Raw genomic sequence first — 72,089 nt, 5'->3', positions numbered from 1 at the left:
GACGTGGCTACAGCAAATATCCCCTGAGAGAACGACTCGCTGCCTCGGTGTTCTGACACACGGGGAGAAAAAGCAAACATGGTGAACACTTCCGTGGGCTCGAATTGAGCAACTGCTAGTGTTTTTTCCTTTTATACCTTTGTGTTTCAGGCTTTTGTTAAGTGTTAAAGATTCAGTAAAAGTGTGTTTTTCTGCACTTCACATCACAGAAATCTCATCTTCCTCTATCAAACAGAAACTAAACCAAACTGTGATATGGAAGATATCACAGAATGAACAACATCAACAAAAGGGTTTTGTGTGTGTGCGTGTGTGGTGGAATAAAGCAGGTAGTAGATTTTGAAACTTGTAAAATACCCACTGACCATAAAACCCTAAAAAGTCTGTGTCATGTCTGGTCTCACATTCAGAAAAAAATAAATGTCCTCTCCAGAGGACATTTATTTTTTGCTTCCAGGAAGTTTTATTCTTTATAGCTAAGAATTTTCAAACACCACTTCCTGTCTTCCATCAACTTTCCGGTCCCTTCTGTCTTCAGTTTAGCGCTGCCTTTTTTCTTTCTTTTCCTCTCTTTTTTTTTCAAGCTTTATATAAACCGCATCTGAGCCGCTTTTCGCTGTTCTCAGTCACATCGATCTCTGCTACAGGTGAGCTGTCAATCAAAGGCTTGACTCCGGGCTTCAAGAGGGGCTGTCTAAAAGTGAGCTGACAGCTAATATCAGTCTGCAGCCTCGCTCTGGCTGACACAACTCTCTGGAAATACAGCATCTACTGTATGTTCCACAAACCCACATTTCAAGATGATGTCAATTTCGTGCCCACGTTGTCTTATTTTATCGTGTCAAATTCATTAAACAATACAGCACACAAGTGACCGCCGTCTGCTTCAGTGTCGTGGTGCTGGAAATATTTTCTCCTTCATTTACACTGTTGAAGTTAAAGATTTTTCAGTGTAAAAAGTTTGAGTTTTAACTATTGGCAAGTCATTACAAACTTTGATTCAGAGGATAACAGTGAAAAATGTCGCAACATTACAATCTTTTTAATAAATAAATTAAATACGTTTTAGTGATTTTGTAATTCGTATTGCCTAATAGTCGTCGCTGCTCAGCTCCTTAACTACAGTTTCTGTTTCCATGGCAACAGCAGCATCTCTGGTGTCTGTCTCGCTTTGGAATTATGGGTAATGTTGTTCTCACATAGTTTTTCATCAGAATTTCTATTTTAAATGATCATATAACAAAACGATTCTGATAGAAAAGGAATGACAATTTTACATGTTTTTTTTTAAATAAAAGAAAAATGCTTTTGGATAAAATGTACAGTATGAGAACTGAAAAGACCCTCCTCCGTCATCTAATCCAAGCGCTGGATTGAATTCATGTGTATTTTAAATGACATATGAAGTCATTTGTTCGTAAAGCTCAAAGCAGGCCTGCAGAGTACGGCTTTAGAGCACATTAAATATGAAGGGTTTCAGCCGGCCGTCCTGTTTGCTTGGCCTGAAGATGTACTGTTATTGCCCTGCGTTTGTACGCCCGCTCGATGGGGTCTTTCATTAGCCCTCTATAAAAATCTGACCCACGAGACACCGGCCAATCACATCGCAGAACACTGTGCTCATGTGGCTCAGGGTGTCTTGAAGCTGCAAAGGTGTGATGCGCTTCACGTGGGGGCTCAGGCATTAAATTATGTCCGCAGAGATGTTTGGCACGTATTGCACATTACGTATTCATCAATGATAATTTTGCCTGTGACCAAGATGTTGTGAGTTATATGTTTATTTTAATAATTGGTCTGAGCGATGGGCAGTATGCTTTTTGTCTTGCAGAGTATTTTTTTTGTTCATTTTAAATTGGAGCTTTAGTGTGGCGATTATTAAAACCTTTAGATAGATTTTTTTGTAATAAGTTTATTCATGTTGTAAATCAGTTTTTTAGGAATGAATTACATGGTATGCTTGTTGATTAAAATAATAACAATTTATTGCATGCATCAATTTGTGTTAAGAAAATAATCCCAAGATTTCAGTTTTTCATTATTGTGGCCAATGAGCAAATGATTAAATAGACATAAAAGTGGCTTTAAAGGGACAGTTCATCCCAAAATGAAAATTCTGTCTTCATTTACTCTCTTACATCAATACCTCTTGTCATTTCAATTATAATATTTATTTATTGAATATTGACTTTAAAAGTCAATATATTGATTTATATAGATTTTTTTATTCATGCAGGTCAGGACACATTATTTATTAACTTAATTTTTTTAATTAATTTAATGTCTTTTTTTTACATTTATAACCCTATTATTTATTTTGTGTAGTCACCTGTAATTATCATTTTTTTGTGTAATAATGTGTCCGTATGTAAAGTAACTCAAACAGACAGACGGTCACAGAATGTTCTCGACTCTACTCGACTGATGTGGTCCTACACATTTTGCTTACAAATTTCATAAAACCTTGGACTGAAAAGTCAAATGTATTTGCGTATTACACAAAACCAATGCTTCCAATTAGGAGCGTTATTTTGATACCCGAAGACACAACAGCACAAGCACACTGGGTGGTGGATGCCACCCGGTACTTTTCATTAAAGGACACGCAGCTTGACGGCTTTGCAACTTTAGCGCACTGCTAAATTTTTACACAACAAATAAAGCGAGTACGACGCGGGCCGTGCTGGGGGTTTGAAGTCGAAAGCTTTGTTTTAATGAGCTTCAGAGAAAGCCATCCTCCCTTTGAGTCGTGCCCAGGGAGATGTAGAAATCGCAAGACCCCGAGTCTCTCTCTCCCCACGGTTAACGTCAGCGCGCCGAAGAGCCGCGTGCTCTTTTTAGCGCTCTGTGGTGTCAAGAAGAATCAGGAACAAGATGAGAAGATAAAACATTGTGGCTTGTGAGGAGACTCGGTGCTGTCCCGGGTTTAAATTAATGAGGGCTGAACACTCTTGAGATAAATTTAGGTTTTCATATTTAATTATAGCCTGCCGCAGCGGTCGAGTGTGGATAAATCGCACAATTATTGTGCTTCGGGCTTGTTTATGAAATTCTTTATGACTTTTATTTTTGACTCATGAGCTGATCACTTTCCTTAATAGCGATAGACTTAATAGTTGGATGCTATGGAAGCAGTGGGCTGGAAATGCCCGACTGTGTGAATGATGCCTGCTGGAATATTATGCAGATCTCGCTTTGAACCCGCTTCCTTCTTTCATGTAGATGGTTGCCTTGTACCTGTCCGTCTGTGAGTTTTTCACCTTCAAACCTGTGTCCTGACTCCCGCTCGCTGTACCTGTGGAAATCAGAGAAGCCGAAGATTAAAATGTTTTGATCAGCAATCGCACCATCATGGAGTTAGACACTAAATGAATGTTTTATTTTATGTATGTGATGAAGCAATGTGAAATATTTAAATGCGCCTGCAAGCTAACATTTCCCTTTGAACTGCTATAGATTCACACACTTTAAAATGTCATTTTTAAAATGTACATTACTTTAACTCATCAAAATAAGTTAACGGTCCAGCGTATGAAATTTACTGACATCTAGTGGTGAGGTTGCGAATTGCAACCAACGGCTCACCCCTCCCTTTTGAAGTCACGTTTTCGCTTCTGTGCCGGAGGAGATAACGTATTTTACGAAACGCGTTCTGTAGAGCAGTTTGTCCATTTAAGGCTTCTGTAGAAACAACATGACGAATTCTACGCAAGGATGTAGATAGAAATAGCTCATTCTAAGGTAATAAAAACATAACGTTTCATTATGTAAGGTCTTTATACACCTCTGAAGATCATGTATAGATCAAGTATATTATATTGCATTTTTGTCAATAGATCCTCCAAAAAAATCACTTAAGGTAAGGTTTTTTCAGTTTTATTTTTTATCAGAGCGTGTGCGGAGTTTTTTCTATAGGAGTAACTTGGCAGTCTTATGGTGGAGTGATTGTGAAGCTCCTCAAAAGCCAAACTGTTTACATCTGAATATATAGGGATGCATCATAAACTTCCTCAAACATAGAACCGCGTATAAATTTGCTTCTGTGATGAATATTGATCACCCACTACATCCCGACACGGTTCCAGTCTGCTGTGGCTGCCACGTTTGCTTCCCCTGTAATGTTTCCCTATGTGTGTGTGTGTGCTGGTGTGTGTTCACACAGCTGTGATGTCATGTCCTATTGTCACAGCTGCCCGTCCCGCTCACCCGCTATTCACAAACAGCCGCGCAGAGCTCCCATCTCCAGCAGGCCGAAGACAAACTGCCTGCCAGCATGCTAGTAATGCCCCTCCTGCATCCCGGAGCAGCAGCGTGTGGAATTCTTTAGCTCTGAACCGTCTCCAATATGATAATCCTGGGAAATCACAGCAAACAGGTATTTCTCCACTTAAGCACGCGGCAGGGATGTTCCCCCCCTCACTGTGCTGTCGGGGCCGTTGGCTCTTCTCTGCACCAGCTGCATGTGACTGTAATGCAGCGATTCTGTGAAGCGTGCATCGAATTACCTTTTTGCAAGGCATTGTGGGAAACGGACCTGGGGGGCCCTCTGTTGATTGTCAAGCATTAAGGGCGTTAATGTCACATTTGCATAGATTATTGTGTACAGTCATTGGATTTTTGCAGCTGTTGTATTGAGGTCCATGGTGCTGTGACCATGCGTACAGTGTGATTGTGAATCGTTTTAAAAAGAAAAATGACTCAAATGTCTACAGCCAATGAAGTCTATAGGCATGCAAAGCTGTAAAATATGTTTGTATCTGCATTTTCCCTGTAAATTGTCTTTTTACCTTAAAAACTCATCCCACGATTGAGTAAAATATGGACAAACACAACTTTTGAACTTTAAATTAACTTAGAAAATGTTCATATTTTACCTAACCTTGTTGGCTAAATGTGTGGTTATATTTGGTAGATCTCTTTGGACCAGCAAAAACAGCTTCAAAATTCCTGAAAAGTTGCTAGAGATTTTCCTTGACAGATTCTTTGAGATTCAAGCTGCCCATGCAGGAACAAAACAAACAAAAACTCCTCTGAAAGCATGCAGTGTCCAAAATCATGTTTTCTTTCAACACACTACTCCTAAATATACAAAGGGGAGCATCCACCACCCACAATTCCGAGCAATCACTGTTCATCGCCACGGTAACGTCTTAAGCCTGAATGCCAAATGAATATTTTTGCAAATATATTGCATGATTTTACAGTACAGGGCCCTCCAAAGGTACCAAAGGGGTTATCCAAGGACAGAAATCTTTCAGAAATCATTCGGCGTGACGTACATCAGTTTCCATTTGACTTTTTTTGCTCAAGTGATTCCGACGATGCACGCAGACGCTTGGGGGACGGTGGATGTCATATCGATTGTGCGTGCTCGCCAATAAGTTTTCTTTCTTTTAAACATTAAAACGTTGCCTCGCACAAAACGCGACAAACCTGAAGTCTCACCTCAGCGCGGAATGAAAGCGGTTAAGCCCGTAGCAGATTAGACTTTAAACCGCCGCATGTTGACAGAAGGGATCTCATTTATTTTCTGAGTTGAGAAAGGGTAGCCACCCCTCAGAAGAGAACAGTGTGTGTCTTTAATGCCTTTTTTTATGCTCTAGTGTCTGTGTGTACTTGTGTGCTGTCTGATGAGGGATGCAGAGCTGATGCTTTGCCACACATGGTACCTAAAACCAATGGAATCAGTACTCACTATAAGCATAGTAAGAGTGTTCTATCTGAAATGACGAGTGTTTGTCAAAATGTAACACAATTGAGCTTCGCGTGACATAAATATTATGAAGTGACATGATTGTGACCAAATCATTATTTAGGAAATTTCAATACAGAAATTTTCTAATTCATTAATCACAGAAAAATGCGGGTTGTTTCAACCCACAGTTGATTAAAATATGGACAAAGCCCACCGTTGCGTTAAAGGGACCAAGAAGAGATTTAGAGAAATGTCTCAGTGGTTTTGTGTTTATACAGTGGAAGTCAGTGGGGGCCATTGTTGTTTGGTTACCAAAGTTCTTCGAAGTATCTTCTTTTGTGTTCTGCAGAAGAAAGAAAGTCATACAGGTTTGTTATGACATGAAGGTGAATAAACCGTGAAAGAATTTTCATTTTTGGGTGAATTATCCCTTTAAATTTACATTCACAATCAAGTTTAACAAGGCGGTAAACAATCTAAAATACAGATACACTGAATTTGAATCATTTTTATGCATTTTCAAATGTAAATTATTCTTAGTAATTCCTCCTTTTTACTATCTTTTCCCCCCTTGTCTAGCCTCTGCCCAGTTTTGGCCCCTACCTGCATGAAAAGGCGCAGGTTATAGCGAACCACAAACAAACACCGAGAGACCACAGCAACGTGTTATCCGTTGAGGAAACAAGCTTTTACACTCCCAAGGGACCTGTGCCAAGAGTTAAGGTACGAGTTTGCTTAACATCCACGCTGAGAAAATATATTCTGCACCTGAACACCTTTAACCTTTAGCATAAACTTCTCATCTGTTTGCTCAGGATGTAATAGCAAAAGCTCTGGAACACATCAGTGCCTATCAGGAGCTCAATATCCAGGAGCAAGTGCAGGCTCTGATCGATCCAGAGATGTGCATCAACTGTGGAAAATGTTACATGACCTGTAATGACGCGGGATAGCAGGTACTTACCACCATCTTCCCACACGTGCACACACTTTCTGTTTGTTTCCACACAAACCCATAGCTCCCAGCCTCTGGCCATCACCTTACGGCTTTTGACCTCTCCGGGGCTCGACAGTGTAAACTAGTGCAAAATGACACTAAAATTGTCGAAAAAATTACAGAAAGCCGCTACAGCACCTCTTACTGGCAGGGTAAATTTTCCCTTCAGACTGAATAAATATTATAAATATAAACTCTAAAATCCATGATGTCCCTTCTCCCTCCAGTTGGCTGAAGAACAGCAAGTGGGATCGCTCTGACAGTTATATTAAAGTATTCATCTCACCCTCTCCTGTTAAATAAATGTCCCTTGCAATTTATCACAAGTGTATTGATGAAGTAGAGTGCGGTTTTTATCAAAGCAGTAATTGTTCACCGTGACGCTCATTGTCTGTGAGTGGATTTCTAAGAGGGATTACACATTATTAACGCTTTCTAATATAGAGGTTCATTCATCAACATAATGTGTCATGATCAAATAACCATCTGGCAATACAAAACAGCACCGTCGCATACGAGCCGCAATTCAGTTACGTTTCAAAAGGTGCCTGCCGAAACAATCCTTTCATACCAATGCTATATTATTCTGAGTTTGTAATGGTTTATTGTAATGTTTTGAAAGTAGTTGTTTTTTAATTTGACTGTACAGATACAAAAAACTGCAACAGTTCTTTAAAGTCAGGTCGAATCTGAAAATGTCATGTTTGATTGACATAAATGTTTTGAAAATTGGCCATTGTGTTAGCCCAATGTGATCTTTTGATGTGTTGAGATATTATTTTCATGACACCCTTTATTACTATGGCTGTCAAACGATTAATTGCGATTAATCACATTCAGAATAAAAAATTGTGTTTACATAATATGTCTGTGTACTGTGCATAATAAAGGGATAGTTCATCAAAAATGAATTGTTCCGGAACAAGATTTCAGTTTCAGATTGTTCCAAACCTGTGTACATTTCTTTGTTCCGCCAAACAGCTCTCATCCCCATTGACTAACATAGTATTAATTTTCCCTACTATGGCAGTAAATGAGGGATGAGAACTGTTTGGTTACTGACATTCTTCCAAATATCTTTCTTTGTGTTCAGCAGAACAAAGAAATTTATACAGGTTTGGAAAAACCTGAGGGCGAGTAAATGATGACAGATTTTTTTCATTTTGTGGTAAACTATCCCTTTAATTTTGTATTTATAAAAACATACACATACATGCATATATTTAAGACGGATATAAATGTTTATATATAACTTAAATTTAATTAAATAAATACATGTAAATTGTTCCTAAATATGTAAACACAAACTTTTATTCTGGTTGCGATTAATCGCGATTAATCATTTGACAGTCCTACGTATTACAGTATTTTTTTTTTCTTCAAACTGTTAATTTACATAACCATTATACAGTATTTTACTTTTTACGATTATGTAATTTTATGTTTTTTGTTTTCGATTTTGCTTGTTAGATTAGCATTGCATTACATTTAAGAAAGTTTTACAGCAATGAGATTTTTGGGGGAAATTTCTCAGACATACTCTTTGACAATGCCCAAATTTGTGTGTTTGAAATCCATTTCATTCGGTAGAAAAAGATCCAAGTATTTGCTTTGCATGTTCTGAATTTGTACTGTTTAATGTCCAGCCATAGCAGGTTGTCGCCCCCTGTGAGAATATAATGATTCTGATGTTTGTGTATCTAGCAGGCCGCTGTATTTGACCCCGAGACTCATCTGCCCTTGATTCAGGACAGCTGTACCGGCTGCACACTCTGCCTCAGCGTCTGCCCCATCATCGACTGCATCTGGATGGTTGCTAGGACAACGCCTTACGTGCCGAAGCGAGGCCTCCCTCAAGTCGTGCAGCCTGTGTGCTGAACTAAACAAAGAGAGAAAAAAAGCTATTTTTTACTTAATAGTTGCAGTGTAGAGAATGAAGGGGGTGGCAAATAATTATTAAAAAATAGCTGTATTTTCTGAAGCCAATTATCCAGGAATAATCTAAGGGGTTAGCGTGGCGCCATGATGAGAAACGAGCATTGCGATTGGATTAGATGGAGTTTGTTCCTCTTCTCTGAGGGCTGATGGGGATGAATCAAAACAGCAGAAATAAGGGCTATTAATGAAGATGTTGACGTTTATGCTATGGCTCAACGCTGTCATCTGACTATGCGACAATGATGGATTGTCCACTACATCCAGAACAAAATGCAATCAGATATACAAAGAGATGGTGATGGGGAATGAGAAGATGAATGTATTTTAATTGAATAGTGGCTGGTTTGGGTTGGAAACACACTCCAGGTTTTCCACAAAAAACAATGATTGCAAAAGCTTGGTTATGTTGTGTGCATCCCAAGAACCAAAACACCTCAATAACTCTTCTCTAACTTTATTTAGCATAACAAATTTAACATTGTGGAATGCCCAGTTACCTGATTTTATTTGTGTCTGACATCATATGTATTTCACTGTACTCTTAATAACAAATGAGGTTGATTTAGATTACATTAGCCATCTGGACAGGGTAATATTTAGAGAGCTCCAGTAATATGCTGGACATTTCGCGTAAAGGTCATGTGTGACTGTTTCCAGACATTAGTGATGAAGACTAGCTGTTATTCGTCCTGGACCCGAAAGGTCAAATCTGACCACCTCTGTCTCAAATACACGACCATCCGTACCACACACTGAGGAGGAAGATCTCTTAGGTCTAAACTTGGTCTTTGTGATTCGGGCGACAGAACGTAACGATGGGCCATCAGGTCAATGAGTGCAACGTTGACTGTGAATGAATCTCAAAGAAATGACAATGTCATATTTCAACACAAAATCAATTGTAATGGATTTAGACATTTTTGTGAACTAAATCAGTGTGCATTTAATTCCATACAATTTGTTTTGTTTTATTCTTCACACGAATGAGATTTTTGTGCATAAAATTCATGACATTCAGGAAAGAAACGTGTTTAATTTTTAGGAAAACGCAATATGTTTTACATAAAATATGAAATGGCCATATAAAAAAATACTGTAGTATACGGTTTCATCGAACTCATGTGCTGCCCAAAGTTAACTTCCAGTCTGTGTTTGGTTATATCAATTTATTTTTTATGCAATTTGTCTTAATAATAATTCATATTAGTTTCAAATAGTCAATTAATTTAAAACTACTCAACAGTTATTGCTTCAAGTCAAGTTTGGGCCACATAACATTTGTTTATGTTTTTGCCGCTGAAACTGTCTACAGTATTGGCTTGTTTTACTAGCATAGTAAAACAATATATTTATTGTTTTTTAGCATATATTTAATATTTATTAGCATACTTTAGTTATATTTATTTGAATAAACTGTAGTGAAATGTAGTATATTGTAGTAATTATACTATTCTATAATATGTATATAGTATATAAATTACTATAGTGTACTTTGTAGTATTGACTATACTGTAGTAAATTGATCAACTGTACTGTAGAAGTATACTTAAATATTTACTATAGTAAGGTTCAAAACCCACTAGTATTGATGCATTTTTACTATAGTTTACTATAGTAAATACTACGGTATACCACAGTATTTTTTCATGTGGGTGGACTTTCTTGACAGGTTTGTGATCACATAAACTAAATAATCAATTTGCACAATTTGTAATACTTGTAATTTGTATTTATCTCTAACTGCACATGTGAACTTAAATATCAATAAAACATCTTGTAATGCAAAATCACATTGACAGCAGTTACTATAGTACTGTATGTGACTTTATGCCAAGTGATGTGCGATCTTATTTTTCAGCACTATTTTAAGCTGTTTTCCATCTTACTGTATTAATACTGTTTTTAATACTTAATGTTTGGGGTTAATGAGGTCAGTGTTTATATCTCCAACACGCTAAAACCGTTTGAAGGAGACTGGAATAATTGACGTCTTGTATGTTCACCTACTAGAGTCATAGTTCATATTTATTATGTAGATGTCACATAGTCATGTGTTGTTTACAGATGGGTGGAAGCCAAAAGCTGCCGGCTGGTTTGATTAGTGGTCGGTCAGAACAGAGCCTGCCAATAAACCGGGTTGAGCTCTGAAAGCGGGCCGCGTGTCTGGGCTTCAGGGGTTACAGGTTAGTGTAAATGTTTACTTCCTCATTGGCTGGCTGGTGAGATAATTAGAATGACATTTTGCATGGTCACCATGTAGGATGCACGCCGCGCCCCCCCTCGCCGCTTGCGCCGTGCTGCACATCATTAAAAATCAACATGGCATCAATCTCGCACCAGTGGTGTGAACCCAGGGCCAGTGCAAACGCTCATCAGTGGTGTATTAAGCCGGTGCGGTTGCGTGGGAGTGTGGCAATGTGTCCTCGCCAAGACGACTAGGGCGATGGCCCTAACGCTCACTTCCCCAGCCAGACATTTCCAAAAAGGTCCCGTCCGCTTGTTAAAAACACACTGAACAACAACGTAATTGAGCCCAGGCCGACATGTATTAATTATTATATTCGGCCTACTGAATCAGAATTCATAGATGCAGAGTTTTCAGGTGAACTGAATATTCACTGAAGAAGCAAATCACGCGTGATTGATTATGCTTTACGGTATTAGTGGTGGTCATCACAACATCACACTTTTGGTCATGTCACAGCTGGATCCACTTTGTGGTGAATGAGGGTCAGCGTGGGGTATTCTCATGCATGTTTTCCCATTAGCTTTGGCTTTAATTTCAATCCATTGTATTCTGTTTGGATTCAAGCCAAGAGCGAGGGCTGAATTTAATGATGATGCGCCGGTACTTTCAACATGCCCGTGTGTGTCAGGATACTGTGGATATAAATGAAGTCCAAACTTACCAAAGTCTCTAATGTTCCACTTGTAGAATAACATTTTTATATGAAACATGTTCTGAAGTTTGTATTTTATCCTCCGATGATCATGTACTGTATGTAACGCCAAAACCAATACTGAAGGTCTGGGAACTTTGGCCGCTTGCGTGTTAATGTCCCCACAGTAACAAACCGATGTACATTCATGAACGTGTCAAAAGTTAACGCACGTCTTCAATTCCTGTATAATTCATCCAATCAGATGATGACTTCGAATTTACCAAAGTGTTTCTGAGAAAGTGTCCCTTATGCATCAGACGTTCAGCCAATGGTAGAGGCTTTCACAACTTATATTTTACGACTTATATTGGGATTCAAATGTCTGAGACATCATTAAAGGTTTAAATTAGTTAATGAACCTCAAATTTAAACATATCACTGCTGTCCTTTTAAAACCTCGTATCGCCATATTTCATGTTTTTTCTTTGCCATAAATCATTATTATTAAAGAAAGCTATCCTTTATGTTTGTCCCTGGGTTTTGCAAATATCTAACCAATAAAAAGTATTAAAAAGTGCTTGTCAACTTTGTCAACACAGTATTTAATCATTTAAACTGTTTTTTTTTCCATTTCCTGCCATACAGCAAATTTGGACATACGAGGTTTCGGATTTGATCAACTAGTCAGATTTCGCTGCTTCCATTAAAGCGCACAAAATGCACACAGTCTCAGATCATGCTGCATGGGATAACGTGGACCATCAGGTTTTATGTTAATAATACCCTAAAACGAACCCCCCGCGTGTAAATTTTTAAAAGACACATGCGTAAATGTTACTTTTGTCGAATTGCACTGTGCTTATGGTTATAATTTTAGATTTACGATTGACCAATTTTTGCTTAGCTGGTCAGGGTGGACTGGGTAAGCAGCTTTGTGTTAGGAATGTCACACTATGTCATAGTACAGTGAACTCCTCTGTTTTATAAAAGCAAAGCTTTTATTCTTCATCGCTGTACCTTAAACCCATCTTGGCAGGAGCGAGGTCTGCTCGCACCGCGCTATCAGCGGACTATAGCTTTTGTAGGAACCGTCATTTATCAGGACAGCTGTAATAAACAGAAACATTAGCTCAGAGCTTCGTATTTGTCCGCATCTACCGCTCGATACAATATCTCGCCACTGTCTTCGCAGGGAAGGAGGGTTGGTGTGCTGAGAAATCGTTGTGTCTGACATTTGGAACTTCCAGGCTAAAGTGACAAATGAATTAGAGTTCCCAGCACCTAGGCTTTAATGGATCTGAGGTGCCGCGCACCTCCCCTAGCTCCAAAAACAGCATCTTACGGTGCCAAAGAGCTGTCAGAGTCTGGAGCGTCGCAGCCTTGCCGGCGGGGCTGGGGTGCTGAGGTTATGAAGAATAAAACGCTGGATGGCCGTATTGTCATCTAGGCTGTTTACTTCTTGTGAAGCTTAGCGTAACAGCTGGTTTGGTGTGCGATTGTAGAAGGCAGTCAGCTTTTCTGTGGCGTTTGTAAGGTGCAGTCTGAAGAAGAGCTGACACGCATTGTGAAGCGTCTTTGTGGTGCCGTGCTCATGCGTGGCTTTCAGATGAGGAGGCAGGTTGTGAGAAAGAATGCATTTGCTTCAGAAAGGACACGGTCCCCAGAACATTGGTAGTAATAGAGGATCCACTGTAGTGTGTAATAATCAATTTGATTTCTGGTGCGTGTGTGTCTGTGCGAACTGAAGAGATCTCATCTTCCTATCAAAGGCAAAAGAATGTGAGGGTGAATAGTAAACTGCCTATTGAAAGTGTGGCAGCTTCTTCTGCGATATGATCTTCTCAGACGACTACTCATCTACCTGACTGTCTCTCCAGCTGTCTGTTTATGTGGTGTCACATACATTATTGAACGGGTTTTGGATTTGGCACGAGCAGTAATGGTATAATGGCATGCTTTTGCCAATTACAAATCTAATTTTATGTCTGGACTTAATCCAATCATTTTTAAAAGTTAATTTTTGCATTGTGATTTGTGGAAAAAAAATACAATTTCATTTTAAACATAAAATTGAATAGAACATTAGTAGAAAAACAAAACATTTGGGCTGTCAAATCGAATAATTGCCATGAAACGATTCAAATGTAAATGTTTGTGTTTATATAATACAGTATATGTGTTACGTGTGTGGTGTGTATATTTTTAAATACACAAACATACTTATATATATATATATATACAGTATATATATATATGTGTGTGTGTGTGTGTGTGTGTGTGTGTGTGTGTGTGTGTGTGTGTGTGTGTGTGTGTGTGTGTGTAATGTAATTTGTATTATGTATAAATATAAATGCACACATAACTTATATATATATACAGTATATAAGTTGTATTTAAATATATATTTACGTCTAAATAAACAAAACACAATCATATATGAACACAAACTATTTTATTATACTATTTATTTTGGAATTAATTGATCATTTTTAATCGATCTGTCAGCATCCAAGAAATATCATTAAATATGAAACATCTCTGGAAGTATTTTACTGCATTTTATCAACCACGCTTAAGAACACAAGTGGAATCTGCACATTTGTTGTACAATTTGTTTGCAGAATTCTGCAGGTTAAAAGGACAGTTCACCCAAACAAATAAAAATTCTGTCATCATTTCTTCACCTTAATGTCATTTAAAACAATACAAACACAAGACAAATACAAAAGAAGATATGTTGAGAAATGTTTCAGTGGTTTTGTGTCCATAAAATGGAAGTCAGGGGTCTAGTTTTGAAGAACAAAAAGTTCTTTGAAATATCTTCTTTTGTCTTCTGCAGATATGTATGTCTGAAAATGTATTTAAAACATATTTTTAAAAAGTGAAAATCTACCCTAAGAGCAGTTAAAGCATCCTGTGGTTTTCATATTTTATACATGAAAGAGTTAAACATCAGCCAAATGTGAAATTTGACAAGTCATGAAAAGCAAGTATTACCTAAGCTTATTGGATTACTGTATTTGTAACCAATGCCTATATTTTTCCATTTTTTTTTGGTTATATAAGTTCATAGCATGTATATGGGTGCGCGTGTGTTTGAGGACACTCTGATACCAGAGCTTAACAGATAAAGGTCACTGAGATGAGATGGAAATACCAGTGAACAGAGTCTATAAGGAGAAAGGACAGAATGGTATTTGGACCTGCTGATTCAGGACTTGATCTCATCATGTGTCTTACAGTGAACAGTGTCATACCCTTCAGTTTCAACAGAGGGCGCTTCACCAAACACACAGACAGATGGACACAGCCAGACAACTTCATCATTCTGCTACAGACCTGCAAAGTGTGGCAAGTTTTTAGCACTTTTTCTAACCTGCTACTTTAATATCCGAGTCCAGTGAAATGTTTTCGTGGTTAATTTAATCATAGATACGGAAGCGTTTTCACACTCGCTGGTAATGAGGGAGTTAGAGGTAGTCTGGGGAAGGTGCTAAGTATCCTGGCGGATGTGTGAATGTGGGGATTTTATCCTCCCTATGTTACAGGTAAAGCCAGTCTAATATACAGTATGCTTTTAAGGTTAGGACTCTGACATGATGAACCAATGTTGATATTTATTTCAGTCCACTCCCTAATAAGAAGACTTGTGCTTTTTTTGTAACTTGAGGAGTCTGACAGACTCAGGAACTTCACAGCATCTATAAACTACTTTTGTATGTCTGCGTATTTCGTAATACAAGATCTTGAAAATAAATACCTCATTTATTTTTCCTATAGTCACCAATTGGTTAAATGGAGAGCAAACGGAAACGTTTGCTTAAGTCTCTTGCTTCTCAGATATTTCTCCTTAGATAAAGTCTCACAAATGTCTGCATTTGTTTAAAAAGAGATCTCAACAATGTCACAAACTGAGCTCCGTCCAGTCTGAATCAAAGTTTCAAAACATCTCAATACGTATAAACTCAAACATTTCTCATCAAATTTACCCAAATCCAGATTATTTTACCTCTACAATACATTCATTTTACACCTCAATACTCTTCGTGTATTTAAACATCATTGTCTTATCGGTTTCTCTTTTTTTCTAAGCATTAACTAAACATCTTTACTGAAACACAACTGAGAGCTCCATCAAATCTCCCGAGCTTTGAAAGAGCAACCTCTGAGCAAAACAGTATTCCTCCAAGATGGTTCTTCCAGCACTTTTATTGTTTACGAGTAGGCCTATGTAGTGCAAGCCACGTCACTATTTCATCTTTCAAATGCGTCAAACCAAAGTAAAGCGTCGCAATTCCCCCGCTTCTGTTTCCCCTTCTTCCTCATATCAAATTCTAAGACGGAAGTTGTTCCGTCCCTTGGAGAGTCCTTGCATTGAGCTCCACTTTACAGAAATTCCCAGCCGTCAAAGCCCAGCCGAGGACTGCAGGCGGCGGGTGACATTTTGATTGAGATATTTTGCCTCTGATAACATGCAAATTCCAGCACAGCAACATGAACTGAGCCGACAGACTTTATTTTTACTCTCTCTCTCTCCTTTTTTTCGGTCTTCCTCACTGCTCTGTTACTCACGCGTGATGCTATCTATTACATTACCGCATCTGTATGCATTGTGCGACTGCGGCAGCGTTTTAATAAAGACGCGCCACTTTCTGTCCTGAGGGCTGGGTCTCGCGCCGAACAACGCTGTCATTCATTTCATCAAATAAACACACACTGTATATATTCATATGTTTCCTCTCTGCAAATGAATGCACGGGTGTCTGTGACTCTGCTCAGGATTTTGTAATTATTTAAATGGAATTAGGTTTATTGCATGCGATGGATTCGGATGCATTGAGAAACTGACATTTCAAGCACAATGTGTACTTTTCTGTTGTTTTTGTGTTGCTTGATATCAAACCTAAGAAACGTATGCTTAGTATTTTTTTATTTTATTGTCATTTTAGTTTACAAAATAATATGTTTGTAGGTTATTCTACACTTGAAAAAAAAAAAAAAATTATAGGATGTAATTAATTTTGGGGGTATTTGTACGGAAGAGTATTAGGGCCAAGCAATAAAATATATATAAAACCGTTTTGAGATTAAAGTCATTATAATGCGAAATTAAACCCGCATTTTTTGGGGGAAAAAAGTCTAAATTAAATGTTGAGAATAAACTCAATAAATTTAGAGAATAAAGTCATTGTGTTTCGAGAAAAAACTCGTTAAATTTCGAGAAAAAACTCTTTGAGAATAAAGTAGTGTTAAAAACGTGTTAAATTCTTCTAAAGAGACCCAGCCGATGATAGTATTTCTTTGTTACTGAAGGAAAGCGTAAAGTATAGCTTGACTAAGTGATACAACTCTGCCATGCCCTCATTCAGTACTACGCACTGAACATGACCCTGATATAGGATAAACGTTTATTCTCGATATTTTATTTCAACTTTTTTCTCGAAATTTAACGAGTTTTTTCTCGAAACACAACGACTTTGTTCTCGAAATTGATTGAGTTTATTCTCAACATTTTATTTCGACTTTTTTCCCCGAAAAACTGCGGGTTTAATTTCGCATTATAATGACTTTATTCTCAAAACGGTTTTATATTTTTTTATTGCTTGGCCCTAATACTCTTCCGTATATTTGCTATAAGTTTTTGCTCACAGTTTTTTAAAGTTTTTTTGTAATTACATTTTTTTGTCGAGATTTGTTTTTGTACGTTTTAGTACGATTTGCTTTCATGCCTGTGACATTAGGTTTAGGGGTGGGGTTAGGGGCGGGGCTTCAGTATTGCTTTATTCTAGAAATCGTTTTGGGAAGATTCACATTGTATGAATTCGTACAAATTAGCCACCTTGTAAAATAGTTACGAATTCCTGTGAGATCAGGTTGGTTTTTCTTTTCTGATATGTTAGTGATTTCTGGAGGATTTGCAGAATTCAAATTTTATATAGACCATTTTGCTGTGGATGTTTTAACACTATATAATAAAAGTTACGACAAAATACAACCAACAGAACTTAGAAGAGTCGTAATGAAAGAAAATGATCAAGACTTTAAAAATTATAGCCTGTAACGTGGAAAATAATGAAAAGAAATATGGTCTATATGCTGTAAGAGACAATTTTAACAATAAACCCTTAAAATCTTTAAATACACTGTAAGCTCTGTTCCAAAACCTAATGAGGCAGCAACATTTTACTGTCTTTTTAAGATAGTTTTATCACTCGGAGGAGGTGTGAGCTTTTGTCAGTGTGACATCTCTATTGTTTTGAAGTTCGTCCTCTGCTCTTCTGAAAGCCACGTCAGAAGAAACCGGAGGGGGGTGTGGAGTACGGGGGGTTGTGCCACCTTGGTCCATCAGCGTAATTGTTTTGCGGGCTGAGGATATTTTTAGCCCACCAAAGGTTGGTCCCTTTTGTTATGGCACAAAGCCTTCGACAATCCTGCTCACAGTCATGTCTCTTTGAAGGAAAAGTGCTGTTGAGAATTACCTTCTCCACCATGTCCCGGGTTCTCCTGTGTGGCGCGGCTTTGATCAGAGTGAATCTTTTGGTCCTAACATCTCTTTAAAGTCATGTAAGGTCTATTGCAGATTTGCTCCAGACATCACCTGAATACTGCTACACTTGTCTAGTATTTGTAATTGCTTTCCGGCATCTCTCGTCTTGGTTGGCTGGTTCTTAAATATCTGACCATGGTAATGTCCTGAAAGGCTCGATACACAATATGGTGTGTCTCTGACTTCTTTAGTGTTTTACAGCATATAGGTATACTCGCCTGTTCATTAGATCTTGTAGAGTCTGAAAATTGGCACATTTATTTACGATTTTTATTAAAACTATAATGTGTATCTATACTGCATTATACAAATCGTGCATATTTTGTATGTGTATATTTATATAACACAATATCACAACATTTAATACAAATGATTTACGATTATTTTCAAAGTAAAATAAAATGTTTTTCTTTTAAGACCTTTTTGAAGCTGCCATAACACACGCAGTTTCTGCCAAAATCTTTATGTAACATCCGTCACTGAAATGCCGTGAACAAACAGACACATCTCAACTTCACTATCTCAAGATAAACAAGCTGCAGCTGCAGGCCCACAGCGCAGCCAATCTTGAAGTAGCGCAGCCAATCTTGATGGTAAGCGGGTTTCGCTCGCTGGTTGTCTCGTGGGCGGGCTCTTTCTTTCGCCTTGCCGTGCTTTTCCGGGAGAATTGCCCAATAAAAGGAATAGGATCCCTGTTTCGTAACAGACTTATAAAAAAATTTCCGAAACAAGTTGGTACTACGTCATACATCCAACTCGTTTTTTGACAAGCTGACCATGTTAAGCATGAGAAGCCTGCATGTTTAACATTGTAAGTAAGTCAGAATGCATGAAACACCGTTGCTTTAAAGCATTTGGTTATCATTCAAAGCACATGCAAATATTGGGTAAAGTGGACATTTAGATTTGGACAATTTATTTAAAAAAAACTTTAGGACTAAATGAAATGTCATTATGAATTTAAAGCTGGTTTGCCCTCCACACATACTGTACATATGACGTAGCTTTAGGACTTGGACAAGTGTCTTACCAAAAACTCCCTTTATGTCCATATCACACCGATGATGCCTTAAAATGCTTTCGAGGTAGCCCGCTCACAAGTTCTTGGAACAGCCCTTATATTTGTGCATAATTCACAAGCTAAACTGATTTTAATCATTCTTCATTTGTACAGACAGACATTTAACTCTTCTACCGGAGACAGCTGGCACTGGAAGGTTGTCGATATGTCCTATATTCTGCTATTTAATTTTGCCAGTCTGCCAGTGGGCCCTGCTCGGAAACATGCCCAATGCCACCATGCCTCATGAAAGCTGGCATCAGCCCACCCTGTCAAGGATTTGGCAGGGCTGCGGAACCATGCACCATTAAAAAGCTTCTGGAATTTCCCAGAATTTGCCAAAGGCCTTGTTTTTTTTATCCAAAGAGCATGACAGGGCCAAGGGACGCTGGGTTTGGAGAGACAGGAGAGTGCAAAGTTTGGTTTCCAGGCCCCTCCTATTAGGGCTCAAGCCCACCCTTTGGGGAAGAAGCAGGAATTGAGGATTGTTTTAGTAGAAAGGCGGTTTAGCCGCTAATACCTTCGCAAACCCTGAAAGATGTCAATTAATGGTTGCGCAAAGCACCGGTGCTCTCGTGTCCTGTGGGGCGAATCGGCCAGCCTTTTAGAGCACTAGAGAAAGCAGATGTCTGTAAAGTGGTCCCCGGACAGACACACTGATAAATGCTAATGGAGGCGATTACCTCAGATGGCAAATGGACCTCTTTGACTCGCAGTATCAGCAGAGGCCAAAACAAGCTTATACGTGCAGTCTGGGTGGGTTAATGGAGATGGATCAGACTTTATGGTTTGCTACAGGTGGATCTTTAAAATGGGACTGTGAAAGAAGTGTAAACATGAAAGTATATTTGAGTTAAGTGGTCCTATGAATAGGGCTCAAAAGAAGACATTTTGAGAAATGTCTCAGTGGTTTTGTGTCCATACAATGGAAGTCAATTGGGGCCAATGTTGTTCGGGCTACCGACGTTCTTCAAAATATCTTTATTTGTGTTCTGCAGAAAAAGAAAGTCATATTTGGAATGACATGAGAGTGAGTCGGTGAAATCATTTGCATTTTTGGCTGAAATATCCTTTTAACCATTCTGGCATGTGAGTTGTCCATGTGCTACAGTCCCCAAAATAATCTGGCTTGTTGAAGACAGGTGTGCTGATAGTTTTTTAAGCAAAGTTGTATCAGTAAATGATCAAATAAGTGAAAAATTCCAGACACTTATGGGGATCCAAACCATATCTGGAGACTAGAATTCACAGAGACTTAGCTTTAGGCTCCAGCAACATGCAAACATGTATATACAGTAACCACTATAGCCATAGCATAGCAACACACCAATTTAGTCATGTTATCTAATGCAATTTTATTTCGTAACTTCACAACCTCAAGAGCCATGGCAAAGCAAAAGCCGTTTTTTGCAATCCAAACCTTTATCTTAACACACGCGTCGAACGCCGTCCATGTAAAAGATAAATGAGACGTGCGCCATTACCGACCACAGGAAAGAACGCAATGTTGTGTGGAAATGCTAGCCGGTCTCTGCTGTGCATTCAATGACCCTGCGAGAGAGAAATCCAGAGCACGTACCGATTCTGCTGATCCTTTCTGCACCGAGAGAGAAAGAGAGAGAGAGAGCTGTATCCTTAACCTGTAGGAGGTAAAAAAATACCCTTGGGATTATCTTGCAAACAACCCTGAGCCCAGAGCCACGCGGCGGGGCACTCCCAGAATGCCCGAGTACCACAGATCTCGGTTTCTTTCTCAGGAGCAAACTGAATATGTGCAAGACTCTGGCTTTTTCAATCAATGCTTGTCTGGAATTTAACAATTCTTTGTTTCAGCTGTAGCAGTCGCTTTTCTTAAGAGTTTGGACTTTGAAGGGTGCTTGTGTTTTAAAAAAGAAATAATGAAGAATTGCTTCTATGGGAATACAAACAACGCCACTATGCTATGCATGGATATAAGACTAACAGCTGTTTAATATAATAGTGCTTTCTTTTTTATATCCATAATCACAAAGACAACTTTTTTGCAATGTTAAAAAAAAAATTCACCCACGTCTCGGTCCCCATTCACTTTCATTCTAAGTGCATTTTTTTATTCATGCATCCATTTATTTTCTTGTGTTCTACACATGAAAGAAAGTCAAGCAGGTTTCTTTAGTTGAACTAGCCCTAGGGCTGTCACGATTATTAAATAATCGTCTCATCGCGATTGTTTGACCTCATCGCGATGATTTCGGATCATCGCAATTATTGCACATCTCTATAGAAGACACTAGGGGGAGCTGTAGTGCATCTGCATATTGCATATTTTAGTGTATATATTGTTACTAAAGCATNTACCGGAGACAGCTGGCACTGGAAGGTTGTCGATATGTCCTATATTCTGCTATTTAATTTTGCCAGTCTGCCAGTGGGCCCTGCTCGGAAACATGCCCAATGCCACCATGCCTCATGAAAGCTGGCATCAGCCCACCCTGTCAAGGATTTGGCAGGGCTGCGGAACCATGCACCATTAAAAAGCTTCTGGAATTTCCCAGAATTTGCCAAAGGCCTTGTTTTTTTTATCCAAAGAGCATGACAGGGCCAAGGGACGCTGGGTTTGGAGAGACAGGAGAGTGCAAAGTTTGGTTTCCAGGCCCCTCCTATTAGGGCTCAAGCCCACCCTTTGGGGAAGAAGCAGGAATTGAGGATTGTTTTAGTAGAAAGGCGGTTTAGCCGCTAATACCTTCGCAAACCCTGAAAGATGTCAATTAATGGTTGCGCAAAGCACCGGTGCTCTCGTGTCCTGTGGGGCGAATCGGCCAGCCTTTTAGAGCACTAGAGAAAGCAGATGTCTGTAAAGTGGTCCCCGGACAGACACACTGATAAATGCTAATGGAGGCGATTACCTCAGATGGCAAATGGACCTCTTTGACTCGCAGTATCAGCAGAGGCCAAAACAAGCTTATACGTGCAGTCTGGGTGGGTTAATGGAGATGGATCAGACTTTATGGTTTGCTACAGGTGGATCTTTAAAATGGGACTGTGAAAGAAGTGTAAACATGAAAGTATATTTGAGTTAAGTGGTCCTATGAATAGGGCTCAAAAGAAGACATTTTGAGAAATGTCTCAGTGGTTTTGTGTCCATACAATGGAAGTCAATTGGGGCCAATGTTGTTCGGGCTACCGACGTTCTTCAAAATATCTTTATTTGTGTTCTGCAGAAAAAGAAAGTCATATTTGGAATGACATGAGAGTGAGTCGGTGAAATCATTTGCATTTTTGGCTGAAATATCCTTTTAACCATTCTGGCATGTGAGTTGTCCATGTGCTACAGTCCCCAAAATAATCTGGCTTGTTGAAGACAGGTGTGCTGATAGTTTTTTAAGCAAAGTTGTATCAGTAAATGATCAAATAAGTGAAAAATTCCAGACACTTATGGGGATCCAAACCATATCTGGAGACTAGAATTCACAGAGACTTAGCTTTAGGCTCCAGCAACATGCAAACATGTATATACAGTAACCACTATAGCCATAGCATAGCAACACACCAATTTAGTCATGTTATCTAATGCAATTTTATTTCGTAACTTCACAACCTCAAGAGCCATGGCAAAGCAAAAGCCGTTTTTTGCAATCCAAACCTTTATCTTAACACACGCGTCGAACGCCGTCCATGTAAAAGATAAATGAGACGTGCGCCATTACCGACCACAGGAAAGAACGCAATGTTGTGTGGAAATGCTAGCCGGTCTCTGCTGTGCATTCAATGACCCTGCGAGAGAGAAATCCAGAGCACGTACCGATTCTGCTGATCCTTTCTGCACCGAGAGAGAAAGAGAGAGAGAGAGCTGTATCCTTAACCTGTAGGAGGTAAAAAAATACCCTTGGGATTATCTTGCAAACAACCCTGAGCCCAGAGCCACGCGGCGGGGCACTCCCAGAATGCCCGAGTACCACAGATCTCGGTTTCTTTCTCAGGAGCAAACTGAATATGTGCAAGACTCTGGCTTTTTCAATCAATGCTTGTCTGGAATTTAACAATTCTTTGTTTCAGCTGTAGCAGTCGCTTTTCTTAAGAGTTTGGACTTTGAAGGGTGCTTGTGTTTTAAAAAAGAAATAATGAAGAATTGCTTCTATGGGAATACAAACAACGCCACTATGCTATGCATGGATATAAGACTAACAGCTGTTTAATATAATAGTGCTTTCTTTTTTATATCCATAATCACAAAGACAACTTTTTTGCAATGTTAAAAAAAAAATTCACCCACGTCTCGGTCCCCATTCACTTTCATTCTAAGTGCATTTTTTTATTCATGCATCCATTTATTTTCTTGTGTTCTACACATGAAAGAAAGTCAAGCAGGTTTCTTTAGTTGAACTAGCCCTAGGGCTGTCACGATTATTAAATAATCGTCTCATCGCGATTGTTTGACCTCATCGCGATGATTTCGGATCATCGCAATTATTGCACATCTCTATAGAAGACACTAGGGGGAGCTGTAGTGCATCTGCATATTGCATATTTTAGTGTATATATTGTTACTAAAGCATGGTAATACTTGTAAAATGTACCACCACAACACAATCACTTAAAAAAAAACTAAAACATATACAAATTACCTGCAGTACAATTTAATATTATTTAAGCAAATCTCAGTGTGAAAACCAGTCTACCAAAATTTCATTAACACACAAGTAAAATTTTACTGTAGTCTTGCAAGTGAGAAAAAATTTGAAATCAAATTTTAATGGTGGCTTCAATTCACACCTGATCAATTTACTTCATTTACAAGTATTTGGTGGTTGTATTATTGACAGGTAAAAGCCTAAACCTTAAATATATGATGACCCAATTTTTTCCGATGTATTTCCAAGAAAAAAACATAGTCTTGTATTCAGAACAATATGGTCGTTTCAATCGCTGAATCAAAAATGAATGAGAATTAAATGTCAAAGCTCAAAAACAGACAATTAATCGCCAAAGCCCTAAAACAGACAATTAATCGCCATAATCGCAATGATTTATTAGACAATTAATCGTCAATCAAATTTCATAATCGTGACAGCCCTAATGTAGTATATTATATAGTATTGACTGCAGTACATACAGTATGCCTTTAGTACTTATCTGAGTAAACGCAGTGAATAATAACCAGTAAAATTTAGAAAACTTTACTGCTTTCACTAAAGTAAATTCTAGTCATACGGTACATAAAAACAGCACAGACATTGATTAATGATATACTATGGCGATGTAGTATTCATGTAGTATAACATAAATGCAATTGATTAAACAGTAACCATAGTTTGTTTACATTTAACTAGTCATTAACTAAAATACGTAAATCAAGATTTGTAAATCACGCACATCAAGCAGCCTCGAGCTATTAAAACTCAGCAAGCTAACTTAATACTATGTGATAACTCACTTACATTGTGTTCTGTATGGAGACAGTCTACCTCAGTCCAGACACACTCACATAATTCAACATGAGACAATCGAATCAGACGATTCAGATGAAAAATCTGGGCTCTTTAATAAAACGCTTGTCTTAATTTGAATAATGAAAATAACTCATAGGATGTAGTATGTTTGAAAGCAGTGTTAATTTTGACAGCAAATTTTGATTTAGTTTTAGTCATAGTCTTTTGATGAAAATGCAATTTAGTTTTAGTCACATTTTAGTCAACCCCATCATTTTAGTTTAGTCTAGTTTTAGTCGACGAAATATGAAAAACATTTTAGTCGAATAAATATACTATATTTAGCTATATTAATGTTAATCATCTGGATTAATGTCACGAAGATTCAACTGTTTTGACATAATTTACTTCACCTTAGAATAAATTAAACCAGGTCATTACTTTATTTTTCAGAAAATTCCAGTAACTTACAGATATGCATTGTGGAACGCAGAGTATTAGACCATGAACGACATGTTCCAGTTCGTTCAATCCCATTTGACTCAAATTGACTCGTTAAGTAGGGCGTATTTGTTCATTCAACCAATGAAACGCTCTGACACGGCTCACACTCAAAGGCTATTGGCTCATGGCATCCTCATTTGAAGAAAGAGCGCACTGTCTTTGCTTGATACAGCAATGAATGAGAATAGCTTTCAAAAAGACATATTATATAAATTGTATTACATTTCTTTAGTCATGCAAACATGTTACATATTTGGTTGGAATGTACAGTTTGACTCACTTCATCACTTCTATAATCGTAGAGGACAGCGCTGGTTTCTTTTGGCTGATCTATGTTGCATTTCACGTTATGCAGCAGCTCGTGTTAAGTTAACATTAGGCATATAAAAACCTTTGAGCTGCCTTCGTAATGTGTTTCGGGGTGACTCGCCTGCAGTCGCGCTTCAAGTTTGCGGCGTTTTACCGGCGATCGTGAAGGAAAATAAGACGCTTTGTAACCCGCGTGGAGACACAGAATACATGTGTGTGCTTCCACTTCTCCCAGAGACTTCTGCCGTTTATATGAGATAAGCACATGCGCGCAAACTGATGTCCGCCAGGTGGGACAAGAATATTTTCGTCTCGTTTTTATTAGTTGACGAAAATGTCAGTATATTTTTATTACAGTTTTAGTTATCATGCATTCATTTTTATTTAGTTATCGTCTCGTTTTCGTCAGTGAAAACATGTCGTTAACGAATACTTTTCGTCATAGTTTTCGTTAACGAAATTAACACTGGTATCTAGTCTTATGTATTACGGTAGGTTAAACACCACTTTTTGTTTCTACACCAGAATTGTCTTAAATAGCATTTTGCATTGAATTTGTCTCTGAGGAATCCGTCCCCCTTTACTGACAAAACACACTTTTTAAACAACACATTAACTGAATACATTTCCACTCACATTAATAAAGCAACACCCAGTTTTTTTGGCACCAATTAAGCTTGCCTTATGAAAATAAAAGGACAAAAACCACCTGGGACCCATTTCAGCTGTTCAGCTCTCAATTGCGCAGATTTAAACAACTTTGGGTCTTAAGGCATATGAACGTCTTTAATAAAACAAGTCTTATACATGCCTGGTCAGATACATCTTTAGCTAAACACAGAGCTTATTTTTGTGTTGAAAAACTTATATAAATATAATTTATAATGTAAATTTCTCAGCATTGTGAGGAACTCTGTGAGTGTAGCGATGAGCCTATTTTTGCTCACTGAAGCATCCTTTAGGGAGATTAGATCAGTGACCTCATCTCCTCCACTGATGTCATTTCCAGTGCTGGACGAATCCTCAGAGAGAAGCCCTGACTCACTGGCCGTGTGTCATTATGCCTGTAATAACCTGTTTGTTAAATAAAGCCCTTTGCTGGAATCACGACCATAATCCCCAATTAGCAGTAAGGTTTTTGCGACCTGTGTGCAGGGCTGGAAATAAACATGTAAGGTATGGCGCTAACAAGGAGTACAAGAGGGTTTATCGTATTTGCAGAGTATTTACTCACTGAGTAAAGACGAACAACTGTGCTCGTCCCCAACCTAAGTATAACCTTTACTCTTCGCCACTATGGTAACCCCCCCCCAAAATCACAGACAACAGAAAATCTTCTGAATGTAAACATTACAGAACAGTGAACACTAACAAGTCTCCTTATCTGCAAAAAAACACAAATACAATAGCACTTTAACCATTTTAAAATCTAAATCCAGTCATGAGAGCAAAGCATGCTGGGAAGTCAATCCGCTGTGTCGTTTCAGTTAGTCAATGAAAATGATTCATGTTGTCCCAACACAAATGGACTAAGTTATGTCAAAGAGCTGCCTATTTATGTCACTATTACACATTGAAATTGTACTTAAACAAGAAACCAACACAAATGTGTTCTATCAAACTATATTGATTAAGTAAAACAAACAACGATTAAAAATCACTTTTTTGAGTGTAGCACGTGTGCGGCATGGCATTGGCCTTAATTAACAGCAAACCCCTTCTTGAAATCATCAACGGCCTCTTCGGCCTAGTTTGCGCTGCCTTGCTAGCTGCTCCTTCAAACTGGCATGCAGTAGACCAAGCGTAAAGGGCAAACTAAGCAACTAACTGTTCTACACTCGAATGAGAGACCGGCACACACTTTCTTTGTAACATGGCAAAGTCACCTGCTTCGTTTATTCCTGAAAGAAATAGAGCCCCCGGCCGCACCCCGGTGGAGCACTGAGGAAGGACCAGGCTGAGCTGCCCTTTTGGCACACATAGAGCAGAGAAAGGCCACGCGCCGGACGGATAGCTTGACCCCCGATCAAAAGAGTACGAGGCATCCGTTGAAAATGGAAGGAAAGCCCAGACCAAAAGCTTACAGCACCTGGTATTCCCAGGCGGTCTCCCATCCAAGTACTAACCAGGCCCGACCCTGCTTAGCTTCCGAGATCGGACGAGATCGGGCGTGCTCAGGGTGGTATGGCCGTAAGCAAAGGTTGACGCCGAAAGCGGGATCTTTCAACGCTCAGACCCGGCCGGCTCTCTCTGGACCCGTCCGCTTCAGACCTCACGCGCCTCCGTTTCGTATTTGGACTGTCTCAGAAAAAGGCTTAATATCGAAAAACAAACAAAGCTTTCCACATATAAATGTGAGCGCTTCAGTGTGAAACCTTTAAAAAAATGAACATATTTTTACCACATGTAAGGTATGGCGCTAACAAGGAGTACAAGAGGGTTTATCGTATTTGCAGAGCATTTACTCACCGAGTAAAGACGAACAACTGTGCTCGTCCCCAACCTAAGTATAACCTTTACTCTTCGCCACTATGGTAACCCCCCCAAAATCACAGACAACAGAAAATCTTCTGAATGTAAACATTACAGAACAGTGAACACACTGTAACAAATTGCTGTAGTTTCTACAACAAAATTCTACAGAAATTTACTGTTTTAACATTTTACAAGTTTTTACTGTAGTTCGCAATGCATTATGGGTAACACAAAGTATTACAGTTATTAACAGTATATTTCCATGTCTCCTGTAAATCAATATACAGGTTATAGGTGTTGTCACTGTAGCTCCTGCATTTTTACAGTAATAAATTGTGATACGGCATTATGGGATTGCGCGGGGTGCATTTACGTTTAAAATCTTACGGACTGGAGCAACGAACTCTTGCGAGTCAGGATTGTAGGTAAGTTCTCTAAAATTATGTCAATAATTATTAAAATACTATGTTTTTATACTACTTTATAAAGTCATAGTCATGTTGTGGTATAAGCGTTTGCCATTTTTAACGTGAACAATTCATAACATTAACCATATAGTCAGTCATCCTGACATGTAGTGAACTGTAACCTTAGAGTTAATTTCATCGCTTACAATGTTATTCTAAACGTTACGTTTGGATTGTTGGAGTATGTCATTAACTTTAGGGTTCTTGTTTCAGGAGCAAGGCAACAGTACAACGGGTCATAGCTGCTGCACGTGGTGTGATCGTGTGAGACGAACCTGAACTAACGTTAAAAGGTGAACCACACACCAACAAACTACATCATATTGTGCATTTAAACAATAATCAAGGCTTGTTACCTGCCGCTTCATTCGCCTTATATCGACGATAGCGACCTTTTTACCGGACTTGTGAAACAAAAGTAGATGGTAAATACGTATTGGCAATCAGCTTAGCAAATAAGATGTTAACCTAACGTGATTGGATTTCTTACTAAGGACATGCCATGCTAAACAAATACCATGCGTCATAACTAAACTGAACCTTAAGCAATTTGATGCGAGCAATTGCTATTAAGAACAATTCATAACATTAGTCCTTAGTCAGATGTTAATTCGATCGTTTTTGATTTGTGGCTCAAAACAGCGCATCATCATAAGTAGTAAAATGTGAAGGTTATACAGTGTTATTCTTAACGTTACGTTCAGTTAGGTTAGGAATATGTCGTTTAGATTCAGGAGTGAGGCAGAAAGAGCGCGATGGCCATGCCATGCCACGCGCGGCTGCATGTGTGAGACGAATCTGAACTAAAAGGTGAAAACACCAACAAAATACATTGTATAGTGCATTTTAACACGCTGGAGCTTAATTAGCCGTTGCTCTAGATAATTTTGGATATTTTTCTGTTAGACGAACGCGCCATTTCGACTGAAGGACTTGTGAAACAAAAGTAAGTTACGTGGTAAATAACTTGCGTATTTGCAGTCCGCTTAGCAAGTAAGATGTTATGAAAGGATGCTGTGATTTTATATGTCGCCAGTTTATATGTCTTACTAAGGCTGTTTAGTCATTTGTGGCTAAAACAGTGGGTTATCGCTTATTCCCCATATAGCGTTACACAGTGTCTACTGTATAGATGCATATAACGTTATATATAATATAAAATAAGTTATTAATATGCAAACAGAAACACAGACGGCCAGATGCTAAGTTTAAAATAGCGTTCATTGTAAATTCATTTGAAATACACCACGATAACTGTCAACCAAACTATACAATATCACTAACTTACCTTTGAATGCTAGCCCTTGTTAATTGTACAGTACAAAGAAAACAGTAAGTTTATATTTCCATTAAAAACATACCGTTTACACACAGAGCGGAGATGAAGTTCACCGTGTCTGTCACACAGTGCAGCGGGGGATGGGACGTTACTTCCCGCGCACCAAGCAGGTTAAAAATACTGACAAATAAACTGTAAATTAACAGATAGCATATTCACTGATGAGGAGAAGGCAAAAACAAGTAAAAATCAATAAGTATTACAAATAATCACTCATAGTTCAGTTTGTACTTGATAAAACATCGGTTCTTGTTAACAATATCCAACGAAATTCACTGTTGTATTTTACATGGACGGTTCAGTAATAATGGTAATAAAGCAGTCGTTTAATTGAATTGTCGTGTTAATATTTTATTAAGAGTACTTACCAGTGGAAAAACTTGGGTAAAATGTTGTGTTACGGCTATGCTTATACGTTCATGACCATCAAAAGTTGTCGCGATCACAGTCCCATAATGCAATTCGAAAATGTATATAAACGGAAAAACACCCGTAACACGTGTTGTACGGAAAATGTCCGTTAAAATATACAGTCATTTCACTGTCAATGTACAGATTTTTTTACAGTGTAGGCCTACTAGACTTTAAAATAAAACATGGTCTGTGAATCAAAAACATTGTAATGCAAACAGTGAAACAACCCTTATATTGTGGTTCTTGTATGGTATCACATGATATTATTTTCTTGACAATCGCAGTTAACTCAAATTTAAATTAGTTAAATATATAAACGATTTTTTTGCCATTACGACAGTAGCCATGAAAACAATGATTCATCATCCTAAAAACAGACCTTATCAATGTACATGTCTATTCTCTTTTGACCCAGAAATATCTTGATTTTGGTAACATGTATTATGTACCATTTAATATATTGTCGCTTTCTGACTGAACCCTCGTATCCCTATATTTCATGATTTTTTGGGGTCTATTTTTCATAAATGATTACTATTGATCCCCCTTCATGTTTGTCATTTTTGTAATTAAAAACAACATTTAAAAGAACATTTATTGAAAAGATCTTGTCAACTTTGTTTTTTAAATAATTAAACACATTTTCAAGTGCCAGTTTTGGAGATATGAGTTTTTAGTCCGAAAGTCCTGACCTTTGATTACTTTTTAATTCTTCCTACTATGGTGGGGGAATATAATTCATGACAGAATTTCCATTTTTGATTCTTCCTACTATGGTAGGGGGGAATATAATTCATGACAGAATTTTCATTTTTGGATGGAGTATCCCTTTAATACAGTGGTACCTTTTCGTATGAAAAAGATGGTTCATAAAATCAACTTTTGCAAATGAAGACTTTGGTTCCAAAATGAGATTAACATTTTTTAAAAATCATGTTTTTTATTATGTTATCATGTTTTTATTTTGTTAGTTAGCTGTATTTTTTGTTGTTGTTATTATGGCTTAGATCAAAACAAAGCAACTGCAGTTTGATTGATATTAATTGGAATGCACAATAAACAAAACATGATTTTTGAAAAAAATTTAAAACGGAGTTATCTCATTTTGAAACCAAACACTTCAAATATTCCTTGAATAAAAAATAATCACTGACCCCAACAGACCACTCCAGACCACATGATGCGTTATCTGACATAAAGAAACTCTCAGTCTTGCCATGAGCCAACAGAAGACACGAGGTCCTGTCTGCACATTTAAAGCTTAAAGCTTTATTCATATCTCGTAATACATTGTTGAGTCTTACATTATTATATATTCTATGCCAGACAGAATTTACCTTCAGCAACAAGAGTAGCGCTTTTGCATTCTGCTGCCGGCATTAAAGTTGAACAGATGAAAAAAAGAAAATTCACAGCTTTGTGTCTGCACCCCATTGACCTTCTGTAAATTGCGTTGCTGGAAGGGGTTTGGTTATGCACCTATACAGGATTCCTCTCTGCCTGCGTTTAGAAACGTAATTCTACTGAGAAAGCTCAACTCTGCGTGATTTGTGTTTGTGGTGCCCTCTCAAAATATGCAAAGTTTTTTCCCTAACCTCGCCGTGTGATTAAACTACAGTAGGCTACACAAAGATGCTGAAGCTACAGGAGGTTGGAAATTAACCTCTGGGGGGATTTCGAAAAATAATTAGTTTTGTTAAGACTCTAAATTTTGTTTTAACAAGAAAACATGTAGGCCAGGAAGTGTATCCCTCAAGAATTGCTGCCTTTTATTTTGCACGATTTAACGTCGGCATCTTCTGTGTTGCTCCTGTCACCTTGGAGTATATGACATGAAAAATACATTTTGGGAAATGTTTCTGTGAGTGGAAGTCAGTGCAGTCCGACTTTGTTTGGTTACCAACGTTCCTCAAAATATCTTCTTTTGTGTTCTGCTGAAGAAATAGTCATACGGGTTTGAAATGACAAGAGGGTGAATAAATGTTGAAAGAATTTTCATTTTTTGGTTGAACTGTCCCTTTAAGCCATCCATCATAACCCAACTTCCATACTCCTGTTCAACCCATCCTTAAACCTTCACATAAACTATTTAAATGCGCGCGTGGGTAATTTGCATACAGATAAAAGCACGTTTAATACTGTAAATTACCATTTCATACAGCGATCATGCAGAGTTCTCTTTAATCTCTGATAATCGTCTGTGATTTTGTGAACCTCAAACTGGAGGCTGACTGCAGGGGGAGGGGGGGCGTTGTTAAAAGCAAGAAAATGAAGATATCACACCGAAGAGTTATGTCCGCCACGCACGGCCCTGTAATTAAGAGATTATTTACACATGCACACTCCTGTCGTCTTCTCCCTGAACATCTCATTAGTGCTCTGACCTATCCACCTGCTTCCTCTCAGACCACGGGAAGGGGGGCTCGGGCGCGAGAGATGGAGGAAGATAGCGGTACGGACCGCGAGGGGGGAGGCAAACCCAGCGGCTGAGGTCCGCTTTGACTCATTAGCATGCGCGACGCCACTCCCCTTCTCAGCGTAGCGTAGCGAGCCGTAGATGGCCGAGACCCCGCCATGGCACAGAAACATCATGATTTGTTCTACGAGACATTAGCCGATGGACCAAGAGGGCACAACGTATCCGCTCGGAAATGGGAGGACAAACGCAAGAGTGCCTGTGACTAAGTGAGAATCTAATTATAGGCTTAAAGGGAACGATTACGAGATTTGCACCTTTTGCGACCAAACGGCGAACATTAACGAACGCGCAGCGTGGCCTGGAGTCAGAAACGCAAGATGGTGATCAAAACTGTGTCCCAGTGACTACACACTAATGGAAAGAAAAGCATTGAGTCATTAAGACATAACGCGTGAAAACACGATTAGACATTTAAAGGGATAGTTCGCCCAAAAATGAAATTTCTGTCATCATTTACTCTCTCTCTCATGTAATTTCATACCTATATAAATTACTTTGTTCTGATGAACACAGAGAAAGATATTTGGAAGAACGTTAGCAATTTTCACTTCTGGGACATCATTGACTGCCATAGTAGGAAAAATAAATGTAGTCAAAGGTGTACCAGAACTGTTCTAAATTCTTCAAAAATGTTGAATTTCAAAGGAAACTCAAGCAGAACAAGTTTACGTGGTGATTTTATGCAACGTTATGAACTGATTTTTACAAAATTCATGCAATGTAAATATACATAAGAAAATTGTAAAAATTATTTATACAAAAAGGTTTTGTCGGGTTTGATAAATGTGGCCAAATCAAACTATAGAAATAACAAAAGTTATTCAAGTTGCTTCCATGACCATCAAGCCCTCTTCTTTTCAAATATTGATCATCCTCCGATCAAAAGAAATGGTACCCAACATTTTTGCATTGAATGTCCTGTTGTAAAAATGTTACATGAAATTACCGGTATGTTATGAAATGCCATTTACATTTAGTCTTTTAGCAGACGCTTTTATCCAAAGCGACTTACAAATGGGGTAAACAATGGAAGCAACTGGAACAACATAAGGAAAACAAAACGCATAAGTGCAATAAAACTGGTCTCGCAATGCCTACCACAGTATACAGAGCTAAGTATTTGTTATAGAAAAAAAGTTAGGCTATACAGAAACAACAAAAGAGCTATATTCACCAAAAGAAAAGAATATACGTTTTGGGTCACGTGATGCTGCTGCGCTGCACTGATGCATTTTATTTAGAGATGTAATGGTAGTGAAGTATTTTGACTTTTACTCAAGTGCATTTTTCAAGTATCTGTACTTTTTACTTTGGAAAAAATTGCTGCACTATATCTTATAAAGCATAAATCATTCGTTTTACTCTACTACATTTGCCTTTAATACATTCATTTTAAAAATCTAGTACTTTCCCCATTTTTAAAAGTACTTTAAATGTGCTTCATTATTTTTATTATTTATATTTAAATGTAAAAAACATTTATTTATGAAATGTAGTGGAGTAAAAAGTATGACATAGGCTTTATCATAGTGAAGTCAAATTTATCGAAGTGAAAACACTCATGAAAGACATATATTTAAAAATTTACTTAAAAGTAAAAAGACTATCCAACACCTGTTTTATTGCTCTTGGGGAACATGAAACATTATTAAATTTTATTAAACATTATTAAAAGACATTTTTAAAAAAATACTCGAGTGTGCAGTAGGCCTATGTGTTTTGTTTTGGTTTAAAGAGATATTGTAGCTGTCCACTTCAACACAAAGGGCTAAACCAGATATGAAAGGAATTGATCTTTAAACTCTTGTTTTGTTTGAGAAAAAGAATTCTAGTATGCATTTATGTCATAAACATAAGTGATGCTAGAGTGCTTTCAAAGATTAACAGCACACAAACCACACAGTTGCAGAGCAACTTGTAATGCACAAATATGCGTTCAGAGTTACGCTTGTGTGCAAATGTATAGATTAGTTTTTCTAGCTCAATTGGAATTGCAATAGAAATGCAAATGTCATGGGTTTGAATCCCAGAGAACACACTAACAAATGTAAAGTGTCCCTTGAATGCAACGCAAGTCGCATTTGATAAAAGTAATTTACAATCTGTACCAGAAAACAGACTTTATTCAATAGGGATTCAATTTTTATTCTTATTAAATGAGAAAACTGAACTCATTTTCTAGTATATCCAGAAATACTGTAATCTGTAATAATGTTGCTCTGCTGAGAAAGTGATTCTGGTAATTCTTTCCTGTGTAATTTCATCTAAATCCTCTTGTACCACACAGTGCTTCCCGACTAAACTCCAGGCAAATTGAATGCAAACAGGCATATTTTTGCAGATGGGGTATTTCGAACCACTACGATTGGCAACAGCATACGACAATCCCAGAAAACCCTCACAATGGGCCGATCAGCGAGCAGGAAAAAGACAAGCGTGTGCGCCGAAGAGAGAGAAACCACATAAAATCTGAATCGATACTGTCATTATCAGAGGGCCCGAGCTGAATTAGATGTCACACCACCGGGGGTAACAGGGCTGACGCACGTTTAGATTATGAGAGCAGGTGATGTATTGAGATGGTGTGGCCCTTTAACAGAGCCCACTCGCCTGACTGCAGCGATTATAGATTAGCAGTTAATCTAGCACAGATGATCAAGCAGGGAATTTAGTAAATGGAACAATATTACAACAGCAGGCGTTCCACTGGATCTCCATTAAAGCAAAGGCGAACTGAGGTTCTCGCTGCTTGGAGGAGCATTCAAATCACCGCTGGTCTTGTCAATCTGTTTTGCGAATTAGCGTGATTGTTAAAGGAATATTATAAGCTCTATTGAGAGCAGTGTGTTTGTTGGCTCCAATGTAGAAAAAAAGTAGAAATTAATTTTTTAATGAATATTACGCCACAAATGCTGTTGATAGAGGTTAACTCGAACTGAACCTTTCCATTCCTTTAAGCTTTAATGCATCCGAGTATTTTAATTAAATATCATTTTTTATCCATCCATGTTTCTTAAAGGTATCTCAATGGCACATGATGCATATTTTCCAAAGTTTTAGCCTGAATATTAAAAACATTCATCAACAGACAAACAGAGATATTTTAGACCGGTTCTTCATTGAGACATCTTACCACCAAAGGTGTCACATCAGTGTTTGTATTAAAAACAAGGCCAGGAGAAAAACGCACCCTCCCCTGTGCCAGGGTAATGGCGGGTGGATACAGATGTCTGGAGCACATGATTCAAACTCCAGACGAGGTATTGATTCGGTCTGGGTCCCTGCTCTGATTTATTGTGTCATTTTTGTTTATAAAGGTAAATCGAGAACAGGAGTGTTTCGATTTAAGTGTGCAAAATAAAAGCAGCGTGAAGCGACGCTGCCGTCTGGCCCGTGATGAATTGCGGCATCCGGTACCCAACTTTGAAGCAGGCTAGAGGATTGTCTCCATCAGACAAGGCAAGACAGGGCGTCCATCACAGCACGACCATCCAGCACAGAGACCCAATAATGGCACGTAGAGAAAACGTTGAGATGAAGGAATGCTGAAGGGTGGAATTAGAAAAGTTTTGTTTTAGGCAAAGACAATAAACTGTCGCACCCGCGTGTATGCCAGTTCAGATGAACAAGACAGACAGCCCGAGGGCTTGAAAGTGAAGAGAAACAAATGACAACTTTAAATCCGACTCTTTTTAACTGCGTTCACACAGCACTACATTCAATTTGGCTGTCAGATCTGATCCTTGGGACTGACTGCATTTAGTGGCATTTTGTAAGCAAAGAAATCAGATCAACAAAGTGTATTATTCAAAAAGTATATCAAAATATTGGAAAAGAACGACGTTTTATATTCATTTATGTACATGATGCGTTCAAACTCATTTACTATTCAAAACACAGTCGATGTCAAATAGTTCACTGCACAGGGAAAACAAGGCAATAGTCAATTTGGTAATAATTGTAGATGTTAAACACAGAATGAAGAAAAACTAGTGTTCAGACCAAATTCTCCAGTTTTGATGCAAAATCTCATTTTTTAAATCTCTTGCACATGGTGTTTAATATCTTGTGTATCCAAAAAGGTTACATTTTGCTAAAGAATTTTTTTTTGTTGAAGTTCAACAAACACTGGACTGGAATGGCATCAATACATCTAAAAATGCTGATTTCAAATGAAAACTGAGTGGTCTTTTAATTTTTGCCGCGGCTGTATATGGAATGGCACTGAAACATGGAACATGAGATTGATATGAAATCACTGATCTATATAAATGACTGGATTGCGCGCAGAACGCTAAACCAACGGCTGGAGGTGAAGCCACCGGAAGTGTTCGCAGTGCCATGTTGGTATGCCCAAATGACCGAGGGGGTCATTGACTTAGACAAAATAACGATCTAAAATAACCCGTTTTGCAGTGTACCATGCGCATGATTCGTTGAGTATGTTTAAATTAATTGAATTAGTTTTTTCCAATGTTTGTTAATTTTGGTCAGAATAGCGATGTATAGAAATGGTTGAGGTGAGTGTATATTGCACAGTTCTGTTGTAGTGGCAGGTATAAATGTTTAGAAATAAAACTTCATGACTTTAAGAACATACAGTCTATATTTATCTGCATGTAGAATGAACACATTTGTCATATGTTGAGGCGTCTCATCCGTCTGCTGATCTGTTATTTACGCTACTGTAAAGAACATGAATGTAACTCACCTAGAGATGGGAAAATTCCAGACTTTAAATAACTAAACATTTACATGTAGACATTGCGTTGTAAGAATGGACTGGAAGACTTCGAAAAACGGGGACTGGTAAGGTACCTTTCATCGTTAATATGTGATAACTCCCTTTTAATTCAATAGAATGTTTGGGCATACCGGCGCCAAACACAGGCGGTGCGGTAGCTTCAGTGTAATGACGTCATGAGCAATCCTGTCATTTATATCGAGCAGTGTACAGCATCAAGCCTGAAACATGGATCAGATCTGCTATAGAGCTAAAAAGCAAAGCAACAAGTGAAAAGATTTACAGGATAAAATAACACTGGTGAAAAATTGCAATAGTGCTTTAACTAAATGTTTCCAAATCATTTTGATTTATATCTGTTCAAAGCTGGACGGTCAAAAGTTAATGCTAACCCAATCTTTCTGGTAAGAGTACAGAAGTGAGACGCTTAAGGGTGAAGCTGAACGAAGAGACTGAAAGAGAAATTTTAGAAGTGTTTATTGAGCATGCTACAGGTATAAAAAGCAAAGACAACAAAGTCAGACGTTCCAGCTTTTGTTAGAAAAATCCGTTTAATTGTGCCTCATCAAAACTATTCTGAATCATACATTCCTAGAGATACGAACAAAGAAAGGTATGGATCATACACATCCCACTTATCTTGAATTAGGTATAGATGTTTAGGGCTGACACTGCCAAAGTTTCCTCTGGAAGTGAAATGCTCTTTTATCCCGGGGTAAATTAAGACTTTAGGCACACAGATGTTGGTCCCAAATCACACTATGACATATAAAAGGCCTTTGCCAAGCCATGCAACAAGACGCTCTGCATTTTCTATGCTTCTGTCATAAACCTGGGAATAAAGCACCTGAACGGGTTTCATTCACCCTTCATTCCATTCAAGGTTCAACTGGATTGTTGGGTAGAGCTCAGGTCTTCTCAATGGCGACCAGCAGAGAATCACAGATTTATTTACAATTCACGGCTCCAAGTTTACAGCAAATAAGAATGAACAAATGCAAAAATCAAAATGAACCCGAAAAACAAAGGAAACTGTTTGTAAGGCTATTACACACTATACACATCAGACACAAGGAAAAATCATTTGAATTTTTGTCTTAACAAAACTTTACAGTGTAATATTCTCTCCTTCGCAGAATTCGATATGAAAAGATTTATGTAGGTTTTGTAAGGCACGTTCTTCTGCTTGTCGTAAGAGATTCAGACCATAAGATCCATCCACCACTGAAGAGAATAGCAGATGTGTCTCACCCAAGGCAAAGAAATGAGGGAAATGAGGGTCAACTATGTCCACAATATTTCAGTTTTCTCTTTAAACATTTTTTTGAGGAATGATGAAAATCGGAAAAAAACAAATCTCAAGTTGTGGTCCCTGATGTACTTCAACAGTCAACATACGCTAGGAAAAAGTTAGAAGATGGACCTTGGATGTTCCTTTAGATGGTTGATTTGGAGAAGGAGACCTTTAGGTGATGGTTATTACCCATGTCTTAATTGTGGAGGTCAATTAGGCATTGGATGGCTTCTTCAATTGTGGTCATCTGAATAAGAGCCATTTTGTGATCTCTGCAGACAAAAACGTCCAGGCAAACACGATTACACACATAAAAGAACATAAAGAACACAGTTTATAACATCAGGAAGTCAAACTAGAACTGTATTCATTATCTGAGGAGCTCATCATTTCTACAATCCTGCAGGATAGTTAAGCTACATATATTAAAGAAGATCTAAATGGTCACAGACTTACAGGAAAAACTTGAAAGCTTTCACAGTGCCACCGGAGTTGGAGAACAGGACTCTCAGGTCTTCTTCAGTTATGTCTTGCCTTCAAACATGACAGAAAAATGACTTGGGCGGCTGACGACTGACACAAAGATTGACAAGAGGCAAAGAGAGCTTTACTCACGGGATGTTTGACAGATGCAGCGTGGCAGAAGGAGGAAAGATGTTCTGGAAGTTCTTGGAGCCGGGCTTTTTGAAACGGTGCAGGGGAGAGTTTGTGAAGTCTTTGGTGAGACCTTGGTCGTCCAAACCGTCCCTGGGTAACTGAACGGTCTGGTGCTTCGACATTGCGACGCGGACAATCTTCGAAAACATCTTTTGACCATTTAAATGGCTCATTGCTGAAAGACAACTTTTTTTTTAAATAACTTCTGTAGCAAGCATGATTCATAATTAAATATAAAGACAAATTTTACTTTAACATTTAAGGACATGTGCTCATCAAATTCAAGTGACAGTTCACCTAATAATAAAAATAGTCATAATTCAGTCAACCTTCATGTCATTTAAAACCTGTGTGACCTTGGTTCTTCTATGAAACACAAAAGTTTTGAGAAATGCCTTTTGTGGTTTTGTGTCCATACAATGGAAGTCAAAGGGGGGTCAATGTTGTCCGGTTACTAACGTTCTTCAAAAAATCTTCTTTTGTGTTTTGCAGAAGAAAGAAAGTCGAACAAGTTTGGAATGAGAAGAGGGTAAATGATGATCAAATTTTAGGTGAACAACTCAAAACAGATTAATAGCTACAATAACAGCTAACAGGTAGTCTTACCAAGCTGTGCCTGGTTCATATCGGCCATCTGAATCAACGCACTATCCTTCTTATTAAAGAGAATCTTCACACGCTGCACGTCCCCATAAACCCCTGTGAAGAGAGCAGGCAGCAGACAGAGAGAAAGCAGAAGAGGGGACAGAGCGTCGAGTGAGACTCTGAGAGTGAAAGATAGACTGACAGAGTGACAGAACATTTATTAAAATAGAGATAACTAATTACAACCTGACGACAGGTCTGAAGACCCGGATATACCCTCTCATTGAACTTACAAAGAACAGATGCAACAAAAAATGTGCAAACTAAACCAACAGATCACATGCACTAAAATAAATCCAAAATAAAAAGATGAAACTAGAAAAATAAAGCAAGACTTGCACTGTAAAAGCAAGTTAATGAAAATGATTTAAAGTCAACGTGAAATGCTATAATAATGATGCCGTTAAAATAAGGTTAACATCATTATTATTATTATTATTATAAAAGAAGTTATACTTCAAGCTGAAATCTGTAACTTGTTCTGGTTAAAAACAAACAATAATATGTTATTGAGAGAGTACATGAAAAATCTGTCTTCAAAAATGTTGCGTTACCCCAATTTACAACAGTAAGATTATGCTAGTGATTTATAATTTGAGCTGTTTATTTCGTGAGAATATCTGTTTGATGTCATCTGACTTTAACACGTGTAAAGGTATGTACGTTAAGTAACCTGCAATTTTATGTTTCAAACAGAGATGGCGATAGAGAGGCAAAACGTAATAAAAAACAAACATGAACAAAAAAAAGATCTGTACCAGTAATATATATTAGGGACGTAATTCTGATTCCAGGTTGACTTTAAATAAAAATAAGCACATGAATACCAGTAAATAAGAATAATAAAAAACAAACAGAAAGGTAGAGCTAACAAGAACATACCGAAGAGGGTAAACAGACTTTGGGGCGTAACCATCTTTAGAAGGAGAGAGGAGCAAGCGGACAGATAGAAGAGTCGAGGAAGAGCAGAGATGAACAGATCATCCATAACGGAGGGTGGTTTCCCGCAGAATGGTGAAGTGGTCATGGATTCATGGATCGGGGCAGTTAAGTAACGGGGTCCGAGGAACAAATAAAAAAGCATGAATAAAAAGGTGTGAGGTATAAAAACAAACAAACAAAAAAGGTGGGGAGAGACAGTGTAAACAAAATGGGGGAAGAGAAAGCAAATGCAGAATATAAATAAGGGAGGGACAAAAAATATAATACAGGTCAGTACACAGGTAATGCAGGAGTTTGGTCAAGAATGGCTGCTTTAGGCATTTCTACATTATAGAAGCAAAATATTGTGCCAAATGTAGATACCCAGTATCAGGGTAAGGATACGTTCATAACCAAAATAAAGAGGAGCATCTGATAATGACCAATGAACAACAGCAGAGTTATGAGTTTTAAAGAAGCATGCAGACAACATAACAGAGTTTGAAGGGTTTCTTTCAAAGCGCTGCTTCAACACTGGACATGACAATCACCTTTCAAAGTTACGGTGTGAACACAGAAAATCACATTAACAATTGAGGTGATATTTGAAGAACACTGAAAATCTGTTGGTTTGAAAATCACATGGGCAGACATCCACCACTCATTAGCGTTCAGTGAGAGAGAGAGAATAAAAAAGAAAGAGAGATATTGTAAAACAGACAGAAAGAGATGTTTAGTGAAAGTTTACTACGTACACAATGGGTTTCTGAAAAGGGAGTGACAAAATGTCCGGGTCATATTTCATCCCCCCAAAAAATATTTTGCACTACGAGTAAGCATTAAAATGTAACTTACAGTCAAACATTCTCCTTTTGATATGGGGTGAAATCTGGATATTTCTTCATAAGTGTGTTTTTATTTAAAGAGTGAGTCTAGTCACAATGAGTCTCTTCAACTATACAACAGCAAGAAGTATAACTAAAGAAAGTGACATTCTGTCTTCATTTCACACATGGAGCATGATAAACCGAAACGGAACACATGGTATAAATGTGAGAAGATGAAATATATAGAATACTGACCTCTTCATTTAGATTACTGACAAGCAGAACCCCGGTGGTCCCTGAATGACCTGAAAGGGCGACTCTACCGGCTGCGGCTGCAGCTGCGGCGGCTGCGGTTAGCGGATTGAGGGCACCTGCAAGATAGCAGACAGTGAGATCGGACAGCGGGCAACAGGAATTCAAGTTTTACATTTACATCTACGCATTTGGCTTTGATCAAAAGGCACGTGCACTGCATTTAAAGAACACGCTTGATCAGTTCATGCATTCCCTGTCAACCTAAGCCTTCATCTTGCCATTACTAGAGCCAGTTTTCTTATGGCACTGGTTCCATTGCTTGGACTGAAAAAGTTGAGTTCTTTCTCCTGCGGGTTTTCAAATGATTAAACTTGTTGAATCCCTGGAGTTGTGGTTAACATTAAGCAATTTTCTTGGAACAACAGAGCACATAATTGCTAAATCTGAGTGGCAAAAAAATGAGTAGACGTCCCCCATCAGCCCATGTGACTGCCAAAAATAGGCAGGTAAAACATTAGTTCTTTATCCAGATGCGAGTGGGAGCAGGTTAGATGACGTGGGATTTTAAAACCTAATAATTTTAATCCTAATATCAATAAAATACCTGCTTGATTTCGTAGCAGGGGAAATGTCAAACTGCATTTTAAATTAAGAGGCCTTATGAGCAGATCTCTGAGAAAAGGTCAGCGAAGGCACTCGGAGACGCGGGCCTATGTGACATTTTACAGTACTTAAGAGCGCATTCCAATTATATTCTTTCTTTCATAAACACGGCTTTCTATTTTCATTTTCATGCCATTCAGAGAGTCTGTGTAAGGCTGATTTAAATACTGTCCTCGGTCAGCGGCACTCGAAACAATCACGCTGCGTACGGATGACAGTTTTGGGTGAGACATGATGAACACAAACAAAACAAGCAGGGTTGGGAAATGAGAATTGGCTCTTATTCACCACCGGTTGCATTTTGTCTTTAAAAACTAGTGCGTCAGAAACAATCCTTCAAGATTTTAAAACACAATACAAGAATTATAAACCAAGTTGTAAACAAATGACTCTTTATTTTGTTCAGTGAACTGGTTCTTTAAAAAAACATTCTTTTTTATAATAAAGAAAAACCAGCCTTGACCTAACATTTCTTGTCCCTTCAAGTGAAAACAAATATGCAACCACAATCGATAAATTCTCATCCCTAGTTACATGAGTGTTGAAAACGAAAATAAGACAAAATAGATAGAAAAAGTGAGATACCTGGGATCTTACCGAGCAGGGAGCTGGAGTCTTTACCCAGAGCAGCGGCCACAGACAGGTCCAAAGGGGGCTGCCCGTCTCCAGCAGGAAGCTCCGGTCTTGTGTAGTCTCTGCTCTTATCATTGTTATACTTCACATTCAGGTTGACGAGTTTTGAGTAGTCTATGCGAAGGGTGCAGCAGGCGTTGTATATGTTCTGTCCATCTAGAGCCTAGAAAAATAAATATGGAAAGATAGAAAGATAGCGAGATAGAGAGGTAGAGAAAACGTGGCACCTCCGCCCTAAGTATACTTCGGTCTAAGCGTGCGCTAGCCTTCGTGCACGATTGCCATCAGCAGCGCATCGTAGCCTCCGGACACGGCCGGAACCTTTTGCGATAGCAGGCACCAAACTATCGCAGAGCGCAAACCATATTTGTGGCCGAAGGTATACGCTAGCGTACACGTAAAACCGAAGTATGCTTTGGACTTAAAAACGAGCTTTATGCCGCTGAGAACCCACCACTTTAGCTTGCTGCGCACTGGCTGGATCGTTGAACTGCAAGAGGGCCTGAAACTGATTGTTCTTGGTGAACGTGATGATTTTCATGACGGTGCCGAACTTTGAAAAGATCTATTGACAGAGAAAGCAGAGCATTGAGGAGCTACCAACAGAAGGAAAAAAACATTCAAGAATTAACACCCAGCATCAACAAGACATCATCCAATAGTATATCTTCAATTTAGGTCTAAAGCTATGACTAAAGCCGATCTGCGGTGTTCCCTACCTGTTGAAGCACATCCAGGGTGACGGGGTAAAACATGTTATCTATGATTATCCTCAGCACCGGACTGGATGGGGAACCTCCACCATCACTCGAGTTGGACGTGGGAGTCCCACCTGACTAGAAGACGTAGACGCATGGTTAAACATACCGGCCAAGAAATCAAATCTATGATTAGATTTTGATCTCTCCATTGAATCGGATGTCAGTCAGTCAGTCAGTCATTACCTGGTTTGAATTGTCGGTCTTTAGTTCCTTATGATTGGAGTACTGAATGTAAACAGGCATGTTGCGGACGTGAGGCGTGACAGCGGAGTAATAATTGACCATTGTCATGGCAGCTTCCTCTGTGCTCAGCTCCAGAAACGCCTGAAGAATATGTGTGAGACAAGAGTTGAACTATTCTCTCACGACACACCGAATTACAGACATGATGAAGTTTGGGGTGAAAGCAGTCGGATGCTGGATCACGCACCTGGTTTTTGCCTTTTAGAGTGAGGATGTTGGTGACCTTTCCGAAAGGAAGTCCGAGGGAGATGATCTCCGCTTCCGAGACGTCACTGGGCAGCTTTCGGATGTGGAGAACGCGAGACGGCAATGAATCACCTACTCTGTCTTCGACTTTTTGTTTTTTGCTATCGCTGCCGTTGGACGTTGCACCTGGAAATAGGATTTTTACTTATTTAGAGGATTTGAGAGATGAACATACACGAATTGCACATTAACGCGATTGTCTCTCAAAATAAAAACTTCTGCCATCATTTATTCAGCTTCATGTTGATCAAAATCTGTTTATGACTCTTTCTTCTGTGAAACGCAGAAGATATTTTGAGAGATGTTTCAGTGGTTTTGTGCCCATCCAGTGGAAGTCAATGGGGGCCAATGTTGTTTGGTTACCAACACTCTTCAAAATATCTTCTTTTGTGTAAAGCAGAAGAAATTCAAACAGGTTTGGAATGACATTGTGATGAGTAAGGGTGAATTAAAGAATGTGAGAATTGTAGATAAACACCATATAAACTAAAACAACCTCTTGTAGGTATGACAATAAATCTTTTTTGTCTAATGATGAGTCAGATGACCTGAAAGATGTAATGGTCCTCAAAGTTATCCTTTTTCATTTCTTGTTTATTTCGGAAATCCTATTGAGATCCTTTAATAAACGAAGCCTTGAAACTATGTTGGATCAGCTGTGGTAAGATGTGCAGTGCACATAACCAGTGGGTTGGGTGGGGGGTTATGGAAAATTTCGACTTACCACTGATGCTGCTAAACCCAGAACTGGGGTTGTTATACACGCCGCTGGACAACAGTTCATCTGATCCTCTCTGTGGAGACACACAAAGAGGCCATGACAGATACAATCCTGTCCTCCAATAAAGCCATCCCCATTCACGATCCCCTCAACCAAACAATGAAATACAGCTCTCCGTGGACAGCTTAAAAAAATCAAGGCGCATAAAACGCACGACCACGCAGCCCTTGCTTTCCCCCTTATTTTTCTCAATTGTTTCTTTAATCTTGTTGAGTCTTAGATGTCAGACGCTGTCACCTCATTCTGAGCTGCCCGTGTTCCCCGAAGGGCCCCGGCAGACTGTTGGGGCAATCGGCCCTCCATTTGAAGTGCAGCTAAAAGTGACGAATGACATGGCAGGCAAATGGTGAACCAAACTTTTTAATAGGACCGTCTCAGGGTTGTGCCAAAAATTCTGCCGAATTGTTCTTTATGGACGGCGCTTTTACGCCAGCAATAAACTCAAAGTTGAACGGCCTTCTGGTCATCACTTCAAAAAAAAAAAAGGAATGCCATCCTTTTCCGCATCACAACAGACAGTGAATGTAGAGATCTTAAAGCTAGCCGTAACAGACTAGCCCAGCATCAAAACCCATTCAAAAAAGAAAGGAAAATCTCAAAAACCTCAAATTCATCGCAATAAGATTAAATGCTTCTTTTTTTGACCCGGTTTCCCAGAAAGGTGGGTTAACGTTGTTTCCCGAGGAGGAAAATTCTGTTGTTGGCGAACAAACCAAGTTAAAAAGCCTGTGTTCAGAAGGCATCTCTGAAAAAGAACAAATTCTTCTCTAACTATCCTAGACGTAAACTGCCCCCATTCAATTACAACCAGCCTAATTTTATGAAAACCGGAGACAGAGACCTATAACAGGCCTGTATCTAATATATAAGGGACAATTCTACATTTCCTCACAACACTTTGCTTTCAATGACAAAAAATCAGCCACATAATATCCGATAATACACTTAAATGCCTCGGCAATTCTTCATCCATTCAGAAACAAATTACCCTGGGCTTTTTTGTCTTCTTTTGTGGCTTAGACGCCACAAAATACAGAATTTTTTTTATTATTTTGGAAAAATAATAATTAAAGTGTTGGAACAAAAGATGCATTCTATCTAAAAGCGAATGCTCACCCAGACCTGCCTGAAACGCCTCGTGTAACAACACCTAGTGTTGGGCGATATACCGGTTCATACCGAATACCGGTGTGTATTTTTGTTATGATATGAATTTTTAATATACCGCATTACCGGTGTATGTATGTCGCTTAAACAACGTGCGGAACGCGGCAAAGCGCAACACTGTTTCAGTGGGGTCCCTTTTCACTGTTGCACAGTGACCGGCCATTCACACAGAATGCGTCTTTGTATGCCGCGGCACTACTCTATCATAATTTTTCTATATAAACATGCACTAAACGGAGGCGTTTGGATGTCTGCGTGCGTCTCGTGCATGAGCGGTGACGTTACATATGTCTTTCCCGTCGCAATGGGAGCACGCACCTCGCGGCTGAACAGCAGCACAAGTGTAGCAATTGCAAGGTCGCATTACGTTATATTAAATATACTCACGAACAAACATTTTCAAAAAACGCTCGTGTTCCCCTCATATCTGCTCAATATAAGCATATAATATGATGTGTTTTTAGTTTGAACTGTTTCTCTATATGCTTTGATGAGAAATAAGGGTCAGTAAGGAGGATTGACAGCGTGATGCGATCGCTTTCCTCTCACATATCTAATTTAAGCCTTTGTTTTATGATTAAAAAATATGATTTCAGGAAATCATTAAGCCATTGTGACTATGTAAAACACAATAGACATCACATGCATGTTTTAATGGTAAATTGTTACTATTTTGTATTCAACTATTAATTTTTGGGTGAATGCTCCTAATTCTTGAAGTTGGGAGCACCAGTGCTTCCAAGGAAAAAAGTTAATTTCGAGCCCAGTTCTCTATTTATTTGCTTAAATATTATGTATGCAAGTTACCTTCACATGCTATTCAGCTGTTAAAGAAGTCTAAACTTTGCAGTTATTATAGGGATACTGTCACTGTCACCATGACAGTATAAAAGGGCATTTAAGTCAATCAACAGCACTATTTCCTCTCTCAATCAGTAGAAAATGTGGTAAAAAAATACCGCCATGTACCGGGAAACCGGTATAAATCTGGAAAACACCGTTATATGAATTTTTGGTCATACTGCCCAGCACTAGAAACGAAGCGCCCAGCACCACGAACTGATGGTTCAGTTCCACGAACTGCCACACCCCCACAAATCCACGTCAGTTCGTGGTGTGATTTGACTAAGACCGCCCAAATGTATACGCAAGTAAGGTGGGCGTACCTGTCAGTACAATTGCTTTGGAACCTGATGGTCCAAATATGGTAAGAGGCACACTTGCAGTATTCGACCAATCACTATGCACTTGTTAACTGGCCAATCATAGCACACCTTGCTTTTCAGAGCGATGAGCTTCGTAAAAAAAGGCAAGAGGCGGGGCAAAGAGGAGATACAAACATGCACAGGATGTGGAAAATACAGCGTTTTTGAACCTTAAATCCTGTATACGCATTGCATTACATCTAAAACAAACGATAATATTTGTTTTAGCCATATCACCCCTATAACATGTTGTTTGGCTCAATCTAAATGAAAAACTACTTTCACGCTTAAATGTATTTCTCTCAGCCTTAGACATCGCACCCAAAGACCATTCTCTGAATGTCTGATTGATAAGACACACAAAACTGGAATGACTTCAGGACTGGTTCAATTTTACAGGATTTCCAAAAGACGTGTGTTTTGCATTCTTTAACAGTCCACCTGGAAACAAAGCTGAGCTGTGGTTGGCTGCTTTGCATGTCTGTCAGACAGCTTCTGGAGCAGTACTTGACCAATGAAAGCTGCTAAGCTTTGCTATACCAAACAATAAGAATGCTAATTGTTGCAAATTCGCTAAAAATGTTCAACCCATTGCAACGAATGCTTTCACAATAATGGCTTCTCTTTCCGACCACCTCAACAATTAACACACATTGCAGGTTTTTGCATAAAACCAGGAATGTGAGACACGTCAATAACAGCATCATTGCTCATCTGCAATGATGGCAAGGGAACGCTAGCATTGTTCTGGTTTCCATGGGGTCAAATTTCTGTTGTTTTCCACATGGCCACACCACTTCACCAGCCAAACCCTGAGCTAATCAAGATCACATTTCTCATATAAAGGAGTTACGAATAGCAGGATATCTCTAAACAAACTAATTTGCTTTGATTGCACCTATAATAATGTATGCTGTACCGTATTGCTTTTGTAAAACCATTACTGTGGTATCATACTATGGTAACATCCATGCATCCACCCATGGAATCATCAATCTACATAATCTTAAAAGAACGTAAAACAGTGCTCACCTTTACGCCAACTGTAACATCGCCAATGCTGTTGAAACACAACGAGAGATTTGGTCAAACAGATTAACAAAAAGACGATGAACATTTCAACACTTCATCCCTCACTCCTGACCTCATCCAAAAATGCTGTCTAGGTAGGCACCTCAATAGGTTATTACATGATGTCCACAGACTGCTGTCTAGATAGGGAGCTCATTAGGTTTTGAGAATGTCAAAAATGGCATCTAGTTAGGCAACTGGCAAGCTTTGAAAAAAATATAGCGTGCAGACTGTATGGTGTTCAAATAAATGCTGTCTAGGTAGGCAGCTCACTAAAGTTTGAGACACAGCCCTGGAGACTACAGCAAGATAAAATAGATTTATGTAATAGGTGATTTTTCTCACCATCAACTTTTCAACAAAATTAAGGAGTGATAAAATGAAAGAGGTGTTATCAGAATCCTCGAATGATTAAACAAATATTAACGTTACTGAATACTAAAGTCTCGATTAACTTGCAGATACCAAAACTAACGTGCTGGTGACAAAAGAAACATCATTGCAACATAAGCAATACACTTACAGTGCAAAGAGAACAATTAAATAATATTAAGAATATTGGTAACCTGTTAAAAGTGCAAAACCTGTGGCTCGATTGTTTACGTTGTGCTGGAAACGTGCGCAAACAAATACAGCTAAGTTAGCGTAGCTCCTCTGCTAACATACGTTTGCTTGTTCAATTCCATGTTAAGTTATTTTATTATATTTGATCAATCGGGGTTTTCGTCTCCGCTCTACAGCATAAGTATACAAGACAACCAACTTAAAGTGATGTTTATATGACTATAATTGTGCATGTTTGTTGAAGCATTAAAGCGCTAGCGTGTTAGCAGCGGTAACGTAGCATTTAAACGAGTGTGAATAAACTCGTACACTTCACGTGCGAACGGTTATGTTTCAGAAATGTGAATGAAGCGTGCTTTCATGCTCACCCGTCCATTGCTGACGATCTTTGTTAAAAAAATAAACCCGATGTACAGTTTGTTATTCCTTCTCTCTGGCTCAGACACACAAGCACACACACACGCACCAGAGACAAAATGGAGGCGGGAACTAAGTGTGTGAGAGAACAAACACGCGCTACTGTAAACTCAGTGACCATCTACTGTACGCCTGCGTAATATTAAATGCACGCCGACTTATTGTAAATGCACATTAGAGATCAGAGACGCTCGTAAGACCTGCACGTGATAAGACAAACACCACGAACACATGTTAGGTTTGTTTAAAAATAAATGTAAATATAATTACCTTGCTTAATTAAAATTAGCATGCATCCTGCTAATAACCAGTGTTGAGTGTAACTAGTTACTAAGTAATTAGTTACTGTAATTTAATTACTTTCCCCTTGAACAAGTAAAGTGAGGGATTACTCTTATTTTTTCTGTAATTTAATTAGTTACTTCTGATGTAATTAAACTAAATACTTTGTGTAATATGTGCGTGTGCAGAAGAGGAATTGACATCAAAATTCAAAGTCTAACTTTAAAATCCGTGCTTTAATGTATAATTCTCACATTTGTAATTAATAATAATACTTTATGTAGTTGTATATTATTTATTTGAATGAATTGAAAGAGCCGTTTCATGTCGATCCTTGAATCACTTAACTCATCAAGGTTGATATAGGATATAGAAAGTAATTAGTAATAAGTAACTAAATACTTTTTGAAGAGAGTAACTTGTACAGTAATCTAATTACATTATAGAATATGTAATTAGTAACTAATAATTAATTACTTTTTCAGAGTAACTTACCCAACACTGCTAATAACATTCACCAAGTCAGTCAAACCTGCTGTAGCAAACGGTTAGATATCATTGACTGTGACAGACATACATAATGGTATTTTGGCTCCATGCTTGATGCCCCAGGTGAAATTAAAGTCTAACAGCTTATCTAAAGAACTTGGGATTTAATTAAAAATGACATTTCCCCAAACACTTGGGTCTAGTTTTGCTTCTGAGGCTGCCATGTTGGAATTAGATTCGAGGATTCCTCTGAGCAAAGGGGAAATAAGAAAACTGTCAGCTGATCGCCAAATCTCAACTGGTTATCATGCCATTTTGGTGCACGACATCAGATATCCTTGACACGAGTCTAAGCTGATATAAAGCAGGTAACATTCCTTTTAGCAAGAATAAATGACACCAGTAATTATTTAATGCCGAACACGTTGCTAGACACGTTTTTATCGTTGTGTGAAATATTAAACCCACTTAAACGTATGTTTCATATCAACATGTCAACTGGACTGGACACCATTTTAAAAGCATCAGCTTGTTCCTATGTTAAAGACAAAGCTGGGGGTGGGAACATGTCCCACCTCCGAGTCCTCAAAGCGTTCCAGCCACGTCAATCAATAAATTGAATGTGTTCATGGCCCACACAAACGATATTTAGTATTTGAATTTATTAATAGATCTTATTTTGTTTCACTTTTTTTTAAGTGTGTTTTTACGTTTTAGCACCATGCTAATTTCGCTGGTAGCATCTTGATCAAATGTCAAATGACGCGTCTCTCCGGGGAGGTTGATCGATCTGCTCTGTTTCAGAAGTCCCATGTCCGAGTGCCGATGTTCTGTCGAATACCTTGTCAGATTTTCCTACCGAAGTGCAAAAATGTATTTAATCTAAACCACATCTACAAAATAAACAGGTAGGACGTTAAAAAAAGACGTAATATTGATGTGCAGTGGCGCCCCCAGGATTTTTTTTATGGGGTGGCACAAAGGGGCCAGTACAATACATCTTCAAAAAATGTATTATGCCTGAATCTAATGGTTAAGAGTTTTGACATTGCCATTAATACTACTGGGAACATGTAAAGTTTTTACTAGTATTATGATTAATATATATTACTACTATTATTCTAATATAAAAATAAAATTATTTAAAAATCTCATTCTGGTTGGGGGGGCCACTGCTGAGGTGCCCTTGAGCAAGGCACCTTACCCCTACTTGCTCCACGGGCGCTGCAGTGATAGCTGCCCACTGCTCCGCGTGTACGTGTGTTCACCACTTGCTGTGTGTGTGTTCACTACTCTCTGGATGGGTTAAATGCAGAGGTCACATTTCGGGTATGTGTCACCATGCCTGACAAATAGGTCACTTTCACTTTTTTCACTTTCATATAAATGCAATCTATAGCGCTCAGATCGACTGACCAAGTGTAAAAACCTTTTTGAAACGAGAGGCAAACCGTTTTGTAAATGTATGATCTATAAGACTTCAAAGACTAATCTAGAAAATAATAAATGACAGGTTTATAGATTTATAGATTTAATAGACCTTTTCAACCATTTTCAACATGATCGGGCCATTCTGTATTAATGACAGCATGATGCCTGCCATTTTCTTTAATTACCAAAGCAGCACTGCTCTTGCAATATTAACACCCCGCATTGATTTCCATTTTTCTATGTACGTGTCATTGGGTCTAACCTGTTTGATGAACACAGGCCTGCCACCTCAGTCCAGCTGCGCAGAATCAATGTCCCGATGGCGGAAAAACACGGCAGAGCTCCAATTTAGCACTTTATTGAAAATCTTGCCGGGCTCAAACACGTCACCACAGCACTGTACATAAGTTCGATGATATTGTTTCTTATAGAGCACACAAATAATGAAAAACGATTTTGAGTATACTATTAACAAGTAGAAACCAGTAGAATTGAACACCATGCAGGTGACCACTAACATATTTTCAGCTAGGTAGACTATGACTTTTTTTCTATATGTGTCAGTCAGATAATGTAGCCTATTACGTGCAATATTTTGAAAAAAGCTATGATAGTCATAACAAATGTGTCTTACAAAGGTCAACATAATTTGTATTATGGAATTTCACAATATTTCTAATTATATTGACTGTTCAGGCAATCCAGTGAAAAATAAAAACTGACAGATTTATTGCGTACACAATTTCTTCATGCCAGTTTTCAAGCTGTGTGGGAGATGTACAGTGCTGCTAATTAACATGGCCTATTAGTCAACATGCATGTTGATCAATTTTCAAGGTTCATGATAAACTGAATATACACATTGGAAGGTACAAAACATAACCAGTAACAAAAAATCCAAAAGTAGGCCTATGTCTGCTTTCATCATAATGTTTTATGTGGTAACTTGTGTGATATTGTTAAACGTACCTCACATAAATATCAATTCGAGACAAGATGTTGCTTTATATAGTAATAAAAGAAACTGCATTTTTGCAAATTAATTGCAGAAACAGGATTACGGGCTGCACTCACTGCACTAAACTACTATTTTACTTAGCTTATTAGAGGGAATTTCATATATTTAGAAGAATTTTAAAGTGTTTAAATTGATCACAAGTCATGTATGATCATATATTCATGTGCCGGTGTTGCAAATGAAACTATCGTGTTGATTTGAAAGAAAAGTTTGCAGTCTCGTTCACTCTTATAAATGCATTGTGTGTGTTGTGGGCCTACTTAAAGGTCCAATGTGTAATTTTTTGGAGGATCCACAGAAATGCAATATAATATACAGTACATAACTATGTCTTCAGGTGTGTATAAAGACATAATGAAGCGTTGTTTTTATTACCTTACAATGAGCTATTTCTATCTACATACACCACTGGTCCTATGGAATTCGCCATGTTGTTTTTACAGTAGCCCTTAATGGACAAACTGCTGTCAAGAGCGCATTTCTTAAATACGTCGTCTCCTTCGGCAAAGAAGCGAAAATGTGACGACATCTTAGTTTTATGTCAGAACTGTTTCCAAAGGGAAGGGGCGAGTGGTGGAGTGAGCTGGTTGCAATTCGCAATCTAACCACTAGATGTCGCTAAATTTAATGCACTGGACCTTTAAGAAATGTACATACAGTAGTTGTGTATAGAGGGCATGCATTGACGTCACTTTCCCACGTCAACATGTCGGGACACGCCCTGGGACACACTCCCCTGGGTGGCAAAACACCCAGCAAAATGGCTGAGGAGAATATGAGAAACAAAGAGACCGGGACTAAAACGCAATTATTTGCTGAAATTACAAGCAGCTGGACTCGACGGTGATTCTTTTGACTTCCATATGACTAACAAAGGAATCGGGTGTTCCTGGACACTGAAATGTTGCGCGGAATTGCGTTTCCTGATATTGTAAGCAGTCATTTTGCTGAGTGTTTTGCCACCCACGAGGGCACGCTCCGGAGTGCTCACGTGGTAAACGTCCATACCCTCCATAGATGACAGGGAAATTATGTTTTTGGGCACTTTTGCACATGGAATAGATTGATCATAGCAGACGTTTTGCCTTTATTTCATACAAATACATTTAAAGTGATTTAATAAAACAAATACTATCATGCCATTTTGAGCGTAAACTTAAATTTCATTAACATTTTCAGAACAAATGCATTTCAGGACCAATAAAAGAAGCTTTGAAAATTGATTTTTATTGCAAAGAGCACATGTGTGTGTGTTTCCTATTTCATTATCTGTAAAGCGGAGACAAGGGAATCATGGGATGGAGGAGGAAAACAGAACCGGCTCCATTTTTCTAAACGTGATCCCATTTCCATGATTCTCCAGCCTCCATTTTTGAAGCTCATTCAGAGCCATGCGAAGCCCAGGCCTGGACACTTGCACACTAATATAATCATGTTGTCTCCCAGTGTGGCCCACATAATATTGGCACAGCTGCAGCTTCAGGACGCCTTATGATTATGAAAATGAGATGAAACAGAGAACAGCAAGCTGTCTTCTGTCTCTTGCGGTCCATCACCTTCATGGCGAAGATGCTGCGACCGGCACCATCCACTAAATGTGGCCCAGTGCTACCTGGTGTTATTGTTCCCTATCATTACCTTACTTTCCATGTTGCCTTTTATTGTCGTTATAGCCCATTTGCCTGTGGTGAAAAGCCCGGTGAGTAGAACGGCGTTTGTGAATTTCACAGTCGATGAGTCAGACGGCCAAGTCGCTCATTCTCCACCTGTATTATGCAAAGCAAGCGCAGAGCACGACATCAAAACCATTTACACCTGGTGCGATCAGGAAATGTGATTACAAATGGACAGCGTAATTGTAAATTAAATAAATGGTTTGTGATCAGATTAGTCAAACCACATTTGGAGTTAGTCGGAAATGCACACGACCACATAGCATTTGTAGCAAAAGTACATCGAACTAACTGCCTACTTACTTTTATAAAAGCAATAATCTTCTGCTTGCCTCGATAAAATTGAAGCTAAACTGATATTGAAAACCAAAATACAAAACCAAAATTTAAAAACTGTTATATTTCATCATTCATGTAGTGTATTATTGAACCAAACAACCTGACAATGAACATGTTAGGAACCTTTTTAAAAGTGAAAATAATAAAATTACTGTAAAAATAAAAGTAAAATTACACACAACCTCTCGTTACTAAGCTCATATTGCAACACAATCTCACGTAAATTAATTCATTTATGTGCATCTAAATACCATCTTTTAATATAAACAAACTAATTTGTCTTGTTTTTTTCTATGATTAATTTCTACAAATCTCACGGGAATATGTAGCTAATTCATATTAATGTGTGTGATCTTATTTGCTTTCGCACCAGTGATGTAAGGTTTAGGGGCGTCAGTATTGCTTTTTTCTAACAAGCGTACGTTTTTGTATGATTCACATTGTACGAATTCATACGAATTAGCCAACTTGTAAAATACTTTCATTCCAGTTCCATTTGAACAGTAATCCATTGTAATTCAAACACACCACAGGAAGGAAAATATAACATACGGTTCTACGTTAGAAACGTGACACATGAGAATGTGACATGAAATGCGATGTATCCAGAGCACGTAGGAGTGAAGCTTGTGGAGAGTCAGAGAGGCCTGTGAGTGGATCCAGACAATGAGGACATTAGATGAGCCCGGTGACCCGTCAAGACCTCACTAAACTCAGCAATCAAAGATGAACCGGAGCTACAAAAGCTTTCATCACTGCTATCCACCGCTTCGAGCCATCACAACACTAATTCCTCTGAATTCTTGTCATTAGCTTGCTCCTGTGTTGTATACATGACTAACAGCATTATTTTATTTCTTTGGGAAAGAAATATTACTTGCGTTAGAGTGTTTGGCTCAGAATGTAATACAGAGCATTTCTGCTGTTGGGGTCACATTATTTACTCTGTATTTGCATAGGAGCTTACAGGCATGCTGTATGTTTTGTCTCAAATGACACCATTTGTTTGCTTTTGGGTTTCGCTGTGTTTCTGAGTTTTTGTTTTGGCGATAGACGGACAAATAATAAATGTACTTTATTGATTCATGGAAATCCAGGAAAATCGTTGTTTGCAGCATGTTGGTCTGACTGTGGAGGGTAGAGTTTGCACTTTCACCTATGGGCCTCGCTGCCGAGGGCAGTTTACATCCAGCGGGGTTAAAGGTCAAAGGTCAGTTATGGTTTTCATGACACACATGAAAAGAAATAGAGCCCAAATTCTCTTCATTGCCAAGAAAGAAAATAAAATATATTTTATACTGGGCTGAGTTGAGCTCCAACATTTTATTTGACTGCATAAAAGGTGCGTGTGATTACATGACTTTAACATTTATGTGCATCCAATATAGATAAACTCATTTGGCTTGTTTTTAGGTTATCTCCATCTTGAATACAAAGTTGTATTTTTACAGTTGTAATTTACAGTACTTTTTATGTATGCACATCTGTACATCATTCTCCCACTTGCATCCCACTTGAAATCTACATATTTAATTGTTCTATTTCTTGTGTTATGCATATACAATATTTACACATTCAGAGTTACTTGTGTGTGTGCGAATACAGCTCATTCTCAATCGTATGGCCAAAGGTATTACACCAATGCACATGAAATAAGGAAATTTTTCTTTACACTTTCTTTACATTGTTTGTTTTTTTGGTCCTTTTCTCTACATGTCTGTTTTACCTGCTGGCACAAAACAAACAACTTCTGATCAACATGTTACCATGTTTTCACATGTCATCTTCATTGCCATGGAGTGCACCTTTCCCTTTGATGGCGTAATGGCTTCAGACAGAGTAGGAAAGCTTTCTGCTATGTAATTTGACATAGCTGGTTTCCCCGGACTTTCTCTCCTTCCAGGATTCTATTCTGTTGTGACAGGAATATAATTTCAGCGCAAGGTGAGCGATCCAGTCTGCATGTAAAATCAAAATGTTTTTGTTCCTTTTTAACCCAAGTGAGATACAATCACTCTGAAGTGGAATATCCATGGTTTGAAGCATTTCGAGTGATCTGCCCATACTACTGATGTTTCCTTAAAGGGTTAGTTCACCCAAAAATGAAAATTCTGTCATCATTTACTTGTTTACACATACCCTCAGATTGTTTCAAACATGTATACAAATTTGTTCTTAAGCACAAAGGAAGATATTTGGAATGAATTATGTTAGTAACCAAACAGATCTAATCCCCCATTGACTCCCATAGTATTTATTTTCCCTACTATGCCAGTAAATGAGGGATGAGATCTGTTTGGTTACTGACATTCTTCCAAATATCTCCTTTGACTTCAGCAGAACAAAACAATTATTACAGGTTTGGAACAACCTGAGGATGAATAAATGATGACGGAATTTTCATTTTTGGGTGAACTATCCCTTTAAATTTTAATGATTGGATGAGTTACATGTAATTTAAACGGCACATTGTATCCAAAATGCCTTACAGTTTTTTATTTAATATTAACATCATTCCAGCATTTACAATGAAAGTATGAGTATTTCTTCGTGGTGCAAACTGGTTAATGTGTGGAGAATGGACACGATGATAAAACTGGATCGCAAATCTCAATATGTTGCATAGTTTAATCTCATTTTCTAAAAAATACAACAAAAACTTTGTGAACACGTTCACAAATCCAGTTGACAACGTGTGCATGTGTGTTCTAGGACCTTAAGTTTATGTTAACATTGTTGGCGTCATATTGACATTTACTTTACATTTAGTCATTTAGCAGTCGCTTTTATCCAAAGCGACTCAAAAATGAGACCGCATTCAACATTTTGCCAAGATTATTTTTTTATTAATTATTTATTAAGTCCATTGTTGTACTTCATACCTCAGTTATGTTTATTAAAGACAGAAATGAAAAAAGAGACACAAATTATTGTTGTTATACAGTATAGCATAAATAAGGGAAGTTGGTTTTAGAAAATATTTGATATCACTGTTTTTGATTTCAGACTTTGATATCTTGGCAAACCTGAGGACATGATGTCTTATAAAACTCTAAAAGGAGACTTTTTTACCCCAAAAAGGCATTCCATTCAATCTCACTGCTGTCTTAAAGAAACACTTGATCTATTAAAGAGATCTCGTTCATGTTTTGTCTTTTACCCCAAAGGAAGACATAAGTAGTAACAAACAACAAAAATGTATCTGAAAAGAACAATTGGTGGCATAATAAGGAAGAACGGCGAGAATGAAATTTGATGGCGTAATGTGCATAAAAAATGACATGGTTGTTGTGTTAATACTGCTCAAAAACCCATCAGAGGACCACTGTGAAATCATCTCAGACTGGATTCTCCACAGGCAATTTAAAAGACTCATAAGCCATTACAATAAGGAATAGCGGCTTGAGAAAATAAAACCGTCCCATTGATAAATGTGCTGAAATAACAAAATTTAAAGAGGAAATGGAACGTCTCCCATCGAGAGACTCATATACAGTCAGGAGATCAGTAAAACACACACACACACAAACACGCACAAATTTAGCAAACAGAATTTCTGTCACCTCCCACCGGTTTGGCTTTTCGCTATAAAATAATGACTGCTAGGCCCTGCTACCTTCAGACACGAGGTTACAGGAGTGGAAAAGACAAACTTGTGACACGTTCGTTCGATGGCAGTGAGCAGTGAGTGTACCGTGATGATGTTTATACCCCGCAGTAGTTCTTCCTTCACAAGACGGACTGCTGGATCCAAAAGTCAGAGCTGTGTTTCACAATTCTGTCTGGCTCCACAGAAGCCGACGATTAATCAAACATCCATCTCGACTTGGAAGAGCCGAGACACTTTAATCATTCCAAATACTTGTGTGTTTAGCTGTAATAATTTGACTCTATCATGCTAGGACAGTTCTTGCCATGATTTATGGGTAAGCTCTCAACTGCGCTCTCTCTTTCTTTCTCTCTCTCTCTCTCTCTCTGCATTTCCTCTCCCTCAACTCACGGCTCATCGTTTGTATTCCTTCAACAGGAAAATACACAGTCACTCGGTCCAGATCAGTAACGATCTTTGCAAAACGGCTTCACTACTAACACGCACCCCTGACAAATGCATTGGGCTCACACGAGTCTATTGAGTCTGGGGTCTTGGTGGAATGACCTCGTACAAAAATGATTGAGAGGAATCTGCGTTTTTCTTGACAGATGAAATAAACAAACAAACGGATAATTAAACAAACTCTCAATGTCTTAATTAATCAAATGCCGTCCATGTTGAATGAAGTCTCTTTCCTATATAAAAGGATCGTTTTTATTCGGTGTGATTAGGAATGAAGAATTAATTTCTGCGTTCAGATGTTGTGTTGCTTTTTGATTAACGGAGCTCGAAAACCAAACACTTTGAAAAATGCGAGGCAGAATGTGCTGACAGCTCTACCTGATTTCTCACACGCAGTATTATTAGATATTGGACATTGGTGCTGTTATCACAACCATGTTTTTTATGTTCGATTTTGTCTTTTATGTACATTATAATGTGGCAATTTTATTATTTGTAGTTAAAAGAATAACATTAAAAACTGTCGCAGAGTGGTCTCACACAAAACATTTTTTTTAAACTTTACACTGTTTTATTTTAGTCATTTCTAAAAATATTGCAAACTAGTTTCTTATTACAATTTGTACAAACACCACTACAACCTGTAAACGAAGTGTAATTTATGTGTAAAACCCTTAGTTCATCTCTCAAATGTAAATATTTGTCTGTATAAACATATTACTTTTAAAAACTGCTGGGTTATTTTTAACCCAGCATTGGGTCTAAATGGGACAAATCCAGCTGTTTGATTAAATTAAGCCAGAAAATCGTTTATATTTGACCCAGGTTAATTTATAACCCAATGGATGGGTCCGTCCCTTTTTGATGCAGTGCTGGGTTGAATGCCAATTCATCAATTCAGGATTTTACAAAAAGTTGCAACTTTTTTGCATTTATAGACTTTCATTAAGGCATTATTTAGTATGTTCTCGTGGGACCCATTGGCGGGTCCACAATGTGTGATTTCAGGTTTAACTGTGCTTGTGGGGATATTTAATGCCAACAATGAAGACAAAAGCTGACCCACACAGACACATACACCCTCCATCAAAATCATTTAACTTTAATCTTTCCAAACTCCCATTTTAATATATTTACATGTATTTGAAAAGACAGAAAGATAATTCATTGGCAAAAAAATTCCATTTTACACACACATCTTTTTTGAAGCTCAATTACCTGACAGCGTAAATGGAGGTGTATTTATGTGCTTTATAAAACCACATCAACAAACACGCACGGACGCACACACACACACGCACACGCACACACAGCATCAATGATATGATGTAAATGAAGTCCTAAAATCAAATTCATTCTGACAAGCCTTCGCAAATCCCTTCTGCCGTCTGACACAATTATCCAGACTGCAGTGCCAACAAGATAATGGCATCGGCTGTCCAGACATCAGCAGTGAGAATGTGATTAAACGCAGGTTGTTCTCTCTGTTGCTTTAGGGGCTTGAATATACTGCTTACCGGATAAACAAATGCTTAGTTTTACTCAGTGGCCTTTAACAGAAGATCTCCTGCTTTACGATTCGGCCGCTGCAAATGTCACGGTAAAACTGTGGTGTCTGCTCTTGTTTATCTGACCATCTTGAAAATCTCGGCGCCGAAGCAGGTTTGCTGGCCTCGTGCTTTACGGGCTAGTTACGGGTTGGCCTTTCAGTTCCTGCAATTTCTCGCAAGCTGACTTTTAAAACCGCATGACGGATGGCTTTGTCGCCGTGGCGCCCAAAATAAGCTGGAAACTGTATCGCTCAAAAGTTTTCTGTATTAAGCAAATAGCCTGGTAAAGCAGAAAATGGATTGTAGGGGCACGACAGACCTTCCCGTGAAGCCATGCCACGCTGCTATGGATTTAAATGATGCCACACATCAACGCCGGGCTTCTTTGCTTTCTGTCCAGAGCGGTTTGGCAAGAAAGGAGAACAGACCATTGACAAGACGGTTGGGACGGTTTGATCCAAATGTTGTTTTGAAGCTGTTAACCTTTTAAGGGGGCTAAGCGAGAATTTCATTTTCTGTTTTATATCTGTAGACTAATACTGCGCTACACTCCAGGACATTAAGGCAAGCAAAAAAGGCTGTTTTATGGGGTACTGCCAGCCTAACAGTTCATCTTGCGAGTTTCTGAACGCCGCGAGCGCCTCTTAATGCGCAGATGCAGATTACTGCTGAGATGACAGGAAAGGGTTGCGAAATGACTTTGAGTCATGTGTGGATTCATCGAACATTGAGGCAAATGGTGTATTGTACAACGTACATTATATATAACACTGTGCCTTCGAAATAAATATACATTCTGATTTTCGTATTGAACAACGGTGCGAATGATCATGCACGAGTAGAAGAAAGATTTTTATTTAGGGTCGACTTTAATTTTGAGTTGTCTTATAAAGCAATAAAGGGCCCTTTAGGCTAAAACCAAAACTCATCTGTTAACTGTCGAGGCCTACGATACTAATTTGATCGAAATTGACGTCGCTATTAGCTGTCCTTTCATAATGTTGTAAAATAAGATTCAGTCACTTTAAAAGTTCTGAGGCCTTATTGGGATAGGGACAGCCATTCAAGCAACGCTGGTCCATTAGAACTTCCTGTTTCAATTTTCTTTAAACACTGCATACACGTTTGAACAGAATACAACCAACAGAACATTTATAACCTAATCAAAAAGTTATATAAAATATAAAATATAAGTTATATTAAAGTTATATTAAGATTTAAATATAAAACAAATAAAAATGAAACCCGAAGTGCTTCTGGACCAGTGTTTACATCTTGCAAAGTCATCTATACAACCCATTGTTAAGATGGGCCGGATCCAAGTCATCATCTTAACACTGTGTCTACACCGGATGCGGCGCGATGCGACGCAACAAGAGACAATAGAACGCATTAGAACCCATTATAATTTTTTATTTTGTCCACACCGTTGTCCGGTGTAGACACGGTGTTAAGATGATGAACTTGGATCTGGCCCATCTTGGAAATGTTATCGTTTAGATGTTAATCTTTCATTGCTCGTGTGATTTGATGGAGTTCTCGGTTGAGTTTCATTAAAATATCAACTCTCAGATGTCTCTTTAAAAATTGCTTGGGAATTTTTAAATAATGAGACAATTGTAAAAACATTGTATGCGGTTTGGGTAAATTTGATTTGAGATATTCAATGATATTCACTTTCGATCGCAGACTTAGTAAATCTGAGCTCAGACATTGTTGAGATCTCTTCTGAAACTCTAATGGAGACATTTGGGAGATTTCTGTGTCTTTGTGCTTTTAAAAGTTTCCATTTGCTTTCTATTTAATCTCATATCTCTAGGATTAGATTACTGCTTCAGACTTGCAGACATTGCCTTAATATGAAAAACAGACATAAATGTACGTTTTTCACAGAAAGTCACACAGGTGCGGATCGATGTGACGGTCGTTGAGTAAACATACACTGAATTTTCCTGGTGGGTGAACAGTTCATTGAATCCATTTCAAGTGCAGCGTAAATATCGAGTATGGCTTCTCTTATTTTTAATCTCCCTTTCCTTATCCATGCAATCTTTGTAAAGCTCCCCTGCAGAACAGCCAAAGCTCTAATTTTGCCTATTTAGATGCTTGGGCCATGAGAATGGACGTTCTCTCTTTCTCATATAGTGCCACAGCTGTTATCTCAAAACCACTGGGACGGAAGAAGTCTCTCTCTCTCTCTCTCTCTCTCTCTCTCTCTCTCTCTCTCTCTCTGTGTGTGTGCCTTAAGCAACTGTAAACTCACCTTCTCTTCATGAAATGCTGCTCCTGTGTCTGAAAGGCTGTCGAATTGCTCCGGGGAACAGCACAGGAGCGCAGTACCGCCGCCATGACTTTATAGCCCCATTTTTCACCTGCGCTGAAATAAATGAAGAATCAGAATGCCGCACATGTTATAAAAATGAAAGGAATGGGAAAAGATTTCCAAGTCATTCACACTGCAAAGAAGAGAATGGCGAGCGCCTGGGAAAATAGTCCTCCAGGTGAGTAGTGTGGGTGCGCATGGCCAAGCGTTTAAATATATCCTCACTAATGTACTGAATCGTGTTAAAAACCTGTGATAACTGAGTGATCTTCACTAGTGAAAAAAGTTTTAACAGATAACTAATGAAGTGAAACGGAGAGAATACTAATAGAGTGGGAAAAAGTATATTTGAAGGCCTTGATGCAAAAAAAGAACCCTTGGTCTTCACACAACAGGGGAAGAAGTACAAAATCCCCCCTCTCTCTCTCTCTCTCTCTCTCTCTTTAAGGGAACTGAGATAACAAGCGTTTGTCTTTGGGCCAAAACACGACTGGCATCCTACAATGTTTGTGTAGCAAGAGTCCATTTTTAAAATGCAAAACGAATCATCTTTCACTAAATTTCCATGTCGGACAGACATAGCCATAACCCCGAGGCCTTTGTCTTTTCATAAAAGTTATTTGATTCCAGCGGTGTATGAAAAAAATCTTCTGTGGTGTCTGACTACAAATTACCCATCATCGTCTATCTCTGGGCCCTGTCCCGTTGCCCATTATTGGTGAATTTTACAGAACCTGTCAAGACTTTGTCCAGGTCATATTTCACCCCAAAATGAAATAAAAGAAAATATAGGTTTTGCTTAAAGAAAATGAAACATATTATTTGGACCTTTAAAGGTCCATTGTGTAATTATTTTGGAGGATCTATTGACATAAATGCAATATAATATCCATAACTATGTCTTCAGAGGTGTATAAAGACCTTACATATAATGAAGCGTTATGTTTTTATCACCTTAGAATGAGCTATTTCTATCTACATACACCGCGGGTCCCCTTACATGGATTTCACCATGTTGTTTCTACAGTAGCCCTAAATGGACAAACTGCTTTACAGAATGTGTTTCGTAAATACGTTATCTCCTTCTGCAAAGAATCGAAAATGTGACGACATCTTTGTCCTTGTGTCAGCCACCGTAGTGCTTTGAAAGTGAGGGGTGGAGTGAGCCGTTGGTTGTGATTCGCAAACCCGACCGCTAGTTCCCCCTAAGTTTCATACACTGGACCTTTAAAGTAAAACAATTATGCATAAATTAAAACTTGTAAAATATTTGCACATCACAGAAACAGTTAATACAGTTATTTATGTTCACCTAAAAACAATTGTATTGTGAAAATTTTTATAGATTGACGCTTGAATCAGCTTGCACAGACCCATGAATTTTCCTTTCCTCCCAGTGTCTGTGAAAAAACTAATATTACAATAACACAAATCACCACTAAGCATAATGGGAGTCACAAAAAAGCAAAATGTCACATTACAATAATGAGAATTTGGGAAAAAATGTGTTTAAGCGTAAATGTTGCAATCCCAAAACCCCTAAATGTTACAGCTTAATGTTCTTTATGCAAAACAATTTCTTGTTTCATTTCTTTCGATTTTGGGGTAAAATGTGACCTGTAAATATTTCTGTGCGATTAACCCAATTGTCTGCTGGTTCTCCTGGCTGGTTTCGTAGCTTGCCTTCTGCAGCGGTATCCCCATAGGAACCGGGAGCAGAACAGACATATGACATCACAATGGATCAGCGTGAAACAAGGCCACCAATCAACATGAGAGATGAGCCAAGAGACAGAGCACTCTGAGGAAAGAGAGAGAGAGAGACGGTGAGAGGTTGGCAGGTTGGTCGGTTCTTGTGTGTGTGTTTCTGGCTCCTGTGTGTGGGTTGAATCCGCTCCTGATGTGAATTCAGCTTTCCTCTGACTGTCTGTGTGTTGAGACACACTCCATAACCTCTGATCAACTTACAGACCACCACGTTTTAGGTAGAAAATCTCATCAGGAAAAGAGTCTCATTGACTATCATAAAGTGTCTACACAATCTGATCTGGTTAACCGAGATGCGCTTTGTCACATCTGTGCGACTCAGTGTGGATGATATTACAACACGGCCAATGAGATACAGTCATGGATTTGTGGGACTGCAGAGGTACCTGACACAGAATGCAGATTTAAACAAAAGACTTTCATTCCAAACCTGTATATGATTTTCTGTGGAACACAAAAAAACGATATTTTGAGAAAGGTTTCAGTGGTTTTGTGTCCATATAATGGAAGTCGACGGGGTCCGATGTTGTTTGGTTGTCAACATTCTTCAAAATATCTTCTTTTGTGTTATGCAGAAGAAAGAATGTAATATAGGTTTGGAATGACAAGGTAGATAAATGATGTAGGAATTCTCAGTTTTGGGCGAACTGTCCCTTCAAGAGACACAAACTGGATCACAGATGCACATATTCAAAACATTCATTTTTCCATTTTCAATAACCTTAAATGAATTATCGGCTGCCTGATATATAATCCGATATTCAAATCGATCCAATTTACCTTAAAAATCCATAACGTATTGTTTTCAGGATTAAATGAGGTCTGTGCACGTCGGCGAAGAGCTTGGTCTGTGTTCCTCTCTAAACAGAAAGGGGAAAAAAAGAGAAAAACACATAGAATCAGAGTCATTGACCTTAAATCACTAAGGTGTCTCCAGGGAAAAAAAGCTTTATAAACTAAAGGATGAATTGCCTCATTTTTTCACCGCGGCACAATTAAGTTGCCTGAAGCTCAGCGTGGCTTTTCCAGCAAGTGCTCCTTTATAGCTCTGAATATGAGTCGGAGCTGATTTATTCCACAGAAAATGTGTAGAATATGAAACGCTTTGGTCTCCGACAGAAACGGAATAAATATTAATTGTCTCTCATTAAAACGGCGACGTGAGGGATTGACGTCGTTGAGATGACTGTACTATTTGTCACGAACACGAAGATGCGATTACGGTCACGCTAACTGATGTAGCGTGTGACTGATGTCAGCGTGCGAGGGTTTAAAACCGCTGAACGCTTCGAGTTCAGATTGTTCTGAAGATGTCAAACCTGTCTCGATGACTGGAAACAGGATTCCGAGTGTGTTTTATATTGCCTGTGTTTTCAAATGTTTTGCTTGAATCACAACCCACGGATGCCTGCATGCTACATTTATAGAAAGCAATAAAATATGAGCAGGAGTGCATATGATATTGCTTTATAGATCAATGGGATAACATATAGAACAGATACTTATAGAAGGGAAAGTATGTAAACAAGTATGAAAAACAAGTGAGTGGACAGAAAAACTTTTGACACACATTTAGAATTTCCTGTTGCTGGTTGAAAAGATGCCTTCAACCCTCCACTGATGTCATAAAATTCACACATCAATGGTCAACATCCCATAGCATAATATAGAAAGTGTACACTCAATAAACAGCCCCATAACCCCGCTGTTTGTGAAAAAGTGAAATACTCACTATCAATTTGGAAATTCGGAACAACCTGGGGATGAGTCATTTTTTATTTTTAGACATGCACCATAAGCATAAAAATGTCTAGGCAGATGCAAATCATGACAGAAACTCAGAGACCACCATCCAGACTGGAAACAAGAGAAACAGATCTACGAGCATCTCATTTTTAAATATAAAAACCCAAACAAATCCAATGCATCCAACATGACAAAGAACAGGACAGACATAAAGAGAGAAAAACAATTACGGAAAGACATGGTGTGGTAAACACAGACGTCTGCAGACGATTTCATATTCCACTTTAAATAACGACTTCCGCCTATGAGGAATGGCTGTTTGCACAAGCAGAATCAAGCATCATTAAGATGGACGTTAGGCGACGCTTTTCGTTTCTCCTGTACATAACAAGCACGCAGCAACACCGCTCTATTGCCCAGAAAATATTTAATGAACCATAAATAATGATCTAAAGAAGCAGACGCATCCTTTGACGTATATGGCTACTGGAGTTGGCTCTTTGCAGTCAACAAAAGTTAAAGGTATAGTTCTGTCATTATTTACTCGCCCTCGTGACATTTTAAACCTGTATGACTTTCTTTCTTCTGCAGAACACAAAAGAAGATATTTTGAGGAATGTTGGTAACCGAATAATGGCCGTTAAGATGTTGCTCTTTCAGAGCTAATGAGACTTAAAGGAAAAGTTCAACTCAAAATCAAAACTGTGTTATTTTTTTCTCACCCACATGACGTTCAATATGTTTTAAGACCTCCCGGCGTCTTCGGTACACAAATAAAAACATATTTTAGGTGACATCCGAGAAATTTCCAGGCCTCCTCATAGACATCATGGTTATAGTTGTTGTCAAGGTCCAGAAAAGTACTAAAGACGTCGTTAAATTGGTCCATCCGCTCAACTGAATTTTTTTGAAGTGACGAGAATACTTTACGTGCGAAAAACAAAACAAAATAACGACTTTAATCGATATATTCTCCTCTGTCTTGTCAGTCTACGGTGTGCGTTCATGTGAGCACTTCGACGCATGCGCATAAAAAATAACACAATTTTGAGATGAACTTTTCCTTTAAATGGACATTAAACCCCAAAACTATATTTTTCCATTCAATTTTGGGGTTGTTCCTCCACCCAACATGAACGCGCGTGATTTTATTTACACTTTGTATTCTTAAAATATACAGTATGTAAATGAACAATGTTACTTCAACCGATAAATTCAGGTTTAGTTGTCAGCAGCAGTCCTCAGTTGTCAGCACATCGGGAGCTGTAAAAAGTCTACTGGATGACACGTTTTGAATTTCTCAGTCCAGGTAACACAGAAAGAGTAAACAGTGTTCATTTATCTACAGTATATTAAAGCCATTGCACCATACAAAGCTGATTTAAAATCGGCAAAGTTAAACTTGAATGGTGACTGATGCTGTATGTTTTGCCTAACATCTCTTATTTGTTCCATTAAAGAAGGGGTTCAAAATAAAACGAGGGCGAGAATGACAGAAGTTTCGACTTTTACTCAGTGCTTGTAGCTCAATTTGTAAAGCATTGAATTGAGTTCAATTGCCAAGGACACGTATGACAAATGATATACCTTGAACGCAGGTCGCTTTAAAAGAAACAAAGTGTTGGCATATAGTAAGACTGCAGTGCTATTAAATAAAAGTAAAGTTTGTATATTTCTTGCAAACAAACATATCTTACACTGACGCAATGTGTTTTTTTGTATACTATTTTCCATATTGTACAACATGTGCAATACAATATATTATTAGATGTATTCTATATGTGTCGTTCCCAAGTAAGGGGGTGAAAACCCTGTCGAAAAAACCAGCATGTGCTGGTTTGTTATGTTTTGGTGCTGGTTTGCTGGTTTAAGCTGGTCATGTGCTGGTTTAAGCTGGTCAAACCAGCATCAAAACATACAGTACCTAACCCAGCATATGCTGTTTTTTTCAACAGGGAAGTTTGAGAAATGCTGTTTTAGAGGGTATGCTCTCTTATTTTTTCTCTCTTCTGCTCGACTTTCTGTTTTTTTATTAATTAATTGCATGTTTCCAATTTCATACAGATTTATCTCACCGACGTGCTTGTAATAGAAACATACCATCTTTGTTTTTTGAAAAGCACACAGTGTTCTTTCCAGCCACTTTGTTTGTTTTCACTGATTCTTTAAAAATCTCCACATTTTTCCGGGAACGAATCCCTTTGAGAAGCATCAGAGAAGAGAACCCCAAGGCCTTGTTCCGAGCCGGAGGCATTAAGTGTTGGTCTTATTAATGTTTATAGCAATCTCTTGTTCTCAGAAGTGCTATGACAACACGCGTACATCCTAATGGGCATCTGTATCTCTCTACGATGGCTCCCAGTGACTGCCAATCAGCTGAAACCGCAGCGAGCGCTTTAATAAGTTCAGCGAGCTATTTACCGAGCGCCAGGAGCGGAGTGAAGGATGGGTCATAAACGCGTACCTTTCGGATCCATCATATGGAGATTTTCGATGGAACGCACGTGGGCTGCTTTTGTTTGCTCTCCAAAGAGCTTAAAGGGCATTAGGTGTCAAGGCGCGGAGAAAAAGCTGAATGTATGGATGCTGATGACGCGTTCGAGTGCCTTTGTTGGTTTATTTGGTGTGTGTTTTCAAAAAGGGTGAGAAAAGCGGAATGGCGCTTCATGTGTGTCTTCGGTACGCCTTGAGCGAATGTCCTCTGGGCCTGTCACGGCATTCTAGCAGCAGAACACACAGTTGGTCCTGTGAGCTGTACTATTGAGTTGAAAATTGCTGGCCTGCATAGTCACACCATCTGTTCTGTTTACTCCAAATGCCAAGCAGTGTTTCCACAGCGGGGGGTTTCCATTCCTTACGTGTCTTACAAGCGCACTTTGTTCGTTCGGAGCGAGACGTGGACAAACAAACCAGGTGGACAAAGCAAACAAGCATATATTGTTGGATTGTTTTATAATACAGATGTGTGAACATTTTTTGTATGAGAAATAATGCAAAATGCTTGAATCGTGTATGGGGAAATATACAGAGATCCCTGTGCTTTTTTATTTTTATTTTCGTGTAGCTCAACTGGTAGACCGCTAGTGATACAACAATCATGAATTTGACGTTCAATGGGTTCAAATGCAAATATAGGTACACTTTGGATACAATCACCTGCAAAAATGCATTTAAATGTATTTTGATTATTTGTAGACACACACAAACATTTCATTGATTTGGACAAACCACACTCAAAGGCAGAACACATTTCCATTCGCTCTCCATTTAATCCCATAGATGTCTAGCAGAAATAATAGAGATATTAAAGAGATCTCATCTGTCATTTTTCTTTCTTATGGAAGCCTGACCTTATGTGAATCTGATTTGGCCGATATTGCAAGTAGCTAAAAATACGTTTTCTTACAGTTTAGTCCTTTTCTCTGCCAAGTTACAAATGCATAAAACTCTTCAATCTTTTCTATTGTGTATTTAAACGTTTCAATGGCCTCATTCACCTGTCGTCTATACATTATATTGGTCATCTTCTGTAATGTTTCTATGTTGATGCTTCTCCGTTAATTAGTTTGTTCATTGTGTCTAGGATGATGTGTGGGGGTTTAATGATGTTATTTACACAGGTAGGCCAACATGAAGTTCATGCGCTCTACGAAGCACACGCACACGCTCTTGCGTGCTTGCTTTACATGAGCGAGCGTTATGCAAATACGTCTTGTGTGTGTGCGTGTGTTTACGGATGTGAGTGTGTCATCGCTGTCACTCTCTCTCTCCGTGCCCCCTCCTTTCTTCCACAGCAGGCTGGCTTGTTATCCGCTGGCGTGAGGCGGAGTGTGACAGCGTGATAATCCGTGCAGATATGTGCCGCTGACCCCGAGATGTTCCTGCCTGCTGAGAATTCTGGGGGAACTCAGTCGTCCCCCTCACACACACACACACTCTCCCTCTCATGCTACAAATATTCCAGTGAACATGTGCTTCCCCAGCTCACCGCAGAACTTGCTGTTTGTTAGTCCGACACATCCAGGCTCAGGGTGTGCGAAAGTGATTTGATCTTCCGCTCCGGAAGCTTCATTACCTGGGTCACAGTCTGACTCCGGAGCTGTGAGGTGTGATGCTGGATCTCTGGCAGGTGTGTGAAGAACCGGAGAGTCATCGACACCAGGCCTCACTGACTTCATCTGACACAAACAAGAGCTGCTCGCATCCTGAGAGCCGATGGGCGAACCTGCAAAACGGGCATTTGTGTGAAAAATCTGATAATTAAGATGAATAAGTAACGTTCTTTTAACTCAGCCGCCTCTCTGTTTTAACGTCGCTTGGTTTACCTTCAGTTGAAATGAATACTTGTTTTACACGTTAATGTTTCAGTATGGTTCAAACGTAATTTTCATAATGTGTCATGTTTTTTTTTTGTAATAGCTGTTGTAAATACACGTACACACACACAGCATTAGCATTACATTAAAGCAAGATCAACTACATTATGATGGTAGAGTAACTGAACAGTTGATCTGTCTCCTAAGGAAAATTTGTCGGGGCAAGTTGTCACACGTGTTTTAGATATAAATTCATGCAACTTTCTGGTGAAAATATATGGATGATGTTGCGTTTGTACATTACCTTTTACCTTTATGCTATTTCATAAGTTGTTTCATATTTTATGATCCTTTTACTGTTTTGCCGAAAAGCCAATAATGACTAGGTAACATTACAAACCATTGGGGCATGTTGTCACAAAATTTTCAATGAACCGTCTTTCTTGTGCAATAACAGTACAATAAGAAGCAACATTTTGTTATGTTCTTATACAGGAAACTGGCTTTCAACAATAAACTCATCCTTTGACAAAGTGTGACAACTTGCCCCGATCCTATTTCACAGTAACCACCACAGCACTGCCCAGCATCCCACTGACACATTTCACACATTCTCTAAAACACAAGCTGAAACTCACATATAACCCTCAAGTACAAACACGCCTCTTCGAAACACACACACATGTCCAGAGCTCCCTCTGGTGGCCACATTTTGCAAAATATAAAGCTGCAGGTTCAAGAAATCCCCTTACATAAAAAAAGAGGAATACAAATCCAGCTTTGCTGAAATGCCAGACATCCAGAGAGAGAATGCGTGTGCACCTGAGATCCACAATCCAGTGCTGTCACAGACTGCAGGCCTTAGCCAACATCTGTCCACTAATCACACACAGATGACAGAAATGTTAATTAAAGTTAATGTAATCAAACTCCATCCATATGGCCTTGTCTCTGATTAGTAAGAAATGCTTTTTTATCCTGCTGTAACTTGTTAGATTACATCCATGCTTCATCACAATGTTAAGTGGAACCAAATAACACACAATGGACCATATTCAAACACTTTTGAGGATGCAACTGAAGATGCACACAAGAACAGAGCAACAAGCTGTGAGCACTTCGGAATTGATGGTAAGTTGTGTCTTATTTGTAAGCAGTTTATAGTTTGATACAGAATACTGTGGTATGATTGTAACAACAATTACCAAATTCCAAAACCTTTTAATAGCATCAATACTGTGTAGTATTTTAAAGGCAAAATATTCAAGACATAATGTTCATAATGTGTCTTGTTGTTTTTGCAATAGCTGTTGTAAACAAACGAGCAAACAACAGTAGCATACATTAAACAAAGGATAAACTATAGTAGTGTAACTGAAAAGTTTAACGGTCTCCTAAGCAAAATGTAGGCCGGGGCAAGTTGTCACATGCGTTTTACACATAGGCTACTTTTATGCCACTTTTTTGTAAATATTTCTGTTTATGTTACGTTT

General features: G+C 38.5%; 2 protein-coding genes and 1 non-coding gene across 3 annotated transcripts in view; 1 reads left to right on the top strand and 2 right to left on the bottom strand.

Moving 5' to 3' along the window:
- The window catches only part of dpyda.1 (dihydropyrimidine dehydrogenase a, tandem duplicate 1), a 154,578-nt gene extending 147,930 nt beyond the window's left edge, over positions 1 to 6,648 (top strand). Inside the window, 2 exon segments of the mRNA XM_057322035.1 lie at positions 6,275 to 6,418; positions 6,511 to 6,648. Coding sequence (XP_057178018.1) covers positions 6,275 to 6,418; positions 6,511 to 6,648 — 282 coding nt within the window.
- A 20,769-nt stretch (positions 6,649 to 27,417) lies between these two features.
- LOC130547463 (5S ribosomal RNA) lies at positions 27,418 to 27,536 on the bottom strand. The gene has a single exon (XR_008961885.1). It is a non-coding gene; the product is annotated as a 5S ribosomal RNA (ribosomal RNA).
- A 10,182-nt stretch (positions 27,537 to 37,718) lies between these two features.
- Positions 37,719 to 49,672, bottom strand: ptbp2a (polypyrimidine tract binding protein 2a). Its single transcript, XM_057322954.1, has 14 exons — positions 49,560 to 49,672; positions 48,589 to 48,616; positions 45,128 to 45,197; positions 44,345 to 44,529; positions 44,098 to 44,238; positions 43,873 to 43,989; positions 43,608 to 43,718; positions 43,106 to 43,316; positions 41,858 to 41,973; positions 40,737 to 40,770; positions 39,816 to 39,908; positions 39,168 to 39,384; positions 39,009 to 39,086; positions 37,719 to 38,824 (listed from the first exon to the last, which is right to left on the bottom strand). The coding sequence occupies exons 1-14, from the start codon at positions 49,565 to 49,567 to the stop codon at positions 38,749 to 38,751; spliced, it is 1,485 nt and encodes a 494-aa protein (XP_057178937.1). The 5' UTR covers positions 49,568 to 49,672; the 3' UTR covers positions 37,719 to 38,748.
- Between the last annotated feature and the right edge of the window lie 22,417 nt (positions 49,673 to 72,089).

This window comes from Triplophysa rosa, linkage group LG23, assembly GCF_024868665.1.
Source record: "Triplophysa rosa linkage group LG23, Trosa_1v2, whole genome shotgun sequence".
In the NCBI taxonomy this organism is placed as follows: domain Eukaryota; kingdom Metazoa; phylum Chordata; class Actinopteri; order Cypriniformes; family Nemacheilidae; genus Triplophysa; species Triplophysa rosa.
The sequence above is the reverse complement of the archived record's forward strand: the minus strand, read 5'-3'. Positions and strand labels throughout refer to the sequence as shown.

Bases quoted from the DNA above. Each gene is read 5' to 3' on its own strand.
- ptbp2a (XM_057322954.1), bottom strand. The intron at 45,198-48,588 runs GTGAGCACTGTT...GTGTCTCCACAG, and splicing joins ATGTTACAGTTGGCGTAAAG to AGAGGATCAGATGAACTGTT. The intron at 39,909-40,736 runs GTATGTTCTTGT...CTCTCTTCACAG, and splicing joins AAGTCTGTTTACCCTCTTCG to GGGTTTATGGGGACGTGCAG.